This window comes from Varroa jacobsoni, unplaced genomic scaffold (genome assembly GCF_002532875.2).
Source record: "Varroa jacobsoni isolate VJ856 unplaced genomic scaffold, vjacob_1.0 scaffold_624, whole genome shotgun sequence".
NCBI lineage: Eukaryota > Metazoa > Arthropoda > Arachnida > Mesostigmata > Varroidae > Varroa > Varroa jacobsoni.
This window is the reverse complement of record NW_019213526.1, coordinates 30402-102490: the sequence shown is the minus strand read 5'-3', so window position 1 is coordinate 102490 and position 72089 is coordinate 30402. Positions and strand designations below refer to the sequence as shown.

The following is a 72089-nucleotide window of genomic DNA, read 5'->3' as shown; positions in this document are numbered from 1 at the left end:
CACGATGGCACTATTTTCTGAACGTAGGACATTTCGCAATGCTTTCGTTTATATCTGAGATGCATCTACGCGCTTCGAACTTCGAAAAAGGGCCGTTTACTCGGATGTCGTCAACCGGGATTTACGCAGGCTATTTGCGATAAATAAAATGGAAAATAAGGAACTTCGAGTCGTTTACGAATCGAAGTTCCATTTTAGAACTTCGACAGAGGGGCAACTCGAAGTATAAGAACTGCATTCAATGAAATTCTCCACTGAAAGCACTGTGAGTCGTTGATTCAAACAGTTCCAAGAAGGAAATCCTGAATTCGAAGATGAGTCGTTACGACCATCTGCAAACGCGAATAACGAAGAGCTGAGATGAAATCCGGCCAATCTAAAAGTACAGGGATATTATAGCACTCAGGTGTGGTGCGTGTTCAAATACCGTATGTACTTAGCTTGGTCGTATTAATAAGGTACGCAAAGTGAAAAAAATAGTTACCGTATACCTTGAGCGAGTACCAAACACCGACACTACGTAAAGGCGTTTGCGTATATTTAGTTTCACCTAACAAAGTTGACTCATTCCTACTCCAAATTGTGACCAAACGATAATCGCAGATGGTGACCACTAACGGGTGAATACGACTGAGTCCGCGGAACGTCACCCTGAAACAAATGTACGACAGCAAAAGCTTCGTTCCGTGGTTTAAGGCAGGTGTTATTTACTACAGATCGTGAGTCCTCGTTTGACGATTGAGGCCTAAGTGTATTGTCAACAAAAGCATCTATTCATGAAGAAAGGTAAACTACTCTCCCAAGTTATAGTTCTTCCCCGAAATTTAGACAACTTCTTAATAAGGAAAGCTTCTATTTCGAAATTGCCTTTCGAAACTTCATCGACTATCGTACTCTAAACTTTTTCAGCAGCGTGAGTTATCATTTAAATGGCCTAATAATCCTGCATACCTCGATTAGAAAATTAAGAACTAAATTCGTGGAATCCCTTTGAAAAAACTAAGATGAAAAAAATCTCATCAGGCTTTACATTGAACGTGCTAATAATGCTGGAGTTTATTTGGCTTGTCCTATCGGGATATGAATTTTACGTGCTAGACCAGCACGTGCCCACAATTTAATAGCTAGCTGAAAAGGCCTTTGTCGTTTTATGGTTTGAAAGAGCGTCATTTGTAAGCGAACGAAGTTTTTCGGAGCACGTACAAATGTAGCACACAAACTATGTGTAGTCTCAAAGTAAAATTGGTTCGATAAAATGGCGCAAACGTCATACGTTTGCATATCACATTCAATTTCGATTTTTTTTCGAATTTTTTTAGTAATTGTTGCCATTCAATAGCATTTAGCCTTAATCTAATTATTTGACGAGTCTCCTACCTGTGTTGTATAAGTGAAGTTAGTAGTTGGTCATTATCACACCGCAGATATGCCTATTGATCAGCTAAGCACGTTTTGAGACCTTCTTCATTGGCCAGCGTTTTACACTTCGAAGCATCTGCTCCTGATCTATAATCAGCTGTTTCAGATGATCCTGTAAGCATTCCTTCCATGGATGGACCAAGGAGAATTTTTTGCCACGTTTCATTATCAGATGCAGACTGTGAAATTAATACTTAACAATGGTATGAAAAGCAATTTTTCAATATTGTGATTCTAGTTCAGTCGAACGTCAACGACCACAATTTGTTAGTTGTTCTAAGAAAAACGTCTTGCTGATCAGTTGGTGGCTTTAGTGCGCGATGAAAGCAAAGATCAGTCCAAGAATACGCTCTACTTAGATAAATGAAGACGGGGAACACTAATTTCAGATAATATATAAACACTGTATATAAAATAATATTCTTGTTTGTATATTCTATTTTAGCTGGAAGCGTTTAGAAAACTAAGGTTTTGCTGAATCGATAAAGCCCTATCAAGAATCGGTTCGTGTATACGACTTTTAATTTACTCATATCTATGCCGGTGGGTTACAGTTGTCGTAGTAACAGCCTGTAGCTCGTGGTAGAAAACATATGATCTCGTGTTGACATCACCGAGAAGTCATACAGATGTTAGTATAAGCTGTAGAAGGACGATTCGAGCACATAACGCAATCAAAACAGAACTGGACACTTTTATTAGCCATACCAACAGGCTTTTCAAGGAGGCCAACAACGCACGTTCCACAATTGAATTTATTAAATAAACACATCTTTAATAGGCATGAGCGTTCTAACTATATATCGGTCTTCATTTGGTACAATGTGGCGGAAGTAAATGGCCATAAACATGGTGCAGTGGCGACGTATTTGCCTACTAAACGTAGAGGCACTTAGTAAGCAAAAGCGGTTTGAAACAGTGTTTAATTAACGCAGTATCGAATTTGAAATGCGAAATATTCATCAGTGCAATACTAGTAAGTCGTTCAGCTATCTGGCATACAATGTTTGGTTTTCCAAAAAGTACAAAACCAAAAATAACATCATTTTCTAATCGTTGTCGTTTAATAAAAAAAAAAAAAGAAAAACAAATAAGTACTGCACTACATGTGGTGATTTTAATTTTCTGCACATATGGTCACCGTAATGGTTATGTGCGATCCCAACACTGACAGCAGTGTCCCGTCCGGGCACCATGATAGTGTTCTCGTCGCAAGACGTGCTACCGTTCATTCACCGTTAAAGACACGCTGTTCCTTGGTTGTTCCTCCTTTCTGTTTGCGATCGCCCTCGAAAACAACAAACAACACAAAGTGAATTTCAAAATGAAGGCCAAGAACATACACAAGCCCATGTCTGCGTCTTCTTTCGCTGGGGACCGGTTTATCAGTCCTTCCATCGAAGCCACCGATACCACCATCACCGTCACCACTGTAAGTACCATAAGGCTTACGCTGGAACGATAGCACCTGCCACTCGCCCCGAGAGAAGGACATCAACAGGCAAAACCAGACCAAGCAGCACAGCAGGTAGGAGCCTTGCACCAATTCTCTGGCGCATGACTTTTCCCCTCTGGTCTCTCTCTTGACGGCGTTCGAACACAGGCTTTCTCCACGGGCACTCTTTCACCTAACAGAGAGAGGACTTGCATCTTGCCAAGCAGCCACCATACACCAACCTTGTGAAAGTTTACCTAACGGTACTTTTCTGAAGTAAACTTCCGTGGGTGGGGCTTGGCGGAGCCTGAAGGGCATCTGGGCGAATCTGCTATGCCGCTGTTCGAGGAGCGCTACGCGAACATAGCTTAAAGCTACTTAGTCGTCGCGGCTTGTATGTAAATACTTAACTAGTAACTTGTCAAGTCAAATACAAGTAAAGCGTTTGTCCAAAGGCTTGTTGTTGGCTTTGGCATCCTTTGCTAGGGCTACAGCGCTTGATACTACTGTTTATGTACGCAGATGCACCTGTTGTTATAGCAGAAGGTACTGTGACGTCAACCGGCAACAAACAGAACGGCGGCAACGTCTGCGCTGCCGGATTAAAAGCAATAGTTGGTAAGACAAATGCTGGTTTTTCGGCATTAAATCTGTTACCCGGGCAGGCTTCCGCTAGATTTTACTTTATACGGAAGGTAACTCCTATAGTCGCTATTAATTATTAGTTATTAAGCATATACTATTATTAGGCAAAGTATTAAGCAGACTCTTAGCAGAAGAGCGCTTTCGTAGTGGGTTTAGTATTAAACTTATTCCATATTTCATTTTCTGTCCAGTATAGAACATATTTGTAAACGCACGTTTCGAATATGTTTAATAACAAACATTTCATTATTATAATTATTTATTATTAATTTTAAGACGGTTCCTATATTTCACAGTGCAATTTATTGTTTACCCTTTAATATTCGATTTCCAATTTCTGGATCAATACTATTGACAAGTTAACAAACCGTTTCGACGGAGTTGAACGCAATTATTTTGGCGAAAAGCGAAGAGTTCGATCTGTGCGAACTCGACAAAGATTTTCCGCAACGAACTAGGGAACATCTACAGATAAGGCTCTAGGTACCTCCACGACGTAATCCTAGTAGTGCTAATTGAGGTCCCTCTAATGAGGTACGAGGTCTCCTTGATCCTGTCAGCTAGACCTCTTTTAGCACCACCAGTTAATTGTTCTCTATAATCACCAGTATCATTTATTATTAGGTATAGCATTAGGCATTTGCTTTCATCAGGAATCTAACCGGACTTGCTAGACTTCTCTGGGGCTTTTCCACAGAATCTATGAAAGGGCATATTGCTTAGTTTCATTTCATTTTATTTCTTGTTTTACCGATTATTGATATTTGATAGTAATTTTTGCTAATGCTGCGATTCGAATCAGCATAATAGCACGTTCGTGCCTGACGAGAACCATCACAACGTACTTCATTAGCCACGCGGCCACAACACTTTTACTGAAGCTTTAAAAGACGCTTACCCATACAAACGGCGAGTTGTCCAGGCTCAAAGCTCAGGTTTACGAACACCTCTTTCATATATAAAGAACACACGCAGACATATATATATGTGTGTGTTCGTTGATCATTATTTCACTGTAAGTACGCTCGGAAAAGGTGAAGGCCTATGGCGCCGGCGAGCTGCCTTAGAAATGACATTGCGCAAACGAGGGAGATCGTCATTGTCAGGGTCGGGGACGCGCAAAAATGAACTACCAGAACCATTCATTCACGTTTCGATACTTCAGCTACCGGAGTGCTAACTGCTGCTGCTGCTGCTGTTGTTGTTGCATGGCCATGTCAAAATAGCGAAGTAGTTTCTTTATTTGAAGGCGAAATAGCCTTTTCCTGCTGTCAGGACACCAACGGTCCACCAATCATGTCTTCTTTTTCATGTCATCCCCCTTTAGCTGTCGCGCGGATGTCTTTGCGCAATAGGGGTGCGCAAAATCTGCATTATTGTACTGCGTCTGTCTAGCCAGCCCGAGTTCGCATTCGGATGACTACGGTTTCGCCGTTAGCTACGCTTGGCCTCAACGTCCCAGTTCACAACATTATCGCCTTGTCTATAGCTACTTCGGTGTCATTGTCGCTGTTGTAATGTCCGTTGTGACATTACGTGCAATTAATGGTGGTAGCTTGCAATTATGGCAATTTTGTCTCAAGAAAAATGAATGGCTGCGAACAAAAGAGAAGCTAAAACGGCAGGCAAATAGAAATAGCTGGCTCGGTTCGTATCAGCTGTAATTGTTTTCCTTAATTCTATCTTGTTGCATATAGGGGGGCGTTGCGTTGGCAAGGGAAGGTGGCTGCAGTAACAGCAAGACGAATGGCGAAAACTATATGTTAGATTAGAACATATTGCTGGGTGCTTGGGCACACTGATCACTAGTGAATAAGTACTTAGTGAGTTCCAGATGACGTGGTACCGTTCGAATAGACCGGGTTGAAACCGAATGCGCTCCCCATTGAAATAGGGCGAGCGGGAAAATACGCACAAAAGTTTACTCTCACTTGCGTCGTAGAAGATAACTTTAACTGGCTGCGCACTTGATGTTTTGTGTAAATTAGGTGTAAGTACTACATCGTTCTGTCGAACTTGAATAGACTGTATTATACTACAGGGAATGTTTAAATGTGTTTTGCTAATACATTTCATAGTGATTAACTTTGGTAAAAGGGAGATTTCTTCTAGTAGGTTCGCAGGGAGCCGAAGTATTCCTTGCAGCTGAATGCGGAAACGTATCACGTTAATATAACCAAATATAATTAAGTGGAGGACATAGTCGGGTCTTCCATGCGATATACCCCCAAGCCACTTGGTAAAGGGCAGAACTAGGATGCGTTTGATGTTCATCACAACTGAGTATTCAGCGTATTCTAGTGGAGCGTTTCTTTAAAAGTCTTACTCTATCCAAAAGGACATTCCGCTAGCTGCCCCAGTCCAAGACTCCGCTTTGTCATCGATAGTTGATTATCTGATGTGATATGGCCAGCTAGCCGCTCTAAAAAAGTTTAAGGAAGTTATTTTTTATGCGTAATTTAATCAGGGAAGAAGTACGCCACAGCACACCTCAACGTTTCATAAAAGACACGGTGGAATGAATCAGAATAGTTATAGCTTCACGCGGACGCAGATCTGGGGTTATAATGGTAAGTTTTTGCCTAACTCACTTTTGAGCTTGAAAATTTAACTTTAGAAGTTTAATTTAGAAGTTCCAATGATCAGTCCTATTCGACTCACTGCCGCGATCAACGTTCGCTTACCTGAAATAATTAAAAGACATTAGAGCGGATCTTTTTTCCACACCTTTGAAAACTTTGCTTTTCAATCAAAGCAATAGCGTTCACAGAATCATTTATTCTCTTAAGCGACATCTATCATGTCACTTCGACACGATCTTCGGCGCGTAGAAGTTGAGTGATGTATGTAAGTTCCCATGGTAGTATTAGAAAATACGTTCACATTACCAAGTCTCTGTACCCCCTAAGGCATTAATATCAAATTTTCTAACAACCTGTAACTTGCGGTGCTTAAGAACTGGTTGATAACGCGGATATCTCAGTTTACAAGAAGTCTAACGTGAAATCTATGAGAAGTTCTCATACCAGCCAATGAGCATTGGAACGTTTAACGGTTAGCTCGACCATTTTGAACTGGAAGTTAATGTGTCCGAACAGATTTTGCACCAAGTAGGCCCAAAGATGTCATGCATATAGCAGATAGGATCTCAAAAAGACATCATGTGGCATCAGTGAACATACTGATTGAAATACGATCTGATTTACTATGCTAAGTGATTCTATTTTTCTATAACTTGTTTTGCGAGAATGTACAAATACACGTAGTTTAACTTGAACAGCATTAAAGTTGATTTGAGAACTGTATGGAAAATTGCATGCGTAAGCATTGCAGTGTAAAAGCTTGACGGAACTCACCTTATATTCGAGTGATAATAACAAATGGCATACATGATCCTAATAATCATCATCGTGAGTATTGTTATTGAGCGCTATTTTTATATGTTTGTAGATCTTTTCGAATTGATAAATTGTGTTTGAGTGTCTGTGGGAATTAGAAGCTGGCAAAATTTTTCGTAGCTGAGAGTAAACATTTCCTCCATGTCACGCTGTAGAAGCATATGACTAGAGCCCATTTGGGCTCTGTCTGGCCTGCTTTGACAGTAGACCTCATTCTTAAAGCAATAGCTATTTCTCTGATCAGAAGAAATCTGGAGACTTGGATAGACAGACACAAGAAATGTGGCTCCAAGCGCTAAAGCTAGTGCCTGTATCGCTCGTTTTGTGTTGAATAGATAGATAGCAATCCTATCTAGTAGCAAGGAAATATACACAGTTGGTTGAAGCCCACCAGCTCTGTGGTAACTGCATCTGATAGGTGCGCAATAACTTGAGTATAACTTATGTGACTTACGTTTAATCATTCTCATACAGTTATGAAAAAATAGTAGACATCCATGCAGTAATATATATATATATATATATATATATATATATGGTATACATCAGAAAAAAATTAGTACCAATTTTCTATGTCGAGTGCCAATATTACCATGCTCTGCTGCTTAAATTGTATGATAGCAATGAGCAGCTGATGAACACCAAGAAAAGTTACACTGTATTCTCATTGTATATACCGTTTTAATCATTTAAATTTCCTCTCTTTTAGACTACGAGTAGCCTTTTTAATTCCAGACATAATATCGCTAATAGGAAGGTACATAAATCGCGTAGGTAGCTAAGTTCCATAGTATAAATAGTTTTCTTTTGGCGAACAATTGAACGACTCGTCCGCTCAGCGAGCGATCTTCAACAGATGTTCCAGGGTCTGTTTCATTTAATGCATGCCCAAAGGCACATAAACAAATACATACAAATGTAGTCATCGTTTCTACCTAGGAACGATGGCCCACCACAGAGTCACGCAGAAACACAACACACAACTGTGAATGTCGTGTCGAGGCAAGGTGGCATGGTAGCACTATTTGCTGAGTCATTTTGCCATGTTTTACCGGTAATAACTGTCATAAGTACGTTGGTTGTACAAGTTTACAAATGTCACTAGCAGATTTTGTTTGTCGTCGTCGTCGTCGTTTCCAGTGAGGCGTTTGGCTTCTGAGCGGCGATTGGCGACGCTTGACCAGCAATCACCGGAAGCCAAGTAGCGCTACGCTCACCCCTCTATTTTAACCATCCCAACTTTCGTTTATTACACAACACTAGCGGACGTCGCAACAGCTCCCACAATGATAGTAGCGAAAATAGCAACGGTTTTCCCTTTGCTGTTCCGACGACCAATTACCATCACTGTCGCTACTTCTGCTTCTGCTGGCGACTTTCGACTTCGTCAAGACATGCTACCATTAAGCTGTTTTAATTAGTTATGTGTTGTCTAATCGTTTACGGTGCTGCTCAAGCACGGAACTCAATGGGAGAGAGTGGAAGAAGCCTACTCACGCAGAGAGAAAACAAGGACTACGTCGCGACCTTGTGCATTGCACTGCACTCAGAATAAAGGAAATCAAAATGCGTCATCTCTCCTCCGAGCGAAAAACCATAGTGCGTCGTGTCTCCTTCTCTCATCCCTCAAGGGTCTTTCTCTAACGAGGAGGATAACGGCGCGAGCAGCGGCAGGAGCGGCAGCAACAATAAAATTGGTCGCTGACCAAGGATGGACTAGCCGCGCTACCGGACATCGTCGTTCATTAGCCGATTGTCGCCGGGAAGAAGGGAGTGAGAGTAACTTGAAGGTAGTCTGGGGTCGCAAGCGGTAGCATCGTCGCTGCAGTAACGCGGTGACAGTGGTGGAACCGGCCGTCGAGCTTAGTCGACAGTGGATCAAATGAACGACGATAGTTTAGTGAAAAGTGGGGGCTCTTCGTCGTTATAGGGGAAGGGAGATGTCGCGGGAGAGCGCCCAGTAGAAACGCTGGCGGATCACCATTTGTCTTCCTGTAGAATAAGAAGGAGCAACAAGAGAAAGGAGCGCAGGGAAAAAGTCATTTCAGTGACAGTACCTAACATAGCTGCGCGGTTGGTTCGTCACTTTTAATATTCAAAAGAACAAAACGAAGTTAAGACCAAAAAAAGACAGCGGGCGGGAAAAGATGACGCGACCAAGTGGTTAAGTAAGAAGGAATGGAAGGCGAAGTGATCGGATTAAGGACTCTGGATGCACAGATGACGCTGAAAACTATGGCGGCAGCGGCTCCTTCAACCATAAGAAGCACGACGACGACGATCATGTTGTTAACAGGGGAATTAACCGGCCCTGAGCCTAAGATATTTTCATGGTAGACGTATCACCGTCGGGTAACTGTCGGAAATGCGTTTCGGGTCGAAACAATAGGTCTATGTATTCCTAGCGGAAGCGACGAAAAGGGCGATTATCAAGCAAAGTAATGCAAGGCGCAAGTGTAACAATAGCAGAGGCTGCGACAACGACAAAGACGACGGGAAGCGTTGCGAAAAGACAATGGTGGAAAACAAATTATCAAGTGAACAAATGCAGACAGACAATCGAAGGAAAAGTGATGTTCTTTTTTCGAGCAAAAATATGACGAAGTCTTTGAGTAGTATATATATATATATATATATATATGTACTAAAAAGTGACGGAAACAAGTGATGATAAAAACCTTAGTATTGTTGGGGATTCCTCTTCTAACGGCTCTGCCAATAACACGAAACGTGATTTGGGAATAAAAAGATGATGATTAAGTCGTGTTGAGGCAAGGTTAGGTCGGGAAATTAGCTGAAACTAATATTGATTTCATATAAATTGATAAGATTTACATGTACTTGTTAACGAACCGTGAAATAATAGGTCGTTTTACTTATGAATCCGAACGACATAGTCTTAGGTTTGCTACATGCATACATTTATTATTGTGTATTACCGATAGTTCAGTTGCTACGATCTACTATTGTGCCAGAAAATACAAGAAAATAACTTACATTCTATATTTGAAGCAGCCCTAAAGACAAAATCGAGTTATATTCTATTTAGTTTGAAAGCGGTATAATGAAGTACTATTAAATAAACTGTCGGAGCAGATCAGTCATTCTTGCTTTGCTATAGGCATTATATGTTGATAGATTTACTCGCTTTATTGCTGAGAGATTTATTTTTTATAAAATCCTTCACTCAAGTTGATGCATGTGAAAATGTCAACACAGCTGTTACGCTCGCTTGAAGAAATCTGTTATCTCTGTTATCTGTTAATTCTGTTATCTACAGCCCGATAGCTAATGAATTAGAATATTCGATAGAACATTATCTCAGCAGAAAAAAATTATGATAACGGTAAATTTTTAGACGATGCTTAGGTCAGAATTAGAATAGACAATATTATGTGATACGCGTATGGCTATTCTGCGCATTAGTTGTTAACGGGACACAGGAACACCTAGTGCTGTCGAATGTGTTGCCGACTAGTAGCGAGTTTTTACCGTCCACTATCTGAGTATTTATTCTAATATTACAGTTGGGACAAAAACTTAGGGCAAAAGGATTGCATAATGTTATGAAAAGGGCATTGTTTTCTGCTTACCTCAGGATTTATGCCACAAAAAGGCTACCCCTTTTTTTTGTTCTATTCTTCTCTAAATCCGATACTTTCTCTAAAGCTTCAGTTTCTTTGAACAGTACAAGCTTTTTAAAAATGGCATGCTTTTCATTTGGGTTAACTATTAACATTTTCGTGATTAGACATCGGGCTAATTGCAAGTTTAAGTCAATAGACATATATATATATATATATATATTTACTATGTAGATGAAAATAATTGAGCATTATAATTTACTAATAATATAAAAAGCAAACTTAAATAATAATAAATTTTCCCTGACAATCGATTCATTGTCAATAAACACGCGCTTTATTTGGTACTCCGCTATGGTTCGTCGCATAACGTCGACAAACATATAGATATTCGCATTAAAAGAATTACCACACAACACAGTTTTTCTTATATTTACTTATAAGATCAGAACACGTAACAGTCTTGCATTTGGTTCTCATGCACGAATCGGTGTATCGCCTCCTTGAGCTTACGAGCACCTAGCCGGCCGACTAGGTGGGCACCCACGCAGCGTTTGTCTTGCACCCCCTCAGGTTCGACATTGCATATCGGCAATTCTGATGATTCTGAAGTGGTTCCCCAAGGCACTTTAGAGTTACCCAGAGCGAATGAGTGCGGGCCAAGTCGACTAAATTAAGCTTCGTGCAAATCAAACACAGTGCAAACAGCACTCACTATACTCCCAATATGTCGCTGCTACTGTTTTGGCAAGTCGTTAAGATTCAGTCGGGGTAGATGTTCGATAAAATGGCGTTCTCTTGGAAGAATTGACATTGCAGGTAAACACTCAGCCCGTATGGCATACACGCTCCTTGGGAGCTACCTTCTCACGATACCCAATCGGCTTCACTTGACGCCATGTATCGACCCATTCGGGAGTTGAAGCCGAAGTTTCCATGGCAGTAGCGGAGACGGCAATGGGATCGGGTGCCGCTAACGAAGGACACTGACTGCTATCAGATCTGTTTTTCTGCTATCAGGCTGTGGCTGACGATGAAGTTGCGTTTCCGGCCCTCGGACTCTGTGTCATCGACCTTATCATTGGACTGTAAAGCTTCCAACAGCTGGGGCCCAATCAGACTACTCCTGAGTACAATTTACCTCTTAGAAAGTATTTCAGAAGTGGGAGCAACTAATATGCAAGCCAGCGAGAAGAAGTTTCGAGACGGGACAGTTCGGCCGGATTGGGCAGAAAGGAAAAAAAGATAACGATTTTGATGATAAAGGTATCAAGTTTGCAGTTATAGTCTAGGCCCGAGGAAAACAGAGAGGACGTCATACACGTTTTAAAAGAGGCAAACAATCTATTAGCTTGTTGTTAATCATTCAATCAAACGCATATGAAATTAGGCAGTATCCATTGTGCAACGAGAAGATCAATCCTTAGTAAGAAGAAATAGATGTGCTATCTGGACATGCGGACCATCGAGATAGCAAAATAGTAATAGAGAAATAGTAATAGTAGAAAGTAGGGTGTCTTCTATCTAGAAAAAGGCCTTGCAACAGACTTTTAATAATAATAATATAAATAATAATAACAACAACAACAATAACTATTATTTATTAATGAATTGTTGAAACACATGTACATTCCTTTAGCACTGGTCCTCGAAGATGCTCAGATTTGTTCCACATTCGCTTCCCGTGGTGCAAGTTGTCACGATGTATACGATAGTATACGTTTGTGAATATGCATGCACGCCTAGCTATTGGTCTACCATAACATTTGTAAGAGTCAATCATCAATGGCAAGACCAATGAACGATAGGGGAAATTATGCCAAATAGCGGTCCGCATTCTGTTACATTCGCCTCTGCCGGATCATTTCTTACCCTACGTATTATAGTTCTGTCAGATAAATGGATCACCAGCAAGCAGCCATTCTTATTGCTGTCGACCATGTCGGCTTGACCTGCACGACGGTATTCGGACACGATAGTACGATTAAAGCGATGCATCATGACGACCGAATAAATGTTTGCTGTTCACCGTATCGGACACATAGCCCCTGAAGGCCCGTTGTATGTTCACGGAGGAATCAAGTAGTACGAATGTTTCAATGTTACTGCGTCGCTTCGTCTATCGTTTTTCATCGGCCATTGAATAGTGATCCGTCAACGACCGCCTACAATTTCTAGATTTTCGGACATTCAGAGGCCAACCCTGGTTGACATCTGAATGTCCATTGTCCGTCAGAACATACGTTGACAGTGACCAAAATCTGACGAAAAGAACGGAAAATGTTTCGGTTTAACAATGACTAAACTAAATTAGGACTTCAGCAACAAGAACAGGAGTAGTCTTTGCTAAGTGCTTCATTTCAAGGATTCAAGGAATGGACATGTAGTTCAATAGGATCTTTTAAGAGTGTAAACATTTCTGAAGTCCTATGGATGGTACAACCTCATACTTTGAATAGGGTTGAAAGCATAACAGACCAGTTAAGTGAGAGTACGTCGACGTGATATTAAAATAAGCGTGGTTACAACAACGATGAAACAATGAGCTTAGTACCCATTATACACTACAAACAGAAATAACTGAAAAATAAACACTAGTAGAGTATTGCTGAGACGGGCACAATCCGCAGCGCTGATATGGTCACTTATCGCTCTTTAGAGCGCGTCTTCATAACGCATTCTGCCAAAAAGTAAATATTTTTTAAAGCAGATTTCTTGTACCTGATACGGAGATCTCACACAGTATCCGGCATTCTCTGCCTCCATCTACATATATATATATATATATATATATATATATACATGGAGGAGATATATATATTCGTCCCTCCTTTTTGTCTCTGCCTCCATCTACATATATATATATATATATACATGGGGGAGATATATATATTCGTCCCTCTTTTTTGTCTCTACCTGACGCGCATTGTCAGTTTCAACACCTTCGTCCTACCCTTACACTAAACTTTTTTGTGTCCTACAACTTTTGTCTACCCTTTTGAGAAAGCAGCGTTGATACAGAACAATAAAGAAAAAGAGGTCACACATTTATACAGGTGATAGATTCGTAGAAAGCCGTATTGCCAACAAAAAGGCAAAAAGTGCAGGGCATTTTTTTAATGGCGATTTAATCTGTGTCCTTTAGATCTCGACGGAAACGTCGATTCTGTCCTTGATGCTAGATGTACAATCCTGTAAAGGACACAAGGCCACATAGATTTAGTTGACAACGAAAGAAAAAAAATCTCCTAAACAGCTGGATGAGATCAAATTAACTGAATATTCAATTGGCTGCTTTCTTGTAATGAGTTGTTGGATAAGCTTGCCTTTAGGATCTCTGAATTTAGAAATTTTCCTAATCAATCTTCTATCCCTTTAAACATTTTCGTTCCTTAAATTAATGCAAACTATAGAGCTAAAATAATATAATGGTAAGTGTACTGTTTTTCGTAGCTTATAACGTTCGACGCATCTTCTTCGGGATGGATCTCAGCATCTGTTGTATTGTCCTGTGATTGCTACATTCTAAGTTAAATACAGATCAAGGACAATGCGTGCATAGTCTAATCTAACGCGAAACACACATATCTATATATATATATATATATGTATATAGTATATATGTGCATGTGTGTGTTGCGTCTATCGCGCTGTCTATCTCGTAATGCAACAATTCATAACAACTTACAAATTTTTTTATATGTAAAGGGTTTGAACACAAAAAAAACTCTTAATAACCATTAAAGTTCCTTAATTGACTTAGTTGTGGACTTAATTCTAGAAAAAGTCTGACCTTGATGAGACTTGCTTAATACCAAAGATGACGAATGTGTTAAAGCAGCTTACTTAAGCCTACGATGCTTACCCCGGTAGCACTAATCTCTTACTCATTCACGCAGTTGTTCTGTACGCATAAGTCGCTTTATCTCCTGAAATGTGATTTATACATTTCAGTCTTCAAAATTAACATAACAAATACAAAATGCATTGGCTCCAGATTCCAGTTTTGCACACATGTTGAAGTGAGATCAATACTATGGACGAATTAGTATTAATAATGAAACAAATAGATTAATGTTTTGTTCCTGACTGAATTAATCTATGTTGTTCCAGTTGACATGGCAACTCATTAAATTTCTATAATAATTCAAATTTCTTGGTGCCCACACTCTTGTGCGGTGTACTTGTAGTCGCTATTTAAATTATTTGAAAAAGTTGCGGAAAACATATAAATATGGCACAAAGTCCATTCAGCACCTTGTTTTTATTAAGAAATACCTTGATGATTTATTTTTATTCAGCCCTATTGTAGATCGATGTGGTACCTATATTCAAATTGTTAATAATACAAATCGTGCGAGCTTTATTGGAACAAATATATTTATGTATAAATATATTTCTCTATGAATACCATTACCTACCTCTATAAATATATATTTACGTTATGAGTATCTTCTTTGTGTTATCAAATGTATTCAAAACATAAGCAATTCTTGCTAGATATTTGAAGAAAACATGCTTTACGCAAGTGTATTTGTTTAGTTAGGGGAACTGAACAGGCATAACTGCTATGTCTCGCTGCGCAGGGAAACGTACATGTCTGTCCAGCGGGTGCCTGTACTATCTCGTTCAATAGAAATAGGTGAAAGTTCATCGTCTACCGGCAATTCGTTGTACAGCATTCTCGACAAAATGGTTCATCGTCTCCCCAATAAATCTTCACACACCTTCGTCGCTAGAAGCCGGTTTCATCTATCGGAAGCAATTCCTACCCCTAAAACTTACTACTACTAAACTAAAAAAGAACTTTTCGTTGCATCCTCCATGCTTTCCTGGCCTTGTTCTGAATTATTTTTGCTTTTTCCGGTCAGTAAGTAATTGCCTTCTCGGCCTTACCTTGAACAAAAATCAACAGCTTAAAATGTACTTGGAGGTCTTCCTCGAAACAAAACCCGGTATCTTCTGATGGGACGGCAGGCATCATTTGGTCATGAAAGAAAGATCATGAACAACGATGGCAGATACACAACATGATAACATTTTCTGTTATAACAATACAATGTGGTATTTTCCATTTCAAAAAAGTTCGGAAACTTTCTTTTCAATCTCATTCATGCAGGGCAGTAACTCGAAAGTGACCAAAACAAAATTCCTGCTTCCGTCAACTTTACTACTTAAAGGTTCTACAAGAAGCTATTTGATATTGATCACCTAACACTGCAAAGGAAGTTAGTGCAGTTATTTTAGGGGTACATATCGTAAACTTGTAATAATATATTCTTGCACGATAATTCGACGAGTTTTTTGGCCAGGTATGGTACTACGCGTATAAAAAGTGTCCGTAAGTTCAGTAATAAGTAGGCCACATATGCATTTTAGTTAAATCCAAGAAACCACAAAGTCGTTCAGGTTTTTTCCTCAACTCCTAATGGAGGAACCTATTGTAAAACCTTAAAGCTAGACAGACAACAACCGTATTTACGTTAGGCTAAGCAAGGGCTACTTAGGAAATCACCATCACACACATCTACGTAGCAACAACAAGATAGCGTCAAAAATCTTCATTCTAGACCGTGTACTTAATAAATCATATATATACATGGCGCAATGTAGCATCTCTATACTCATATAAGATGACTAAACGTTTATATCAGAGAGGTAAAAGTCGCTGGTTCAGGACCGGCCGTCGGCACACAGATTCAGTGATGAAAAGATTCTTTTATAGACGTAAACATATCTCTTGTTTCGATGTTTTGTTATGTTGCACAACGCCTTTATAAACAATCCGATATAGATCGGGATTAAGTCCCAAAAAAGCAGAAGAATCCTTATTGAATCAAAGAGTAAGTTGACTTATCTAGACAAAATGTCAGGCCAATGTCGATAGAAATCTACGACAGCTATGATAAAACGTAGATACTGCACGAAAACAATAAAATTTACTGTTCCTAAAAATTTCGGAATATCCTCTTCATGTATAATATATTATATATATTATTATATATTATGTTATATATTATAGTAAATGTTATATATTATTAGTAAATTAATACTGATAATATATAACAGATATGAAATAATAATGAAGTCATTATTTTTATTTTCTCTAGAACAATTTCAGACTGCCCGCTACGATTACCCGTAAATTGAACGTATTACAATTGAATAACTAGTAAATTGTTCTAACGTTTATTCAGCTTATTCTCGTTTTTTGTTTCATAAAACGTGCTTGCATAGAATCGATTTGAGTTCATCCGCGAACAACGCATGAATTCGAAAATTCTTCAGTGGGATCGTTCTCAAGCCTTTTGTTTGTATATATTGTTAATTGAATCTTCAGCTAATCTTGCAACTTTAGGGTCGTCATAACCGTTCTAAATGTAGAATAGGAAACGGCGTAGCTGAAATTTGCCGAATAGCACCTTATGTATAACATACATAATAAGTGACTAATGAAAAACATTATAAACATTGGTTTACCTTCTACTATACAACATGACAAAATTAAAAGCTCCAAAAAAAAATGCTCCAGAACTTAAATGTGTACCCAGCAGCTTTAAAAGCCCACATGTGTGCAGAATGGGCCTACGCTGTAGCACGCGACAGGTTTACATCCATTCGGCGTGATAGGTTATCACCAAATATAACCTACATGAACTACCCAGTCATTTACAATAGCTTCATCATTTAGTCAAAGACGCACACCATCTTGGGATTACATTTCTATGAGTGTTTTATCCAGTTCCTTTATAACGGGTGACTGAACATTTTTTAATGCCGTACAGCTACGTAACTTCGAAACATCGCATACAAACTTTGAGCTCTTTTGATTTGATAGACCATTGAAAATTGCTCTTTGACTCTTGATAAATATAATCGTCAAAATCTAATTCTAGAAATCGATGCGTCGTACAGATAGATGATTGACAGCGGTATAATCCTGATACAACGATTCAATAAAATCTTGTGTAGTGTTTTCAAGGAATTAAAAAAGCTGTCCACTGCGATAACCTTCGAGACGAACATGATAAGCAACCCGAACCTATTTGTAAAACTACCATAACAGATCTCGAACGTTGAACGCAACGATCCGTTGATGATTACCTTGTATGTATGAGTTTTTAGATGGCTAAAAAAAGGGCAGTTAGGCCTACGTGCTTTGAAACTTCCTCATTAGCTTCTAACAAGAACAATTTTAATCACTGCCTTCGAAGACCACCACAATCGCTGATATTTCAAGACGCTCGGTACCACTACAACATTAGGATAACACCAACTTTCAATATCGGCTCGTTTGATCTTTCGATTGTCGTTTAATTGGGCTTACAAACATCATGTATCTGTGGTCGTGCCAACCAGTGTTGTATCTCTGTTGTTTCAGAAGTCCATACGCATTGCAACCGCTAAAATCGAAGGTTGCTTTAAAAGTAAAAAGTGAACTACGGCTACGGTGGGGTAAGTCGTCATATTCAACGTAATAGAAACGGCAAATATTACCGCTACATCAGGTATCTGGTTAACCTTTGGGCCAATGAGGCAAGCGACAGTCAATCACTCACCCGTGGATTACTCTCGCAATTAGCCGATACTCTTATGGTCGATAGGAAAGCATGAGCAATAAGTGAGATCATGGTGACCCAATTACTAAGCTATTTGTAGGACCAATTTTTCGTAACTTACAAATAGTGGCAGATGAAAACGTGTGTGGTAAAAGTTATGTGCTCAAATGCAACAAATAACTTCTTGGTAAAATTTCGTGTATATCGAAACAGGCAGTGTTTCCTGGAGCAAACACGTTTTAGCACGGTCAGCCGACTGTCCTGCGGTAAGACAACGTCTCATTTTGATCGTCTTTAGTTTTACGAGCTTGGCATGTCAAAGGAACCCGGCTACGGTGGGTAAACAGATAGACATTGCAAAGGGATAGGTAATGCACCAATGCAATCGTACCATCCTCAGCTGCCAAGGTATGGAGAACTAAACTGCGGCAAACATTGGATTTTGTAATGATTGTGACGGCTTCGAAAACTCAAGTAGTTAGTTGCTTGTCCAATGTAATACACATTTAACAACATGTGCGCACTACCTAAGGGGTAGATTAATGAAAATAGTCTAAAAAAAAAGTCATTCTAAATGGCGATAAATAAACAATAAATTTACGATGATCCGAAAAAGCATTGTCTATCCAGCAGATCGAGTCTTCTCTGCCAAAACGAACGTCAGGACTGTGAATGTATGTTCTTCGGAAAGTTTTAATTATGAGGCCATATCAAGCAGCATGACGCGTCTGATCATCGACCGTCGATATTATGTACAGATATTTGAATTTGTCAAGTTTAGCTATGAAGACATCAGTTAGAAGGTAGACATGACGAACTCGTCAAGCCATGCAGACAAAATTTTATTATCATCTTCAATAAAACCTGCAATGATCATTCTCTCGGCATTACCTATAGATGATAGGCTAAGTTCATGCAATACAAATGCAATAAAAATATGACCATGGAATATATGGATTAAAAGAGAACCGGTGGATCAAGTGCATCGGAATAGATTAGGAATTGTTCCCAAGTTCGAGTACCTGAGCTATCAGTACATCGCGACCATAAACAACCTATGAATTGTTGCCAGAGCTCGATTGTTTAATCGATTTCTATTGAAATTACTAATCCGGTTGTTACTTACCCGACAACTTGGACGACTAACTTTCTAGTTCGAAGAACAGGAGTCGTCCGATTAAATTGGGCTACGCGATATATGCACACTTTGGACAAAACTTTCGTACCTTTGTGCATCAGCACGGAAATATGGATAAATGATAAACCCATGAATAATCATAATAGACATTTAGTCAAAATAAGCGGCAACTTTTATACATCTGCATGTGTACAAAGTAACTCCCGGTAAGCACGAACCATTATCCTCAGGAGGCTGGAGAAGCGCTTTGACATGATACCGACGCCTCAGGACAACTCCCCATAGATTGCACTTTTAACTGCCACTGCTGATAATGAATTTTCGTGGCAGTTGCCAACTGTACTGCTAGAATCACCTGGTATCGGCCTGAAGTAGGGTTCACGTTTAGGATCACCTGGCACGATTTAGACTGCTAAGTTAAGTTAATCTCGGTACCAATTTGATATCGGCGCCTTTGCCTATAACCCTTTAGAATCCCATTATAGAATCTAGTTACATGCTATAAGGAATACAGTTGGCCCCGCAGCAGATACAAGAATAAGTAAATCATTACTACAAGCGATGCATATTGTCAGAATATACTTATATCCTCAAAATTATAAGTTTCCAGCTTCAATTTGGATACGGGTCCTCGTTAAATATATATTCTGGTGATAATTGCGCATGCGTGAACGATGCTATGAGCATTTCAGTCATGTTAGACACTGAGCTGTTGTTTAACAGTCGGCTGTGCCAATCGATATTAGAATAAATATAAAAAAAACCTGAATATGAAACCGTCATTGAATTCTTGCATTCAAAAGCCTCAGATTAGTACCAACACGGACTCCATCTATGGTAACTCTGCGCTTTCGTTTACTGCCGTGAGATTTAGCGTACTAAATTTAAGCGTGGTCGTACCTGTTTAGTTCACGATAGACAAGCAGGAAAGTTGAAAACTGTGACCTCTATCGGTAATATCGAAAAGGTTTACTAGATAATGCTAGACGATCATTGAATTACGATTAGGGAGATAATGTGGGCTGTGGGTATCTCGTAACAAACGTATTTGTCGTATATTGACAGAATATGTAGGCATGAGAAAAGCTAACCGCTTGCTGGGCGCCCTATTTGCCCACTCAACACTAAAAACGGATTAAGGTGGATATTTCCGAAGTCTCGTTCAAGCGGTTCAAGCGACATGTATCGATTATTAATAGTAGATGAAACGCAGACATGCAAGTGTACTCCTGAGAGATAGTGGCTGCAAGAGATAAATCAACCGAGAAGAAAGCGAAGACCGTTTCACGGACGGCGAAAGCGATGATAACTGTTCTGTAGGATAGTAACCGATTTCTGCGAAACGTTTATTTTGAAATAAGGAAAACAATTACGGGGGTATACTACTAAACATGGCTTTTTAAGCTGAAAAAAGAGATTGCTGAAAAATGCATTTAAAAAATAAGAACGTTGCTCCACTAAAAGAACTAACCGTCATACACTTGAAATTCACAATTGGATGGGGTTCGAGTTGATGGATGGCCCAGCGTATTCATCGGTAAGGGCCTTAGCGATTTTTTTAATGTTTTTTCGGCTCGAGGTTTTACCCGGAGGACAGGAAACACTTCTGTCAGATGAGAGAGACATCATATTTGTTAACGCCTCTTTTTTACGGCTCAAGATTCCAACCACTATTTAGACTGCGGGTTAAAGAGACGAGAGGACCCACAGAGAACTCTGTTCAGATATGCAATAGCATTTGACAAAAGAAGGACTTGTTTCTCCATTAGGCTTGAAGCTTTAATTTGGACTTCTTGAACGTATGTATAAAAATTGCTATATACAAGCGAGTAAGTTCATTAATTGAATACTAATTACAAGCTTTTCTTTTGAAAAACATGGAGTTTATTAGCAATTTTAGATCAAGCATGTGTGTTAGTGCACAATCTGCAAGTAATCACATGTAAGCGTAATTAAAATTGCTTCTTGTACCATATTTTCCGCTCCGCTGGAGAATTATCTGCTCTTGTAGGTATCAAGGAAGCACACACACACACACACACACACACACACACACACACACACACACACACACACACACACAGACACACACTTACAAACAGAGTAGACCACTTCTGCAGACTTCGCAAAGGTGCCTTAGGTGGGGCTTGACTTCCGACTTGCTATTAGTCCGCTTTTCTTGAGGTCCATTCTTAATTCTTTCAAAAAAACGCTTGATGGTGTCAACCACAACGGCTTTCTGTTCTGTGGCTTTGAATTCCGGCGTCACTCCCACTTCTGGACAGGATCGGCAGTCTATAAAATTTCAGAGAACAAATAAGGAGTAACATTAGAATCATACCTCGTTTCCAGGGTGTGTCATTAAACGATAGAGAGGTCTATCTTATTAGAAAGGGCATGTTAATTTCAGCTTATACCAGCGTAAATCAGTAATTCATGTCAGGATTTTTTAAAAGAAAGCAATAGTCTAGTAAAAACACTGTACATGCTTCATCGATCGTATTTTGCTTTGAAAGATCTGACACGATTTCTGAGTAACGTGTCACCTGCCTAAAATATAAAACTGCTCTTAATTAAACAAGTTGAATCAGAAAAAGGGCACATTTTATAGTCGTACATTAATCTGCTCTCAATATTCGAATAGTACTCACACTGCCTCCACATCTTGCTGACGCACAGGTTCTTCATATCGAATGTTATGCACGCTCTGTACGAGGTCCATCCGTGTCCATTCGGACAAAAGTATCTTCCATAACCAAATGTGTAAACAATCCGCACTTTTTTGTTGGCAACGGCAGCTATAGCTTGTATCTGTTGAAGCATCCCCACGAAATTCATTCACTTAACAAAAATTTTATAATACTTATTGCTAAATCTAAAGCTAAAGCTAAAATCAGCTTCGACATACGTCAGATTGCTAAGTAAGTAAAAGAATAAAAGCTTCAATAGTTTAGTAAACTTTAAAGATGGGCGTGTAGCGCTCTTTTAGAGTTCTGATCGTCCTGATCAACCTCTGATGAAGCAAACATTTCTGACGCGCGCCAGGCCACCACGACGATGTTCTATCCTACGAACTTACCCGACAAAACTGCTCCATTTTGGGTCGTACGTTACGCTTTTTCTTAATATATGATCTCATCTGAGAACATCACATGTTGCTATTAGTTTTCAACCAAGAGCTTTAATGGCAAATAGGGTGGGTACATTCATGTAGGTACGTATAATTACAGTATTAGCTACTTACTTCTGATTCACATTCTTGATGAACAACTTCCTCTTTCAGTAAGACGTTGAGGTTCTCTTTCTGCTTGGCTGTGGCATTTTTTTTGCGACGTGCCATATTCTCGGGTATTGACTGTGCTACCTATGAGTGAAAATCAAAGGTGTACCGACTCACTCCGATGTTCAACAGAGTTTCAATAGGCTAAATAAAAATGATGTGTTGCTACATATAAGAACAGGTCAGAAGTGGTTCACTAAAAAATCGTCACACAGCCCTGGGCAATGCTCGAGGATTGTCCGGAATCCGAATAAGCCAGCCAGTAACCTTTATGTAGACTTACGCTGTCACTGTCGAACCTCTGAACTATGATTTATGCGAGCCTGGTTAAAATCACTCTAGACTAGCTAGCACATGTTGCAGACGTCGGCCCAATAGTGCACCCGTACTGAAAATAAGATGGCCAATATATGTATATATATATGTATATTCGCTAATCATATAATTAGAGATGCTAGTTGATGTATATTAGAATGGTACCATCCGTTTAGGATTAGCATAGCTATAATAAGGTTACAGTAGGTTTGTAGTTTAGCTTTTATTTTGGCACTTTTGCATTTGTCGCGCATCTAATGAACTATGTAATCATTCGAAAGTCTTCTTCCCCCTACTTCTCACTACAGATGGTGAAGATATTTAATTGCTTGCTGTCCCTACTTCTCCTTAGTGGCAACATAAGATGAAATTGTGTCGAGCTTCACTATTGACATTTTGTTCTCATGTTTGTTGACATTGAAGTTCTAGTCAAAATGTTCTATCAAAAAAGTAAATTTGGTAACATTTTAGTAATACGTATAAGTTTGTTCCACGCTAGTGGCTGGGGTTCCAGCTAACAACCCCAAGTGCATTCTATATGAATTAAACTATGTAACAAAACATTATATGAAAAATGTAATATAAACAATTGTTTACACTCCCGTTTGCCGTATTGTACTTAGGTTATGGATAGTGGCCTGCAAACCATTTGTCGTCTGCAGTTTAAACTTTAACATCTTAATAACTGAAAAAAAAACACCTGTGATTGTATCGAGTTAATCAGATGGTTATTACACGACTAGAACAAAAAGAAGACTGCGCTTGTATTCCTACGACGTCGGTTTAGCATCGGATCAGTGTAATTTGCAGCTGCAAAAATCTATTTCCAAATCGAAAAAATTGTCTCGGTAAAGGCACTAGATGTCTATAGTTTCCGTCGTTAGAGTTTGGATTTACCTAAGGAGAAGAGTTTTTGTTCACGCCGATGGTTCTGTAAGATCTATTTTAAGAAAGCCTTTCGTAAATTTATTTCCATGAACTCATATAACAGGTACAGATATTAAACACACGGGCCTATAGTAAATGATATCTAGCAGCGTCGCCTTATATGTTGCTTTGAACATTAGTTTCCCTACTCGTGACTAAAAGAATTGATATAATATTATCGTTATATCCTTATAGATTGAATGTATAAACATTTTGTTACCAACTTCTGTGTAACATAAGCAGAAGCTCAGCTTTGCGATTCCTCCGTAAACTCGTAGCGTGATGGGTATATATATATATATATATATATGCGTGTATTTTTTTTAACTTTTGCGGTAGCTCGACGTAATTTCGCCATGGTAACATGTGATATCTGCAAGGTGCGGATGGATATACGCTCTCCCAAACACATGCAGGAACAAATTGCAGTACAAGAAAGCGAGTATTGATCTATTTCGGTTTGCGACCGGTCTAAGTGACGCCCGTACCGGGTAATTTAATCTTCCCTCAATTTTCGTGTTGTTTCTCACTCAAGTTTATTTTAAAAGACGCGCTTGAAGCTCATTTCTTGTATATTATTAATACAATTGCTGGTAAATCTATCATAACATATCATAATTGGTACATTCTATAGGTAGCATGCCATATTAGCAGCGCTCATGTCTATAGCTTTCAGACTCAGCAATCGGTGATCTCTGAAGCTATTGCGATCAATAATTGCTACGGCAGAAGTTTCTGTGGAGAAGTCTGATAAACAATTGTTGTAAAAGTTATTGGCTAATTGGATAAAAAGTTAATACACTTACCGATCCAGTGTGATGCTATGCTACATTATCCGGGCAGAATTTAGAATACAACCCATTATCAAACACTGCATAATTTTACAAGGGGCTCCTGGTAACACACGCAAAAACGGTACTTCTATCGAACATAATGATGGTACCTACATAAGGCTGGATAGAGACTATTATTAGGGCTATGTTAAGTCAGGCGTTCAATGATCAACTGACGCTATTCTGATTTCTATTTCAACACAGATTCCAGTTCCCTTGGCGAACAATGAATACTCTATATATCCTTCTCGTGTTGTCTGAATGTCGATCTCGACATTAAACCGTTCTTTGTGTACAACTGTAAACATATATAAGTTCATAGGTCATTTTGTTATTTCTCATTTTCTCATTTTTGTTATATTTCATACGTGTAGAAACAAACGGATGCCGAGATTCTTCCCGACAACCATGGAGACACATGGATTCAACGAACTAAGTGTTTTGTTAGAATTATTTAGGCATTTCCTTATCTACTCTATTTCAAAACTCTGGCTTTCTGTGTGTTCAGATACATCTACACATAGCGCACACAAGAATATCTAACGGAGGATTTTTATATACGTTTGACATAGTGCGTATATTCCTCTGGTAGCTATGCGTTCGCGGTCGTTGTAAAAATCGAGTATAGTTTTGGTGACTTTTCGTCACCAAGACTATACCGGATATTTTCAAATATTAACCGCAAAGGACTATTGAGATGACCTGTTTTGAATACATTATCATTTTTACAAAATATTCAAGCTTGAAATTGCGAAAACAACAGATTCAATCAATTACAATGTCTCAGGCTAAACATCCAACCTGAAAACATAAATCTGACGCGCTTGAAATTTCCATTGCTTCATTGAGCCTCTTGCCCTAGAATCGTATGCTTTCTTTTTCGCTAATATACCCCGGTCAAATTTTAAATGTAACACTTTGCCTTTGTTTTCCTATCCTCTCTAGTTTTATATTCAACTTAGATTTGCGCGCAAAGGTTGCATTTTATTTCCTGCTAGAAGCTGTCGTCCCCCAAAAAGCATAACAGAAAACGTCTCACACAGAAATAGAATCTGGCAAAGTATTGCCTTCAAACTGGGTTATTTTTTTAGTGCTCACAATAATATTCATTGTAGTCACTAGTTGTAAAAAAATAGAAAGAAAAACACCCTGCCCGAGCAGAAAACCCCAGTGAGCTTTTGGTCTCGTTAGAAGTATAAACGAATTTTGTTACCTCGATTAGAAGACTCTCAATCGTTCTTAGTGCCAAAAAATAGCAGGTGAAGAGTTTTACTAAATTTTATTAACATATAAATCTAGCGTAGCTCATATCTCCCCCCTTATTCTTCAGTCTTAGCAGGTAGAGAATGTTTATTTTCGCCCGGTACTACATTGAACTTCTAGACGAAGAACTCCGTCTATGAATTCAGGTCTTGTTCTCCGACTTACGACAGACTTTTACGTCGCTTAATCGCCAAACAATTATAATAAAAATCTAATTTCTAGTCTAAGAATTTCAATGTATGAATCATTCAAATCTCTCGCATGGGTCAACTATAACTGAGTGCTAGACGTGATTTTGTTTACCGGCGGTACGCTAGTGGCGTGTTGCACTAATGCATCGAATAGTACGCGATAAAAAAAATTCACGCATAATTTTACACCAACGAGGTAAATAGCAAATGTTCGAGATTCAGTTGAAAAAACGGTGCTATCTTTCCGGGTTCATGCCTACCATTCGGATGGCTGACAGTAGCCGGAAAAAGGACGGATCGCTTGTTTGGGTTTGTGTCGCAAATAAGATACTTCTCGCACTTTTGTCGTCGACGGTAGCGCCAGTCAGACTAGCAAGTGGCGGTCGATGTTCAAACGGCAATGACCCCTCATACTACGCTAACAAACACGCTGATATCATAAAGAAATCAGACGTTCATTAAAGGCGCTTGTGGAAGACAACGCGTTTAGAAATGCTGCGGTTCGTTGCATGCTACAATGGACGCCATTCGTGTTGATCCAATGAGCGATTCATTAACAAAATCCACTAACTGATGAGGGCACCAAACGGTAGACGGCGAAACTTGTTAGAAAATCGAAGGCTTCTATGAACGCTCGGTGATACTCGCTTGAATGAAATGAATTTATTAGCGGGCTCTGAATGTACATTATGGGTTTAGCCATTTCAAGACCACATTCGATATCGTCCTGTTGATATAAACTTTTACCCTTCGATCCAACGATTTGCAAGGTATTTCCTCGATGAGAATGCGCTGCATTATGTACCTAGTACATCATATTTTCTTTGGATTCAACAATAAACATAAGTCGCGTAAGCTACAGCTCAGTCATACAGCATGAAGACGGTAACCGATATCGTTACGTCATTGTTTTCCTCCGAAAAAACTGAAAAATATTTCCCTAATATTCACCAACGACAGTGGATGTTCCTATGGTATGTTAGAGGATAACTCAGGAACAATTCTGATAAGAAGTGGGCGCGAAACCGCCAAAGTTAGGGTCTTTTTACACCTCCAAGCGTCTTCTATCTGAAGCTTGTTAGTTTATACCTGGAGCGTCGATCCACCCTCTATAGTAATATAATAAATAGTAGATTTTACGTAATGATATCTAGGATTTTGACTGCGGCGAACGACCGCTACACACGGACATCTCTAGGACTGGATATCTTGCCTTTAAAAGGCGCTACGCATTTAAATATTCGTCTCATGTATCAGCAGCTTGCACCTATACACTTAGTCGAAATGTACGATTGAAAAAATATTGCCATCGCCTATGAGCGTCTTCAGGCCCGCTTATTGTGGAACGATTTTGAGAACCTACCGGAACATACTATGCTAATTATTAACTAGCGTCTATCACTGCAAGAAAAGGTGTTTGAAAGAAGAACTCAACTTAACCCACAGTTCTCTAACGTATGCACTCATTTTATCTTTTACGTTAGACTAATTTCTATACGACGATGAACAGCAGCTCAAAATTTATTGTCTTTTAATTGAAGATACGTATCTAATTAGCTACATATTTGATCATTTTATAGCCTGAAAACACAAAGTTTGTTTCGCTTTATACTCCCATTGTCACATAGACCGAGTCCAGTTTTATCTAGCGTAGAACAGTATGAAGGGGCACAGAAATCACCGAAACGATATTTAACGTGATCCCATACAGGTTTCCTTATATAATCGTACCTCTATCATCCGCTGAGCATATATCGTACAAATCCGACATAGGTGTCACTAACAAACCCGTTGCGAAATGCCCATATACATATATATAATGATTATAACAAACGTTTTCTAGTAAAAATTAGTTTATTTCGGATGTAGTAAGAGGACTTTTGCCTTATTCAACAGGAAATCCGATTTTTATTGGACGGATCGGCTTAAAGACACTTCATTCCCGATATGAGGTAGTCATTTTTTTTATTGCGGCCGAAATAGCGGCAAAGCGCACCATGAAAAACCATTCATTCTTTTATATCCTACATATAGAAACAGACACAATGACAGCGTCGCATATCAGTGTGCAGTCAACGTGAAACGAAACCAACGTTTGTTAGGCCCTGCTACTGAAGACTGCGCGCGTTTCGCAGAATCACTCTTGGCACGACCACTGCGGCTTATGGAGTCTCGAGTGAGTCAGCTCCCAGCGCTCCAACTAGCCGGCATTCCAGTATTGCGCGAGGCCGTCGAAAACAAGAAACGTGGACCGTTTGGATACGATTATTCTTTTGCTGCATCAAGAGACTTTTATCGACTGCGATTGCTGAATCAGTCGACAGCAATGGTAGTCGTCCATTATAAAGTCGCATACACGCACACGAAACTCTTCCACCCAAAACAGAACAGACCGTAGCGGATAGCCGGCTACGCGAGGACATCTCCGTGACGTGACGTGGTACGGTTTTTCGAGAAAACGGTACAACCGAAGGAATTGTAGTATACGTGCCTCGTGTATTGACAGCCATGTCTGCGACCACTAACTGACCACAGCATAGAAGCGGGCAACCACTCGAATGCCCCTGAGGCAGCAACCGCAGTCGCCTCTCAGCAAAATTTTGGACCCTAGCCCAACGTGGCGATCTACTGCTCACCTCTCTCCTATTACCGAACGTGCGCATTCACAATCAAATGTACTATACCACAGAGCCAGGTTCACACAAATTCATATCCACACGGCCTGTCATAGGGTTCACTTTAGTGATTCCGATCGGACCTCCTCAGGAGGCAGCACAGTATCTCTGTAACATATACCTGTTATACAGGTACCGAGGATTTAATAAGGTTAGGTTAGACTAGTGGTATCGCAGTGTCAGTGCAAACCATTAAATTCAACGGTCAGTAAACGGACCATCTTGTGAATAACTGATTGGTTCAACTTAGAAACTCGTCTCGTCACTGTTAAGTCAGCTATCGGCAAATAATTGTCTGTTGTCGACTGAGATGAGCGGCGCGCGCCTGCGGAGTGCGCGGCTACAAGCACTCGAACTTTCTTGCTCAAAATGGCTGATCGTCAAACACTGGATCGTAAGTTGTTTGCCTTACAAGGAGGTATTAAAAAAACACACGAGAATTTATAGTTTAGCAAAAGAAGCCACTGGCTGAAGTTTTAATTAAAGGATTTCGACATATCATGAATAGGAAATGCCAGTGGTGCGGAGATCCTCACATAAATCACATATAAGCTAATCAACTCTTACATTATTTAGGATCAATTTATGTAGACCTACTATATTTGAAAATCGGTATTTGACCTTATCATTTATACGAGCCTATCTGGTGCTTTCCAATAATACTGGTAAAGTAGCGATAATATATATGAACAAATTGTTTCTTTATCTAATCACGCTTGTCGTGTAGTATGTATAATTTATGAGAATAGATTTATATATATACTACACAGACGCTGTTATAAAGGAAGTGTGTTAAGACCGTGGGCGATTTATACATTCACAAACTTACCTAGAAGCTAGTTGATCGATTACCTTAACGTAAGTAACGTGAAACGATGTTAAACTGTATACATAGTCGCATTAAGTTCCCGGAACGCTTTTAATGGCCGGCTTTTAAGCCAATGTTTATCAAGCGCTGTGCTGGGGTGTAGTGTTGATGTCAAGAGCCGATTTTACCCAAACCGCGTGTTTGAATTTGAACACGGTCGTATCACAGAAATTATTTTCACAAAAAAATAGAAACATATATGAAGTGAGAAACGCATATTTGGGCGAACGCACACACTTCAAGACTGCGTATGTAAGCCAATGGGATTCTTTATTTTTTTAATGTGTAGGTCGATATAGCATCAAGGATTTGTCCAATTAGAAGCAGTAGTCAAAGGTGGGTTTTGCTGGACCCATTTGGGTTTCTGCAATACACCTGTTAGGTGGCGTGGCGAATATTAACGCATCTTGTTCTTTCTGGTATCGATAATACCCGATCTTTAATTCCTCGCAATGTTTTTTTTACTACCGCTGAGGTTTAAACCACGATGGCCACATTTTTTTATTGATTTTGATCTCCTATGGTTCAAAGTCAACGTACTCAAAGAGACCCATATTTTTTACGCCCATGGCTATTCTGAGTCGGCATATTGTATTGTCTTGACTACCATCTGACTTCAGTCGAAAACATCAATGGTCAGTTCACAGACGTTTTAAAGCATTTGTTGCTGGACGAGGCTCATAGGGTTTAGTGGCAAAAAGTCATTAATAATCGCTTACTTAATTTCCTAAATAACCATAGGGTGAGTCTATTTGTATACGTGAACGATACCTAACCACGGTCGTCTAAACGCTTAAAGATTATATATATATATATATATACCGAATACGACCACAGAAATAAACTAGTTAAGTTTGTATTTCTTTATTATTGTTTTGTGACGGATATATAATCTACAGTGTCGAACATCATTGTTTCTGCAAACAAGAAGCTGCGAGTACTAGTCAGAAACAATCTTTGTACGATGATTGCTTCTATTTAGCATTCGGGTAGAAGCATGTACAGATCGATTTCGCATAACGGATCTCTTTACTGCTGCGTGTATAAAGTCCAACATGCCTCGTTTACTTCGCCATTGGTAGTTTAAGTGACAGGTAAATTAATCGTCTAAGTGGTGAAGACGTATTCCAAACCTTTTATATATTCCTTTATTTTCCTATAGTTTAGGATAAATTTAGATCTTGGAATCTCAAAAAAAAAATCCTTGAAACTGCTAAATCTTGCCAAGCCATCTTACTGAGGTATAAATCCGATAGTAAGATCATGACTTTATTTGTAACGAAACCTTCTTCCAACAAAGACTTCTTGGAGAGCTAAACAGTGATCGTTGAGTAATACCATTCTCAATCACCGTTAGCCAACAGACGATTGCTAACGGTTACTAGAAGTTCGATGATCATGTACACAAAAGTCGCAAACCAGTTGCGGAACCAATTTTGCCCAACCACACAAATACCCTGAATGTTTGTAGTAGATACGTAGTAGACATACGTCGTATACACACGTAGTAGACAAATAATGGTTATTCCTGCCCTGTCTACAAGCTCTCGGCATCGCCCCTTCAGTATAACGTCAAGGACTTGTCCTCGTAGAAAGATCGGGCCGAAACGCATTCATATTATCCATACATATAATAACCATTTGCCAATGCTCAAATTTGAGGCAACAATAATCGCTTGTTTATTGTTACCATGACAACGTACCAAAGAGATGCCTATTAACCACCTAGAAATCGCCGCCCGCTAAGGCCGGTCTGTGGCGTGCTCTAAAAGGAATCCAGTGGCGTTGTGCGAGGGATAAATCGAAATAATGCCAAAATCAAGGTATGTTATGTATTTCACTAATAAACGCTTCGTATGTGTTGCACGCCGTCTTACACAGCTGTAGGACGTTCTTCGTCCCACTTTGCCGCTGCTGCTGTTAAAGATTCGAATTCATTATTAGCCTAACCGTACCCTTATACCGAGTTTTGCGAGTCTATATATAGACTCTTTATATATAAATAAATAAAAAAAATCTTTATATATAAACCTAGCTTTTGTTACCGCTATTCAATAACTATCTAGACGAACGACGTGCCGTTTTCGAGGTTACCACTCAGAATTATAATGACCGCAGAGATAGCGTTAGATGGAAGCGATCTATTTCTTATCGTTCATCCACGTCCGAGTAAAATGCCCTTAGCTTTTTTTTTTTTGGCAAATACACCCTAAGATTCACCTTCTGCTATTCCCACAAAGACTATCAATCATCAGCAAGGGTCTGCCTGAGCCTAGCTATGTATATTGCTTTCTCCAAGTATCTTGCTGACTCTCTACAGCTGCGAGTGCGGATGTCGGATAAGTCTACACAACAGTAATCTCATTATGATTAGGGCACAGCTTTTGTGTGGTAGCTACTTATGGGGCTTTCGGAATTGTGTGGTATGATTCCTGCAAATAACAGAATAAGCTTTACTCTATGGAAAATAGGATGAGCTAGCTTTCGAAAGCAAAGTCCAACTGCGTCGCAGTCTACACCTGTTAATTCCTATTATTCCATAGCACTGCATTGATTGATTGATGGTATTTGTCCTTTATATATGCCATGTCAGCCACGCGAGCCCTTTCAATTAACCTGCAAATACACGTCACTCGGAGCAGGTATCGCTGACATATTCTTGTCAAATTCTGAGCAGCAAATTTTAGTGAAATGTCTGCATTTGAAAGTTGTCCAAGAACTTTTACATAGTGTCAAACGTGACTTAGCCGTTAGTCTGTTTGACGATACCGATCTGATGATGTAATGAGCACCTTAGAGAGCGTAAAATTTTTGTCTTGCATGCAACTGTCGACGCCCTCAGGATTACGATTCCGATGGACGTAATACCGTCCTAGGTACGATAAAAGTTCCAAATTCCAATCGAAACATCACTATAAGCAAATATATTTTCCATTCCAGGGCAGTTATTGTCTGTGCTAGCAAATATACAGTTAACAAATTGCTATAAGCAACCACAATCTTTGTCCTGTTTAAAAATCCTCTCTCGTAAAGCACAGGTTGACGCCAGTAAGGCCGCTCAGGTAGCTCTGATGCCATTGTAATAATGTTGTTTTAATTGCTTCATTTTACCTAGTGCGACAAGCATCGTTCAGCTTACTTCCCTATGGGCGTCAAAAAACATGGTTCCATAACGTACGCTATGAAAGCTGAATGCGAGGCTGTTAAGGACCACTCTAAATCAAACAGGCTGCAGAGTACAACATCCATTCTAGTTTCCGACCGTCCGTCTCTTGTAAGAGGGAGCGAGAGAGAGGGAGCGAGCGAGATCTGACGTCATCATGAGATTAAAGTCTCTTCTAACGTGTCGATGAACGACTATTGATCTTATCCAATATGTCCTTAAACCCCTTCAGAACCCTTGCTGCTAGGTATTTGATCAGCAAATGGCTTCTTAGAAATGACCCTACAATTAGCCAGCTGGACACTCGAACATTAGGAATAGGGCTTCAGAAACAATTCATTCAGTAACGAAAAAAACGAGAGCTGCTTTAAAATGAATGTTAAGAGAATAATTTCCTGTGGGCTAACTTCGATCCGAATCGACTAGTTGACAGTGTTAACAGTCTACAAGTGTATCGGTAGCTAATCTGAGCCGATTGAATACACCCATTACATATTGGTGTAGGAAGCAACTCATGCATCTCTCACCATTATACACAGCGATCCATTCAAATTCGAACGAAATTTCGGCATCTACCTATCTACTCATAGTTATTTTCAGCACTTAAAGACCGCCAAATTTTCCTATAACGAAACAATATACTGACCGTGGCGGAAAAACACTTCGTCGTTTGCGCAGCTTAGCGAACGCTGGCCATTGTGTAATGGCTTCAAGCAAGAGATTTAAGGACTTCACCAAAATGGTTCGCGAACCCACTCGTGATACACCTGCTTTTTGTTCGCTTCTTTTTCCTATAGAAATTGCAGTGTTGCAGACGTACTTGCAGAAATTGCAGATTGCGTACTCTAATAAGCTAGAGCAATTAGTCTCTTTCAGACCTTCTGAGCCCTTTTACGCCGCTCGGAACTTTTTGGTCTGTTATTACTACACTTTATCTAGTTTATACCTAACAATGTCACAAAGTTACTTGTTGATCGAGTAGATTCAATCTCAATTAAAAACGGTGTATGGTAGTTCTATTAAGTAAACGCGACCGTTAAAAGCGACGCATGAGAAAAGGTCTTGTTGAAGTACCTGTTTTTGGCTAGATACAGCCTTAGACAGAAAAAGCTCTAAACAGAAAATGTCTAAACTTGGAGACCGGAGTAAGAGCCTGTAAAGTCACATAGATCACATAGCATAGCTTATAGAATCAATTAATCCTCTATGGAATCATTTAGTCGACTTAATTATAATAGATGTTAAAAAACTTGACTACAAACTACAACGAAATTGATATTAAAAAGCGGGCAGTTGCAACGTTTCTGGAATTTCTCGACCAAAGCTAAGAATCATAAAGTTTTCGCAGAATTTTTATCCCATACAGTGCTCGTAGGTAGTGTTTTTTCTTATATAAATTTCTTAGAAAAGTAAATAAATTTTTCAACAAAAATCTAATAAATGAAGTATCAGACACAACTGGGATCGTCGGTTTGGTGTGCTATATTCGCCATATTGCCATGCGCTTCAAATTCTGTGTACGTTGAATTACCTTTAGGGGAAAAGAGCGACTAGCTATATGGTACTACTTGCTTGGTATATGGTACTTGCTTGATCAAAGAAGGCAAGTGCCATATTTCTCTATAAACTTTTCCTTTCTAAGCCAATGAGTAGACCCGTTAATCTTGAATAACGTGCAGATGAATTATGGATGGCGGCAGTAAACTACCGTCGACATACTGCATAAGTAGCTGATGATTTGATTTTGAAATACATACATTTTTGTTATTGAGCCTGATAGATTTTTTTGGTCCAATGAAAAGAAACTACTCATAAGATATATGTTCTGGTCATTGTCGATCTTATTTGGGCTTTTCAGAGTCCCGTTTAATTATCTGGCTATAAATAGCTAATTTTGCTTTGTTTTCGAATATTATTCGATCGAGTTTTCGGCGTTCTCATCCATACTTTTATACCTAAGGCTTCATAGCACGTGAAAATAGTTGTCTTACGCCAACTCCGAGGATCGCGTTCCTAGTACGCCCTGTAGCACGGTAATTACCATCATATAGTTGCAAAAATAATAATCTTTCTCAACATTCACGTTGCACGATATCAAAACAGAACACTTCCTTTTTTAGTTAATTATTGCTCTAGACGGCCGACTCCTTTGAGGCAAAATGTGCCTACGCCTAAACTTTCTTGAACCCACATTTACTCAGAAGTAACTAAAGTTAGCGGGTAAATAACTGGCCAATAAACTATCATGGAAACCTACTGGAATCTCATCGTTTCCGGTAGTTGTATTAGTAGATAAAGAGAACCGATCTTCATGCTATCAGCTATGTAAAATATGTTTATTTTTATGAAAAAATGCATTTCAATGATTCAGTTAACAAGGCTATCTCCAAAGGCTAAACACTTAACATCAATAATCCCCCTGATAATATCGCCCTTTTAGAGAAATAGTTTACCCGTCCCATTGAGTCTACTAATTTGTAACACAATAGAATGATCAACATGGTTTGCCAAAGGGATGAGCTAACGTTAGAGCCCTATCAATCATCAGTCAGTCAATGAAATGCGACCACGGATCATGTAATTTTGAATTTAACACCCTGCCCCACTTCGAATTGAATCCTTATCCTCTTAATAATAAATATGATTGTTGTTCTAATTTAGTCAAGTGAGACAAAGAAGTGAAATAATTTACAGTTGGAAAATGTATAGTTAAATGTAATACTTATAATAATAAACCAAATAATAACCTTATAAAAAAAGGAAAATTATTTTTCTCTAAAATAGAAAATTTTCCACTAGAAATAAATAATTGAAACTGACGAGGATTCCGTAGGAGTAGAGAAGATACCCTGTTATCTAAGACCTATTGTGTTATCATATTCGAAAACGTCAATTCATTCTTTTTCTTAGTAAAGAACCTTTGCATATCTATATGTAATGGTACGCTGATTAACATAAGCTTGTTTTCAGACAAGCTACTCAACCCGGCGATAGAGCAACAAATCTTCATGTTGCATCAATCGTTATGTATGCAAAGACGGGACACAGTATTCACTGCGTCTCGTCACTACATCTCACCGTGCTTCGTGTTCACACGAGGTATTCAATGTATTATTTTAACATATAACTTAATTTACGCTAACGTTCTAAGAGACACGATTGTATTTCATCATTTTCTCTGTGCCGATAGAACCTATGGATTTGTATTGCACTCCATAGTAGACTGTAACGTCGAAGCGACTAAGGATTTTAGCGTGACAGAATTGCAAAAACTGTACATAACCCTTTTGCTATTCGTAAGAGGTAAATTAAACCATAATCTGTGCCATATGCGAAGGCGTCGTCCATGTGCAATACAGGGAATCACACGTTTCCTTGTTCATGATGACAAACAGCCAGCAAACCTATAGATATCGATTAAAAGAAAATATAATCATGAAATTCTGTTTCAAACTGCGAACTCAGCTGATTCCAACCTTGTTAGTCCATGGACGAGTTCGACAGATTCGTATCCATGACGACAATATCGATAGGTAATTATGCCAGTAAAGTGATGATAGGATGTTCTGGTTGGTGACACCGTTATTCGAAGTTATGCGTTTTCTAATCGTTGAACTAGTTTCATTGAAATAGCTGGCAATAGATTTACCAAAGAGCGTACTGCTAGAGACGCACGTTGAGCTTCAACATGTTTCAAGAGCCAGCTTACAAGTATTGAAGTACAGCCTGTGGAACCGTCGCGTCTTTGGGATGGAACTCGCAGACTTCTGGAGCTTGCCTGAAAATGACTGCCAAACATGGTCAGACCGGCGTGAACCGATCGGTCTGGACAACGTTCAGTTACTGTCAATCGATGTTACGGTTTATTACGATTGTTGTTTATATAGAAACTGTAATCTTTGACCAAACAGCTGACAGATAGCGCAATATCAGTATAGTGTGTCTTTTAACCCCTAATTTCTGTGGCTTCTTTAAGCTTTAGGCTTTAAGTGAAAGGGTTGCATGACTGACAAATTGATGGTGATCATCATCGCCAACATCACCTATGATTTTACGAACCTTTGTATTACATTATGGATTAGTAACCGTGAATAGGGAAGCAGAAATCTAGAACGAGAAATCAAGACAGAGCTGTAAATAGATGGAAAATATTAGGAGGATCACAAAGCACTGTGTTCAGAGGCCCCTAATATAGTCAGTTGAGTATCTCGTCCGGAAGCACGTTTAGCGTTTCAGATAGTTTTATTGGCCCCTAACGAGATGAACTCTTTCCATAGCCCAGCCAAATTTAATCCAGTTCTAAATCACCGAAACACAATCGAGACGAGTACCTCACAAATACGGCTCCCGGACCTCTCTGTCAACTGAATTATCTCTGACCTTACGTTTACTTCTGCGTTCACTACTGCTCACTGACGATAGAGTCTCAGCAAAGGTGCCTGTCAGGCTAGCTCCCGGTAACTTAGTTCTAACAGTAAACTAACGTCAATCGCATTTTCCCGCCCAATAGCACTGCTTTGCTCACGAAAAATTTGCAATTTATCCGAACAGCGTCTATATAACGAGTCCAGTAAGTTCCTCTGTTGGATGGCGCGACGTTGAAAGAAAGTAGCGCAATTGACTGGCCTATCCTCTTACCTACAATGTGCTTATGTCACTTGATAGCTTCGTCTCTCGTTCGAGCATGTTTTTAGATACTTATGTGCGTCGCCTATCAAAATAGGAACTTCTTGTTTCTGTTTTAGCCTTCCGAGGTACATTTGCTAGATTCAGGCACAAATGCAACCGCAATCCGTATGTATTGTATTTATGGTACAGGTGAATGTGAAATTTCGTCATTTTATGTTTGAATTTATTTATTTTACGAACGCATATTAAATTATTGAGCCTCTTCGATTTTTAAAGAGGACATAATAACTCGGCTAATTTTTCATCTTGATTATTATCATCCATGGACAGCAGATAGGACATGTAAAAACGGGTGTATTGTCTGTAATTGAAATATGCTGTTATTTTAATGTTATAACAGCAGGGTGTATTGTGTATACAACACAGGGCTGTAATGTCGTGAAAGTATCATGTATGCATTTAATATAATTCCAAGTTCGATCCTTGGAGTGAGACTCAGTTCTTCGAGATAAAGAAAAAATCAGATCACAGACATGGTATGATATAATGAGACTGACAACGGCAAACTCAATGGCTACCTTAAGAAAAAATCTAAATAACCTGACAAATTGTACAGCTGTTACGGTCAAAAATACTTATTTATAACGTTTATATACATTACCGGTATGTTGCTGAAGTCATTTAGGTTCCATTGTTGGGCCTTTATCGTGAGTTCAGAAGCGTGCGACCTGCATTGATTATGCGGCGGTCATCACAGCCCGTCTTTCAAATAATTTAAACTTCCCTCCTTACTTATATATCTGTCTCTGCTAGTGCGCAGTTAGTTGATTTTTGTGATACTACAACACATTCTAGACCCATTTGATGGCTTGCTGACTCCTACTATTCAATGTTTGTGTGTGTCTCTGTGGGCTTGTCTGTGACCTGAAATATAATTTTTCCCTTTATTCTTTTGTTACTGCTCTGATTCAGCACGCTCTCGCCTCGCATCCAATGATGTCATGCTCGTGTCCTTCTAAACTCCGTCAGTACACTAAAGCTATCGGTTCCCCTCTCTCACGAGCCCTCTCATCCCAACGAACCAGTCAGCCGACGTCGCTTATTCGATACAGCGGTAGAGCAAGCGTTGGTGGGTATCCGTTGTACCCTTGATGGTTCGCTTGTGGTTCGTTTGTGGTACCGTCTTGTCTGGCACTACTTTCGTTCTCTCCAGGCTTCAACCTGTGGGGTGAGAGAACAGCGGAATCTTTTTGCGGCCGCTTTGGTAGCGACATCGGCCCCCAACCAGCAACGACCGACAACGCGTTACTACGGCCATAAATAACATGTAGTGGTAGTCGCTTGGATGAGAAATGAATGTCGCTTGATTCACTAAGGCTTCCCTGTTTGCTGAACTGGCTTGTGTATGCGTTGGTTACCGCCGCCATCTTCGAAAGGAGAGGCACAGCTAACCTCTGTCTGAATCTGCAGCCGTCGGTGCTGGATAGCCAAGCAACCATTGAGCTGTGCTTGCATTCATAGATACCGTCGTTGTACAGCGGCCATATATTTCATTTACTAGGAAAATAGTGAGTGACAGAAGAAGAAAACAAGTTTTGCCTAACATTAGGAATCAACACCGTACGATCAAATAGTCAGCTGGTATCTTTACAAGCGACTCTGTTCATTTCGTATGGTACATTTGTATTATTATTGTAGGCCGTATGATACAGTGAAGCCTATTGGAGATCGATTGAGAGAGGAACCCTTGTTTTCATTAGCTACAGTCCGTCTTTTGGATACCCTCGCGCTGTTTCAGCAGTTGATAGTTCAACTTAGTGTGTCTCCTATCCTATGTTGTGCTGCGTATCTCATACAAGTCAGTCAATCCCTTTAACGTATTCGCATTGAATTCGCTGCTTGTAAGCATTCACGTGCAAACCGAGCGTCAATTACCTATTTCATTGTTGGTTACGGTACGTAGATTGTCGTCATCAGGGCTTCATATTGGCTCTTTCGCCATTTGTTGTACGACTGTGTGAGTCGATCGCTATCCATCTGAAGTAGACTGAAGTCTATGAAATATTTCTCTTTTTTGAGCAGATTGTATTGTTTTATTGCCGCCCTTTGAGTCGGCATCTTTACATCCAGCGCCTGTCAAACGAAGGAGGACACACAAGGTCAAGAGCTCAACTGCTGATGTTATATTCGACCTGTATCTTTATATGAGACAACTTGTGCGTCCGCTCTGTAGAGATTTGCTATTGAGGCCCATTTTCCCTATAGAAACGGTTCAACGAGCGAAAACTCTGGAGTGGATCAACAAATCGGACGTACATGTAAAAGACTATTGATCGACAAAATCATTAGCGAGGAACGCTCCTTAAAAATTCTTAAATCGAGAAGACTAGAATATCCGTCGGTAGTCATACTGCGCAAGCACTGACCAATAAAATAATGGCTCCTGGAACAGTTGTCAATCAGAGTCCAACTCGACCCCTTGACCTACCCACGACCACGATAAATCAGTCTCCAAAACAGGTCTCGCCTTCAATGATAGCAACCTCGTCGTCGCTGCCCAGTTTGGCCCCTATGGCAGCAGTCGGTGCCCTAAACAATACGACAGGACCTTCTAAGAAACAAACCATGAAATCCTCTACTTCGACGCGATCGACGATACGGCAACCACAGCCGTCTACAACTCTAGTGAAGGGCGGAGTCAGTAGCGGTCGAAAACCCAACTTTGAATTGGAAAGCGTAAGTGTACGACCCTCTTTATTAAACCTTTTAGCTACTATTATAGAATTACGCACCGTATAATCGGAATAGAGTCAGGTACATATTTGCTCCCTTAACCCTAAATAGCATTACGTTAAGACTATTCGCTACATATTGCGTTTGGTAAGACCAGTGTTGAATGCACGCATATTCGAGTCCCGTCTCAAGGGAACGCGAACAATTTTTTTCCCTGAAAAACCCAATTCAGTCTGAAAATATGGGATTCTTATCGTAACGTTTAAGTTTAGTAGGCAAACACATTACCTTTACGTAATCACGCAGACAGCAACGGGAATGTAGCCGCGTTTTCCGAAAGCACTTCGGTTTTTCTTAAATTTTTCAGCGAAAACAGTTATGGTAACAGACACTGCCAGTTCTTATTTAGCCTATGAAGGCTTTGTAGATTCTTAAAGACCCTGAATCTCTGAGTGCGACTCTGCCGTGGTACATTGCTTCAGACAGCTGGATACCCGAGATAGGACGAAATGGAGCGTGTCCATGCCCCATGTTGAAATCAGATTAGCTCATGTTTATTTAATTTTAATAGGCAAGTACGGTACTACTTCTTTCCTTTAAAGACATGGAGCCTATGATTTGCAATTAGAGCTTGGTAGGTATATATGATAGGTATTGAAATAACTGTTTAATCCTCTTTCGTTCGAAATATTGTGAGTGTTTATTATTACCATTATTATAAGTATCGGTAAACTGATCAAAAGATCAGCTGCACCTAGCTAATCAAGGAATGAGTTAGCTACGATAGTTGCATCCGTATAGCGTTTATCAGCGTATTTGACTGTCTCTTGCAATGAATATAGAGATAACAGCTACATATCGGCAAATGTTGATAGCGTGTTCTATGTGTATAGTATGGCGGCCGACGACTAACACGGGTGGCAAATCTTAACTCGGCAGCGACACGACTGTGCAAATATGTAAGACACAGTTCCAGTAAAATAGTACTAACCAGCTAAAGGGTTTTAAGAGCGTTTGATATCACTTAGCATTACTTTTTAAACAGTTAGACGTCTTGGAATTGGAAATAGACTTGGACGTAATAGTATCTCGAATAACGTTACGCACAAAAAGGGAAAGATGAGGTATATTTCAGTTTTTGCAAGTGGAAAATTACTTTTCTAAACGCGCAGCTATTTCTACTTGACTTCTTATTTATATCTTGGTTCAAGTACGCACTTCATCGTATTTTCAATGAGTCATTTATGTTAAATTATGTATAATACAGGTGAGGTTGTGATATGGGATGCGTTCCATCTTCGAACTTATTTTCTTGAACAAGAAAGCAAGGTGCTTGGTTTAATGAAAAGCCAAAATCTGTCTACCATGGGGATAAAACGTGCCAAAATTAATTCTTGTTCCTCATATATATTTAGCTTATCCATACAGAAGATTATTTAATAATTACTTGATTCATTTGTATAAAAGGAGATCGCTTTTCATTACAACTGGTATAGCCATCAGAGCTCTGTGTATATTGCCTCGTACGTGTGTCCGAAAATCAGAGCTCACTTCTTCGAGTCTAGTGGCTGGTGTAACGTTGTTGTCGTGCCATTACCGTACTTCAACACACCCTAGCCCAGTTTAGGCATTACTAGATTTGAGGCTCATTTTGAGAAACATGCATAACTAGCCTGCTGACTGTTAGCAACAGTTCAACCAACAAAGTACCTACTCAGATGGTAACTGAGTCAGGCCTGTTTAATGATAACTCAACGCCCCTAGTAACGATGCGCTGCAACTCACTTTGTTATCTTTAGTTTATTGCCACAAGCCACTACAGTACACGGTATTTATTTCGAACTCTTAACATGTGAAACTTTTCCCTAATATAGCACAATACAGACTCTAGTGAATAATAATACCAACATGAAGGCAAGTAAGAATTAGTAACATGCAGTTGTTGATGTGTCACGCCAGTAATTTGAGCTTAGGCTTAGGTTAAAAGACTTCATACGATTGTTACACTACTATATCATTGTTAAAGCTTCAAGGGGGAGCGCTTCATTAGGATTCTGCAAGTTCTCGACTGTTAATACACACATAATTATATGGCTAGATAGTCGTTCGTGCGGTCCCTGCAAACGCTTCTGTCGTCTGCTATTACTTCTGTTGGCTTTTGGTGGCCCCGAAGTTGCGTTGGCAACCACTAGACGTCTCATTAGTATTTTTTCTACTGGCGTAGCGTCATCATTGCACCGACAACCGCCTTAGCCAGCAGCCGCTTAGTCTGGAAGGGCTTACGAACGGCTCAAATGCCTGCCATCGGTTGCATACACGTAAGTTGTTGCTGTGCGTCTGCTATAGATCAGCTTACCGTTCTGTAAGGAAGTCCTCAGGAGCATCTTCGGTATGACTAAAACCAAAGTATTGGCCAGTAAACTGCTGGCGCTATTGACGCAGGGACAAGACGCAGGACGTTAGTTTGCGTAAGTCAAACCAGGGGATGACTTCCTCATACTAGCGGACTGCTGTGCTTTTAATTACCAGCCAAAGACTTACTGTGAAATGGAGTCGGAAGTCTGTACAAGGACTGGTGGTTGACTTTATTGAACACTGCGCTGAAAAGTTACGAAAACAAATGATCTACAATTTTTGTAATCGAGTGAACACTCGGTCTCAACGGGATTGAAGCGGAATGTAGTTGAAAAATTCGATCAGTGATACACACGAGTTTCAAGATATTATTACTGCAGAATTTCTGAGCAAGGAAAATATTGTAGAAGAATTTAGACGTAAAAAAATCAACATACGAGGGTCGATTATGAAATCACGAGTCCACATATTTATCTGAAAGATATCACATAGGCAGGTCTCACAAGCGTGGATGAGATTCTATAAGAAATCTAAACCAGATAAAAAAATACCTTTCTATTATCTTTTTATTACAGTGACGCTCGAGACTGAAAAAAAAAACGTCCAAATATAAAGTTACCCCAAATGCCTTTTTACTTATCAAACAAATTACTCAATGATAGTAAAGATACGATATTTTGGTAAGCAAATTAAATTTTAAATAAACAATTGGTTTTTTTTTTAAAAAAACAAGCTGGTTCGAGTTTATGTTCTGTATAATAAACTCTGGAAGCGCTAGCAGTGAGTAGACTTTTTCATTAAGTTTTCCGTTTGGCGCTAGAATATTCTGTTTATTTTCTTTATGATTAGCTTTGCCCCTGAACGTTGGCGTCACCGCGTTTCGTAAGAGTTGGAGTGTCATTCACACAGGTCCGATCGAACTCGGATACCCAGTTCGCGTATATTCTAGTCCCGTCTAAAAGAGTACAGCTGAATGGCAATGTTATCTACGCAAAACAGTTTGTTGCACAGTCGTATCGCCGGTGAATATCTACGTGAGATGAATGAGCAACGCAATCAGAATGTTGAACGAAGATCAGACGTTTGGCTTGGTCATTGTAGAACGTAAATAGACTCGTCCGATACATTTTGCGCATCCGATATGATTCAAGGTGATTAGGTTTTATTTTTAAGTTAGTGAAAGAGCAAAAAACTGTGTTTCTGCGCACAAAACTTACAGTAAGTTTTGTGCGTAGAAATGGCTAAAATGCGCTGGAATAAGAGAAAAGTATTATGTTCAGGAATTTGCAGTATTCCAACGCGATATCGGTTAGCTTTCGCTCTAAGATGCTCTACATAACTACAGTTATAGTAAGTGCAGTTGTGTACAGCATTTTAATAATATTTAAATTGGAATTTCGAGACAAAAAGCTGCCTGAGGCATAAGGGCGCTGCAAAAATTCAACCCCCTGCGAATTTTACAACTTCATTGGCACTAAACCGTAATCGGTTGAACATCGGTTCGTGAGTCATGAATGATACTTTTAAGCGTATAGCCATCTCTAGGGAAATCCAAAAGGGACTAGATGCGAATACAGCTTAGAAGTTTTTGACGGAGCGGCAAGTGGAGTGAAACGTACTACACTCAACTTTCTGGGCGACTCTTTCCATCAAGCGTCCATCAACTCTATAACTGTCTTCTGAAGCAATGTCTAACATCCGAAATATAAGTAAAATATGAAATATTTATTTAACCTTTTAACTAGCTACTGTAATTATACTTACCTTTGAAAATTGTTTAAGGTTCGCTGACATACCGCAAGTTCCTTGATGTGACAAAGTCATTCTAAATATGCAACGTGTATACGCTTGGCCCATCAATTAACATCAAGGTTCGATCAATTTTAATTCAACAATTTTTAGAACGGAGACGGGGCAGAGACTTTTATGTTGTAAATACACTGTGATAACGTTGAGCATTGGGAAACATTGTCTCTGCTGTTTGCAAATATAGCTTTGATTACAAATGAAAGGTAAACGATATGAGCGGCGTATGGTCGATCTGTTGGCGGCGCGATGATATTTTGGAATGGACTTATGTGATGGAATCTATTGTGCAGTATGTATCGACGGCAGAGCTCAACCAAGCGGCCCTGGCTTTTTTTTTATCAGTCGAATACATAGTCCTGCGAGCTATCGCGTAGATTGTAAGCAAGGTAATAATAAGGGTATTAGTTTTGCATTTACGTTATGTTCATGATAAATAACGATATATTATTGTTGTCTTACATGTAAAAAGCCCTTAGCCATACGCTGTTTGTACATAACTGCACAGGATTGACAAGCAAGCACAATTACATAGCAATTTAGATGTCATTTATATAGTATAGGCTGTGAGAACACGCGAATCGGTCTATTCACAATACCCGTAGAGCTGCTGTTTACGCGAATTGAGATAATACTGTAACATACGTCGGCTATTAAATGACCGATAAAATGTTTCGTGGCCTGTTTCGAACACTTAAACCATCTCAAGTTCCTGAAGTTAGTAGGCAAGGACGGTACCAGTGAACCGTCCAGAGAACAACCTCGTTGTATGCTTTTGTCTTTGCCATTAGCACTACTCACGGTGCTACCTGTCTGTCTCAATCTATTTCTGTATTTGATTATATCATTAATGCTGCCTGAACAGTTCCATATAGCAATGGAAGGCGGAAAAAAGCGAGCCATTGAATATATTCCGTCTTTTATATCTGGATGATGGCTGGGGTCTTTACATCAGTTACAATACTTAACTTGGTGGGCACTTTTAATGCGCGTCATTTTGTAAATAAATTTCAGTCAGGCCGCAGGCCACAAGTAATGTTGACCATGTGGAAAGTTACTTGTGACTGGCCAGTATATTCCGTTAGGCCTATGATGTAACGGATTGCGACTCGTGTGGAATTAAATGCTTACGCTTTCGCTATCCAAACAAGTTTCGTTTTCCTATTTGCATATGCACGTGCGATCGAATATATTTTTCTAGACACTCAACTCTAGCCTCTTTAAATAGAACAAGATAACGATTAAAATTATCGGTTACAGATTGCTATTATATGAATATTCATTAATGTTAGGCGGTTATAGGTATACATACCTGTTTATTAAGTTCACCGATGTCTTGAATTCTGCCGGAATTTACACATTAGTATATATTTCATGTTCACAGGAAAAACAAGCAAAAAACAAAGGGTAATATGCATTAAAAGGTGTCTGTTCTTTCAGACAGTTGAACATTTTCCGTGGTTTTTCACCGTGCTCGTCGTTAGATTTTATGGTCAGCCTGCGTCATTCGGCCTGTCGACCGTGACTGTGTGCGGTTCACAATTAGTAAATGTCTCATCGGAAAAGCTCCAAAATGATTTTTCCTCTTTTGGCCGTTAAACGACTAGCCCTATAACTCTCGATTTTTTTCAAACTGTTTCATTTGTATAGTTCTGTAGAGACCAACAGAATTGATTGAATGTTAGCGGGAAGTGTATGTAGTTCTACATTTGTTGATAACCTTTTCGTGGTTTCGAGGTCGAGCATTTTGCTAAAGACGTACCATGTAAAAATCCATATCTCATACCAATAGACGACATTGCAAGTACGGTGAGGTCACTTCGATTCAACACCTCTAATTGGATTGTACCGATAAAACCGAAGGCTCTGACCACAGTGTGTACTCTTGAGAACAAGGTTATGAACTTGCTGTGCAAATAACACTCTTAGAATTATAAAATTAGAAATCAAGAAGTTGTTTCAGCAACGACAGTCACTTGAGCTATGCGAACCAGGTATATTCAATTTCTAAGATATTAAAAGGTATGTAAATGTGTGAACCAAACCTAGGAAGATTAGTGCAGTAAATTAGTCGTGCTGACTATACCCGGCAAACATAAGGGTTGATGTTATAAATTGGCTGTGTTCTCTGGTAACAGCTTATAACTATGCGTTTCATTGCTACTATTACGGATAAAGAGTGGCTCATTTTATGCGGAAGTAATGTTACCGAATTTTGCGAAAAAACATTAACAGCTTCGAATTGCTATAGGTAAATCGACGGCTCAACGTCGTCTCTAGAAACCTATTAGTTTACATGCCTGTCTTGTCGTCGGGAAAATGCAGTTTGAAATAATGAGACCGACTTGGCAGGAACAGCGCAGTATCCATGAGTACCTAGTATTTCATTAAGAACATTAGCGGCACGCAACTTTTTTGCATTCGTATCCTCCTCTTTGCCTACATATGTCCTCGGTGTCAACTCTTCGCTATAAAATCAAAGGACCGGGGAGGTCTAGGTTTTTCGGGTGTCACGTCTGATACTGCCGTTCAAATATCGCTTCAGACGGCTGACTGCTAGCACGGAACAAAGTGTGGTTTCAAACCTATGCCACCTGATGCGTCCATAAGTTTAACAGGCAGGCATATTACCACTGCACCATTACGGGACGCTACATAGAGTCTAACCAAGGTGGATTTTGTTCCCATGATGATTCAAGGACAACCAATTTTTTTCTACGCCTAGAACACGTAGGTTGGTTAGTATTGAAGTTGGAGTAAGAGGTTGGGTAGAAATGAAGTCGGTTGTTAGACACCCTTTGTTTCGTGCCGAATGGACGGTAAAGAGACGCCCAACGGATATATTGGAGAAGCGGGTGTAGCAAACATTTTCTTTGTTTGAGTAGATATTTGTCTGGAGTTACTTCGCAGCACCTACAAAACGGCATGGTAACCATCTCTTTATAGCTATAAGCCTAATTGTTTTCATGTGTAGTAACCATTTCTGCTATTCCTTGAAAGTTTGGACTAGTGGCGGTCGTCTGCTTGATCGTTATGGTTTCCATGGCGACGCACACCTTCATAAGATGTACGATTACTACCCAAACCAGACTGCCCCGGCACGCAGAGCTTGATTACCATTAAGTGAAGGAGGATATGTCTACCCACGAGAATAAAAGGGTGAAATTATTACTCGATGTTAGTAATGGCGGCCGTTCATTGCTCTGTGTTAGTCGAGCTAATATCAACTGCAGCGATAGAATAATAGAATGACCAACAGAAGCAAGTGAGGATATTTTACAGAACCACAAGTCACACGGATGCCAAGCCACGATATTATGTAAGCTACTCCTGCTGGACTACGAGCCAGGGATTTGGTTTGCTACGTTTTAAGGCTGTGGTTTCGTTCATAGGTTAAATAACTTCAAAAGTTCACACATTTTGTTGTATAAAATTTCGACACTTGAATCTTATTAGGCGCGTCTCTTTATAATAGGTGTTTATTTAGCGATTACTGAGATTGTTCTTCTTGTTTGCAAGTCTCCATTGCATGACTGTGGATACCTGATCGATCGAAATTATACACCTTGGTAAATGGGTAGAGGTGTTCTATAAAAGCACCAGTATACCATACGACTACAGCATTTCGGGATATTTACGTACTTTGTTAGGTAATAGGCGATATTTTGTATAGTTAATGAGTAGACATTACATAATAACATTACATAAGAACTATACACGTTCGCATTTACGATTGATCTCAAACCTCGTCACTATATCCAGTTCCAAATGGGAAGGCACTGCCTAAAGTTTGTTTTTAGTATATATCAGCCTTACTTAAATAACAGCATTTCACTACCATTATTGGCGTCATGTTTCGAATATCGTTCGTAGTTGGTTGGATTTTTAAATCCGTTTTTTTCCTTTTTTCTTTCGTTGGTTTCAGGATCGGCTTAGGTCATTTGGGTCGTGGCCGTCAACGGCTCCTATTTCGAAAGAAAAGGTAGCCCGCGCGGGCTTCTACTACCTCGGCAATGGACTCGAAACAGCTTGTCCAGTTTGTAAGCTTGAAGTGTCTGATTGGGCCTTTAATGACGTCGCGTTCACAAAACACCGCGACCGAAGTCCTCAATGTCCGTTTGTTCTGAAACAAAGCTCGACGATCGTGCCCCTTGACGAAAGGATGAAACTGCCCGAGCAGCGTCTGTTGACATTTGAGCGCTGGCCCAAACGGGACGTTGACCCACAGAGGCTGGTAAACGCCGGATTCTATTATCTCAATGAAGGCGACAAGGTTCGATGTGCTTGGTGCAAGGGCGTTATCGAACAGTGGCAAGCAACAGACGTGCCATTCGAGGAGCATGCTCGTAATTTCTCTTGCTGTCCGTTTATACTCAACCCGCCAGCGTACGCCTGTCGTGGTGAAGACGAGGTTGGGCATCGCAACATGTACTCGTTCTCGGGTGCACCTGCCAATCAAAACTTGTGCAGTGACATTGCCCTCCTGAAGGGCGTAATTCGACACGTAGGGCCAAAACAACCGCATATGGTTTCACAAGGCAGTCGTATGGCGACATTTACTGAGAACAACTGGCCTCAAACAGTGAACGTTTCGCCCGAAGATCTTGTTGAAGCCGGCTTCTTCTTCCTTGGCATGCACGATTACACGAAATGCTTCCATTGCGACGGCGGTCTGTGTAATTGGGAGACAGGTGACGACCCCTGGGTAGAGCATGCCCGCTGGTTCCCTGAATGTCAATTCGTTCAGCTAAGCAAGGGCGGAGCATTCATCGCTGAGTGCCAACAACGTCACGAAAAACTAGTTAATGGCGCGGTAGCCCAGGCAGAACTTCAGGCTTTTAGTGAAGTAGAACCGGGAGGAACAGGCAGTGACTCAAATCTTCCGCTTCATTTGAGAACTGAGCTTGAAGAAATAATGCAGTCGCCCGTCGTCAAGTTCTACCTCGAGAAAGGTGTACCGAAACAAGTGATTCGAATGACCGTAAAAAAATATATGCTTGACAACGAGCGCGGTTTCCGTGATCTTGACGAAATTACACACGTACTCGGACAGGTGCTCAGCTTCGGCAACAAGAAGACTGCGCCTGCCAATGAAAAAGGTAGGTGGATACCGGATATTTGTCGGGAATTCAATGCAGCTAAACCCGATGAGGTTGATTCAGAATTGGCGTACAATAGAATAAAATTCATATTGTACCAGAATAACAGTTTTACTTTTCCGAGCGAGACAAAAGCAACAACTTAAAAAATAATGAATCGTGATGCATTATGATTTGGTTTGTCAAAAAACTGCTGCATGTACCCTATCCGATTGTTCAACGCATGAAATATACTGTTCTCACCAGTCACCTCACCAGTCACACGTATCTTCGGATTTATCATTGCTATGATATACATTTGTGCATAGCTTAATTATGAAATATTTTGCTAATCTAATGCTACATGAATTTTTATTTTCACCCGTTTGCGCAGATTAATTTAATAAGCTATTTGAACGCTTACAAACGATTCGCCTATTCTTGTTGTTTCTTTTTCGCAGAGCAACGTAATCCGGCCGAAATTCCTGAGAACGTGCTATGCCGTGTATGTATGGTTCAGGAACGGGGTGTGGTATTTCTTCCATGTGGTCATCTGGCCACTTGCCCCTCGTGTGCAGCCAGTGTAACAGAATGTGTGATGTGCCGGACCCCAATCGCGGGTACTTTGAGAACATTTCTTTCGTAATCTTCGCCTGCCTCGGACAGCTATTTAAGAGATGTTTTTCCACGAAATAAAAACATCAATATACCAGCACAGGTCTTTACTGGAAATGGTTATCCAACTGGAAGACTATATGCCTTTGTAGTATAATGTCCTACAGGATGTCTACAGCGTCCTTGCAAGGACGATGAACAACTAAGCCTGCTGCTGCCCACATAGCGCCGTACATCGCGAATTCAGCAATGCGTAGGCAAGTCGCTGTCACTACAGAGGACGGCCGGTAGCGGAAGAAAGCAAAAAGTGCCACCGTAAGAAAGCACTCTTAGTCGAACGAGTATATTGAAATTCAAATCGCTGTCTTCGCCACAGCATATAGCAACGATTAACAGTGAAGTTCCTCAAATGCAATGCAGCGAACTTCACTACGATAGTAACGAAACAACATCGATGAACTCTTGGTTCTGTAGTTTTAAATATTTTTGTGTTGTTTTGACGTTATAATAGAACATATTCAAACCTATGTCGGTATAAATTGCATGCTAATTACGTTAACGCCTCAGTCGAATTTGAAAGGTAGACCAATATGAAATTGCCACCCATGCTCGTCCCTTTGGTAGTACCACAATCGTGGTACCAGGCTTGATGCATAGAATTGATAGCAGATTACTGTAATAAGAATACAATATGAATGAACATTATTAATATGCTGAAAACATGATAAATAGAATACTTCATAAAGAAGAAGCATTATTACATAGCTTTATGAAAAAAAAACCAGTTTGCCCGGGTAAATGCGCAAGACAAAAGCAACAGTAATTTTCCGCGGCGTATTTGTTGTATAATAGTTAAATTTTTTTCAAGATTAAGATTTTTGGATTGCCGATCTCATATCTGTTATGGTGATCATGAAGACTGTAATGAAAAGTATACAAAATACAGGGATAGAAGAATAGGTATATCATGCCAGGTTATACGGGACATGTACAATGTACCCAACAAAGCACGTATGCATCAGCATATTAACAGCTTTTATAGTTAAAGGCTAGAGGAAGTGCCCCGCAGGGCTCAGGACGATAATCCGTTTCGTGAAATAAACGGTGTCGCATCTTACCTGGACATATTTAGATGTCAAATTAAGTAGATTGGTTTCAAAAGCAATTGGCAATCTGTAGGTGTTCATCACTATTAAATAAGTGATAACGACAATACCATTTATAAGCATGTCTATACTCAAGACAATATTTTAAATATATATAAGTAATCAGTGAAACAAAGGAAAGACTAGCCTCAAGAGATTTAGTGGGCATATCTTTCATATTCAGACAATAGACATTAAGATGAAGAAAGCACAACTTGCGGAACTATGAGGTGTCCTTCGTTAAAAGACGTTAGAAGAAGGCTTTTTTTGTAAATACATGTAGCAGATGTAATTGCGCAAAAAAATTAAAGCAAAAAAAAACATAGGTTTAAAGGAAAAAACGATGGTGTGCTTATTTGCTTAGGTCCTATTATAAAAGCTAACCACTTATCTAAATTATTCATTATGCCACTTATAATATAAATCATTGGCCCTTACTCTTCCAGATTTTGTTTTTTGTTTATTATTTCATTTGAATTTCAGTGTTAATCGGTGATATTGTGCTGTCATGTTTTATAACATACAATCAATTAATCAATACAGTTAATCAAGCTATATTACACAACATGTGTTATTGAATAAAGAAAGCTCAAGGTACAACATCTACTTGAAATTCATTGAGGGAAAAGTCCGTGGTCAAAAACGACTATAGAAGACGAAACTTTTCAATCTATTTTTTTTTCGCTGTTTGAATTTTTAGTCACCCGGTTGTGACGGCATCTCTGTAAGGGGACTGAATTAATGGCATCGCGTGGACTAATTCGAATTGAATTAATTCTAAAAAATTATATTGGTCTATATAGGGGCATAATTTCGTATCTACAATGTATTTGCGCGAAGAGCGCTACAAACAACCCTCACTCTGATTCACCTGTTAAAACGAGTAAGGATGAAAGTGTGGACAAATTAAAATGAGTTTTGCTTAAGAATAGCCGATTCAGCTTTAGACAGTTTGCAAAAGGATTTGATGTTTATTTAAATTTATATGAAGCATGATAGATTATTTTGAAGGAGTATTCAGCATAAAAAGGAGGTTGTGTCGAAGAAGTAGGTGCAGATTCGACTATAACAATCTGAACAGAAGTTTCAGAAGCGATATGCCAGATCTATCTCCCCGTGACTTCTTTTGCCAAATATCAGGTAACACGTGAAAGGAAATAATTTTTAGACGATCAAGAGGATTCACAAACAAAAGCAAACTATGTTACATTAAGCTCGAAAACCCCATTACCGATTGCAAAAAACGGTGGTACGCGTGTACTGAATCCCGACAGATATTTCATACGGGGAACAACTAGAACTTAATTATTTAAGTATTATTTTATATAAATTTATTTTATTTAACATAAATATAAGTATTTTTATTTAAATTTATTTAAGTTTACTTCAAGTATTTTTAATTTATTGGTACTTTTTTGACCCAACAATATATATTACGATAGTGGTTGTGTTATAATTGTTAGCAAACTATTCCAAATACTAATTTAGTAAGATTTGGTCTGATTGCCCATTCGCCACCATACGCTACTATAATACTTAGCCTTTACAAGGATGTCCGGCGGGCTTTAAAAAATGAAAAAGCTAGTTGAACTAGAACGTCGATTTTTTTGTGTTAGAGGTGCTCTTGTTGATTTTTTACACATTTGAGCCATTGCTCTGGCAACTCGGACAACCTTTTTACCATTCACGTTCCATGGCTTTTCGAAATAAATCAATAGTGTGATGCGTTTATCCACCAACGATGCTTTTTAGGGCATGAAAAGCTTCATAATTACGCAAATTTGAATCCGAAAAATAAGCGAGTTGAAGGCATTGTTGATATATATTTACTGAATGCAGAAAATAGTTGGTGTTCTGTGACGAAGTCTGGCGTAGTCATCAAGAAATCAGACTGCCGTGCGAACGCTCCTCTTGAGAAACTTAAAAGATAGCGACCTGCAATCATTGTTTTAGTTGCGGCGCGTATCGCATAGTAGTAGATGCCGCTAATGTCTATTTTAAGTCGTCCTGAGATGTAAATAGTTATGACCGAATCTACTCGACACATTTGATTTCTACGTAGGACAATGCCATTTTCTTGTCTGGTCAGTTTCCGGCCAGCGGTAGAGACCGGACCGCGTCTCGAACCGTGCCTCGTCTGTCTCTACTGTATGCGCCAAGCGGGTCTTTCTATTCGCGAAAACTTCATCAAGTTTCGCAACGACCTGGCGCAATAAGTAACTGGTCGGAGTTAATTCACGGGAGACTCATTTTTCATTAAGTTCCCGGATTTTCAGTATTTTTATTATAATTCTGAAACGCGCTACGTGTGAAGTGCCAGATTTGTTCGACAAAACTCTTAACTTCCAACCTCTTTTTTCGCGAAAAACCTCCTCAATGGCCGAAACATGTTCTTGTTTTTTGGGTTCGCTTGTCTTTCATATAATGCATGTTTGCTTAAAACCTCCTTGCGTAATATCTTCACTAATCTTCGATAATTTTCCGCAGCACGAGGAACAAAAACTTAATCACGGAGTTTCGATTATTGTGACATATATTTTTCCTTCTGAGCTCATTTCACTTAGAGTAAACTCAACCGGTTTGTTTCGTACTCGTTAAGTTTCTTGAAGGGTAGAGTATTTACCAATAGAATTTCAATTGCTAATGGGGCCTAGAATCGAATGTGGTAAAACTTCAAAATCCGCCAGATTTGGTTGTAGCAGCCTAACATTTGGTCAGTCTGGGAGTTCTCAAGCACAAATGCTGCCAAAAAAAAGCGGCCCTAATAACGCTACAAATAATCAAATTCAGTTTTCAACCACTGACGAAATCTCTTTAATTTCCTTTTACCTGCTAAATCACTTACTATAAATTATTCCTTATATTTTTCTTACGTTGTTTAGTTCTGTACATAGTAATAATATACAGTAATGTCTTCGCAATATTCATGCAAGTTTACAGGAGCAGCCTAGATGCAGAATATAGTTGATGAGCCATGTTAGAAAAGTAAATCAATAACGATAAAGAGAAGATTAAATGCGAAAATGAAAACGAACGCTGAAGTTGGCATTACCCGGAAAATTTGTTTCGCTTGCGGCTCAATGAAACCATAATTATTTTTTGCGTTTTGGTCAGCAGACTTCGGCAACTACTATCGGTAAGACTTTGTTGGATCATTTTTATTTTTATTTGAAATTCTATATATTTATTTACATATCGAATATAAATAAATATATTTAATATAAAATAAAATACGAATATAGGTTTGATGACGAATACGGTGATGATGTACACGTATGTGTATATCATAGTTTAATAATTTTTTAATTTAATTGTTAAACGTTTGACGGAGTTAAAGTGGTGTGAAAATTACAGTGTTGGTTTTTACAAAGTATATATATATATAATGATAATACATTTACATACTAAAATGTAGTAAGTGTAAATCACCATCGATTAGAATTTTGTCACAGGAGACACGAGAAACTTAATCTGGTGCTAAGACGTGTTGGCCGTTACTTGAATATTGTTGAATTTATCTAGAAGCTCAAAGAACGTCCTCGCAGTACAAAGTTCATTAACTTTCTATCCCTGCATTGCCAATATCGAGAATAGGTTTATCTCCTGGACTATCAAAGTGAACTTGACTGAACGTTAGGAAATCATGACACGACAAAGGCCATTTATGTTAAACGGTTCATTAGTATCATTAATTATTTATTAGCAATTTAATCTGCGCCAGAATGACGTGCGGCCAGTTAGAAAACCGCGAAATGTATGAGGTCTTCTACAATCGCTCGATTATCATTAGCAGATTCTTCCATAAGTAGCAGCTTCTGTTCCGCTTAAAGCATTGTTCATGTGAAATAACGCTTCGTAAATTAGGGGGCTCTATATTTACGATATTCTGCATTATTATGACGCAGTTGGTTTCACTTGATGTATATTAATATCAACAGCGCCTTGCTTATTCAGGAAAACTACTAAGATCCATATGATTTTGCAAAGATATTTTATTTATTATTTATATTCTAGAAATTAAGACGTTATTTTAATTAATACACACAAACGTCTATATCAGTTTACTAAAATGAGGATCGAATTTTCAAGATATGCTTTGAGTCGGCAAAAAAATTTACACAGATTCTAAAAACTCGAGGAGCATAATTTAAGAATTAATTTTTAAAAAAATCACATTTATGTACAAAATAATTAGTTGTTTTTTATTGCAGTCGTGGAATAATAACACAATATGTAGAAAAACATCAGCTCACATAACACCACCTTAAAGAGGAAATAACTACTGAAAATAATGAAATACTACTGAAATAAAATCATTTCTAGGTCTAGTTCAGTCCTATTTAATATTCATACCAAAATTAAGGGATGGATGACTTATGCCTTTTTAGAGAAAAACTGGCAGTTTGAATGATCTGATGATTATACAACAGCAGTATTTAACAGTGTGCAATAAGCAATAAAACTTATAATAACTCTTTTATTATTATACTAATTTTTTACATAATTCTCCCAGTTTTGGTCTGACGAAAAACTAGCACTTGTGACAAATACCTATTCGTTCAGGATCTCACTAATAGGTCAGGGCGTCGTATTGCTTCTCATTCTTGATTTTTTTGAGAAGCGAAACAAAATCGCTTTCAATACAACTGGGAGATACACTACTATACAACTGGTGTGAACAACATAAGTTATTTTATATGGACGGGGGTGACGAAAGATTGAATCGACCTCGACGGAAATCATTTTACATTAATTACTGATCATTGACGACCCGTTTAAATTCCCTTAGGTACTTGCGCTACTTTAGTTTGCCGCTGTTTTTTTGTCACAGAACTTTACAATACATTTTTTAGTATAACTTAACCATGACGCTAAATACCAAAGAGGGAAAAAACGTAACAGTGGAGATTTTTGTAGTGGGTTTCCACAAGAAATAAACGACCAGCAATCAAAAGAAGAACCAAATTGTTATTTCTATAGGTAAGAAGTTGAATTTTCACCCTTAGAGTGGAATGAAATGAAAAAAAAGCATTATGCAATGATATATTATCGTATACCATTGACCGATGTTCGCGCAGTCGTCAGTCTCACTGTTACAAAACGAAGAATATATATATATATATATTAAGAGTACAAACTGGCTACAAATTAAGAACACTTGATGTAACATACATGCAGGACCTTTTAATTGCCACAGTTGATCTTACACGTTGACAGTAAGTGAATCGTTTTCAGTGAAGAACATAACGATTTAAACATACACGTGATCGTTTGTCAGGGATTTACTAGGTTCGGTTAGTCACACCTTGTAGTAACGAATCATGGACTATAATTCCAAAGTGCCGTATTTGTCCTAAAATTTATTTAGAAAGAAGATTAGGTCATAAGCTATCCGCGTCATACCATCTTGTTATAAATAAATTTGGAGAGAGAGGTGTACGAACCATAGAACAATACATTAAACAAAACAGGTGATGCAGGATTTATATGAAAATTTGTACTAGCTAAGAATGACCCAGATCTAGAAAACTGCATCCAGAAAAAAATTGAAATTATGATGAAGCTAAAGCTACTTTGGCATTCTCTAATGACACAGTACAAATGATTTCCCAAAACTATATCTCTAAAAAATATGTACCGCAGAAACTAACGAACTATTTACTCCAAGTGGTCGGTCAACACCTGGTGTTCCAGGTAGTTATAAAAAAGGCCCTACCACCGAGGCGTTTCGGATTCGGAGCTTAGATCCCGAAGAACGTTATCATATAAAACCACATATGTAGAAGTAACGATGTATAGTAAAACTCTCACCAATTGCGTGTCACGAATGAATTGTTGTCCATCAGATATTCGCTATTGATCAGGTTATGCACTGATAATATGTAGCTGCTTTTCATCTTCCTTTATACACAATTTCTAGAACTCATTAAAATGATACTTTTTCTTACAAATTGGCCAAGACATGATGCGACTAGTCCAGCTGGCTATGGCAACTTGTCTATGTAGGCAGACTTGTGTTTTTTTGCGTGTCCGTTTACTCAGGTTCATTTATAATCATGTAGATTTGTAAATATACACAAATTTTGCAAAAATAATATCATTTTGCCGGGACCTATTTGTATTGATTTAGTTGGTCTTGTGCACAGAAAACATTCTTAAACTGTACGAAAGCAAACAGTATTGTATTACGTAGCTAAAAACAAGTTGTTAAGACGATTAATCAACACAGTAGATCGCCACGCTGTAAGGGGACTAATATCCAGGTGTATACTTATCTGTACCTGAAGCAAATGTCCACGGATATCCATCCTTACCTTCACAAAGAATGATGAACGCAGGTTAGCTCATTCATTTTAGGTAGTTTTATAGTTGTCCAAATGCTCCATGCTACATTGACTTTGCATAAATCATGCAGTAGTTTAGCTGAGATAAAAACCCCCGCAACCCCCTGAAAGCAGAGTTAGATCTCACAGGGAAATTAGTTTAGCCCTTAAGTGGTGTTTAAAAATCGTAGCCCAGGGGATTTTGTCTAATCTATGGTAGTCACAAACTTTTGACGCGTTTCAATTGACTTGCCTGGGTAACAGAACTACCACATTTTCTAAACGTATACGAAAACAAAGATTTTAGTCATACGGATATTCTACAACACTCTTTGCTCTATTGTTCTATAGCATCATTCAGTTGAATAGCGTCATATTTGCTAATTAAACAACTGAAATTTATGCATATATATACTAAACAGCTATGCAATAATAATGAAGAAAACGCGACTAGACGGGTTCGTTATTTTATTTGACGGGAGTAGATTGTTTAAGAGGGCGTGAATTACTTCTTTCGTTTAGTCAGCCTAACTAAATAAATCATCTGCTTTTGTTAGGTTTGTAACCAACTGATACGAAGCGAAGAAAAGCTGCGCACTCCAAATTTCGTGTGGTTTCATGTAGGGTGACAAATCTTTTAGGCGCAACATCAATATGGCGCAATTTTTGTTTATGAAAATACAAGGCCCACGATATACCTATCAGGAATCATGCGCGCTAATAGCCTGATTGCAAGTGCTTCGCCTAGACTTTCCGACTAGCGACTTTCGTCATACACAGAAATCAAACGCTGAATCCGAGCAAGCAACGAAAAGGCTGTGGAACCGCTTCGTCAAGCTACACTCCATTTTTCCACTCCTGTTCTTGGCTAAATTAGTAGAGACGAACGGCGCGTTACATTGAGCACCGAGAGAAAAGTGCTGATTTTGATGGGTTCGAAAGGCAGGCTCGAATGTACGACATTGTTGACATCTTAATCTGCTGGATGCTTCAGACAAAGGAACGGCTTCAAATAACGTCGTTACAAAGCTAAGATTGCGTCAAGAACACTGTATACTAGCGATAGACTACTATTGATAGTCTATTAGCGGACCAGCTTAGCCTCCATATAAAGTGAATAGGACGATCCAGAGAATGCGCAAGACCGGCTTTTGGCATCGAAATTAGCATATATCATTCGGAAGCTACACGTACAGTGAGTACCTATTTGCTTTAATCCGCAAGTAGAATTTGTTTAAGCAAGCCTTTGCGAAAAGATTGATAATCAATATTACACAATACAGGAGCCTATCATTTGCGAAAATGTTCACTGCGAAAATTCCTATTCAAAGCAACTTGGCGCAACCCCCATCGTATAGGTGGACTAATTAATCCTTCTAGACGACCTTTTATTCATAAATAGCACACGTTACTTTTGTGGTTAAGGTGACAATATTTTGATTCTTCATCGCTGCGAACTTTACAGTCAGTTTCTGATAATAGGTTACTCGACAGTACGGATCCTTACAGAGCACTTAGCAACTAGTTACTAGCAAACTTAGTTAAAACTGCTGTTAGTACGTATAAGTAAAACTAAAAAAAAACTTGAACGTTCTTGCTATATTCGAATATATTAGGCAATCACCCTTTTTTTTTTATCTAAAAATCAATGGAAAACAACACTTCGCGAAAGATTATATTGCGCAAGCGCTTTTTAAAACATACAGGAAACAAAGATCGATATTAAAGCATATTGGTAACAATACGTACAAAGCCAAACATGAATTTAATCTCTCTAGACAACAGGCATTATCAGCGTTTATTTTCGTAGACAAAAAGTGGCCTTTTCTATATCGTATTCAATATATAGAAAATGTTTTTGGGAAAAAAGAACGAACCTCTTAAAAAGTTGACAAATTATTAATTTTTCTTTAAGTAGATACACTAAAAATAAGAGGCAATTCTAGACGAGCAGTCATCTCGAATGATGGTTACGCTCAATAACTTCAGTAGAACGAACGGTTTTGTCTACCTATTCAAATCTTTCGGTTCAATAACGGTGTGATTCCAGGTGTGAAGACTGAAGTGTTAAGCGAACCCACAGTTTGTGCTCCTAATATTAACTCGGAATACCGAAGTCGATAAAGCTGGTTCCGCCATTTGCGTTATCAGTACCGACTTGGGCTCATTTCAAAGTGGCGAGTACGCAAAATTGAAATGGTTTCCATATAGACCTTTTTTTGTTACTTTCCGCAGTGTTAGAGGTATCGTCACATTATTGTTTTTATTGTCTATTTTCTCCTGTCGGTTTTTTTCCGTGTGATAAAATGAATGATCGCCTTCACACTTTATTTGGGTTCAGGAGACGTTTTACGGTAGCTGGATTGCGGCGCCACTGTGGTGGTGAATAGGCGGGACATCCGGGTCAAGACACCGGGCTCGAATTTTGCTGAGGTCTGGTAATTTAAATTTTTTTATTCCGTTGTAGATATTGGTTGGCTCGGTTATCAGCCAAGAAAATTATTTAGATAATATTATACATTGCTATTACATTGTGTATTTAGATTACGTCACGGCTCAGACAACAAGGCCATCTTCTGGATAGCGAGACGCTTTTGCTGTTGCAGGCAACCGAATGTATTGTATTCATATAGGAAGTGTGGCGACTACCGTATCTTTAGTAGGATTCCGTAGTCGAATCGAGGTCGATTTTCGATTAAAAGCTTCATTGCGTAGCCCATTTACAATGCTAACGAAAAACCAATGCTTCGTGTGGACACTTCGCACGTCTAATACGGAGCGCCTTGATTCACCTTGAAACGTCCAGAGACATCGAGGATCGCTCCAAAAGAAAACGCAAAAAAAAACCAAAAAGGGAACAATGTTTTGATTTCGGCGATTGGTATTATCTAATAAGACGCACATTTGTTTATTCGCAGTGTGGCTGTATCCTTAAATCATTCCACGTATTTAGTATCTCAGCCGATTGTCCACTTGTTATTGAAAGTACTTCTTCGGTCGTCGGTCGATTTCTTACGCAAAATCCTAAATCCCGCCTATCATCTGCGGCACAATGTCCGCAAAAAGGACATGAAGTGTGCTAAAAATCGTATACGCTGACCCCTAAGCTCTACCGTCTTACCTTACCATTTTGGACAGCGCATTTTGTTTCACGAAGTCTATAAAGATGTATTCGTGTGCGGCTACTATGAGCTCGAGCTCTCTTTCGTTGATTAAGGTACGATATTTAACACAAGAGCCACGTCCGTTATTTCTCCGATTGCCAGTATCACCTAACTAACTGCTCTCAAGGCCCAGCTGGTCGCGTAGGCTATTGTTTAGAGGCTAGCCAGCACAAGGTTATAGCAAGCGCCCGTGCATATCGCCGCACACCACGACATTGTAATGGCGAAACGCAGGATCGCCACTCTGACGATTAGGCTGACGCAGACTGAACTCGTGGAATTCCTGGCTACCGTTTTTGGAATCGATAGTAACCATCGAAAGCAGTTATGAACAGTGTATACAAACTCTCAAAAAAAAAAAAAAAAAAACCCACTGGAACGCTTAGTGATACTGCAGAAATCAATCTTTGCTTGTATAACGGCACATCGGGCCTAGATTCGGTATCGATTGATCTAAAACGAATATCTGATTAGTAAAGATTACAGGCACGTTGTGCAAGAAAACCCGCCTTATTCTAACTGCTCTGAAGCTTGAACTGGCTTTCGTTGTATAAATCGTCTAATTGAAAAGGTCTATAGACATAGCCTATTTCTGTTTCAATTTTCCAAACAAATTGAAATCAATAGGAAATCAATGGAAAATAAATCAACACGAATATAAAATAAATTTCGATTTTATTGATCTGATAGATAATTGCTTGTCGGCTATAATTTCAGTCGCGAAGGACAAGTACGTTTATTAGTGGGCTGAGATGTTTCCCATTTTTACAACGACCGAACCATTTATTGCAGCAGAAATGACTGGAATATAGCGATATCGATTGTGAACAAAGCTATGCAAGTTTAACTGACTATAAAAGCGTGTTTTATAGAAAAAGAAAGTAGTAAAAGTGGAAGCCAGCAAAAGTATGAGTGGGTCAGACAAGCTCAGACAAGCCATAACCTATTTTGGGTTTACTCGCATTGTTATCTTCCATTTATCTAATGTGTGCCTTTTTCGTTTCTGGAAACCTTAATCTTGGAGTTACAATTATTGCTATTTAAACTACAAAACTGAATTGTTAATTCAAATCGAAGACACACAGATATTCTAGAATAGAGATACAAGTCTTGCTCATACGTATGAGCCAAAATTACCAACACGAATTAGTGAGCCACATTGTTAAAAATTGCCCTTGTTTTACAGTTAATAAAATAAAAGATATATATATATTAAGAGTACCTCAAATACTCGACTGCTTCTGTGTACAATATGTTGTCTCGAAAAATAATATTAATGAGGTACCTGCAAAATCGGAAACTGGATTTAGAGATTTTTCTGATATAACTAATACAAACATACATATTGTTATTAACAAAGGTTATTCTCGATAGTTTTTACTAAGACAAGAATTGAATAAAAATTTGATAGCCATCTTACTGAAGTCATTACTTAGTATAGATAAATTACAGGTTCATGCAACAACGTTTGGCTACAACGGAAAAGTCGACCACTTCTCTCCGTGCAGGTTTGGTTAAGTTATAACTAAGCTACGATGGTGTGTTAAATGAGAATAGATGAAAAAAAAAAAACTAAAATGCAAAAATCTAGACATCGTAAGCCATCCCTGGCTTTTTATTTCTGCCCTTCTGTTTTGCTCACCTCGCATGATCGCTTGCTCGAAAAAATGTTTAATGCAATAAATTTTTCGATGTTCTCTAATAAGATACAGTACTTCCAAATCTATCTGTAAAAAATGCTTATTCTTGCCCAAAAACTTAACAGTATATAATAATAATAATAATACGCCATCAAGACAGTATATGTTTCATATGAGAATATTTGGCAGTTTCTGCGCGTGTGGAGAAAATCGATATTTTTAGTCTGCGTGTTAGATTCTAATACTGTTATTACAGATCCTTCTCTAGTATCTGAATACGTCATGGCCACACGAACGTACTGGATATAAAATACACGAAATGTATACGTTTAATGTTACATACTCATTATAGATTAGAGCATAAGCGCTTTTTTTAGCAACATACATTTCCAAGACAAGCCAGTATTGTTGTGTATGACAACAAGTATTGTCAAAAATAAAAATGAGCGTTAACATATTACTTCATCCAGATTACAGTTTTAGGAATTCCACTTGTTACAGCCCGGGCTCAAATTTTTGCATGGCGAAAAGCAGACTGGTTTTTCTAGACATTGACCCCATTAAGGACGGATAGTCACAAACTATTTATAGTTGCCACGTGCGGTTTGCCTGCTAGAGTATTAACTACGAGATCGATCAGAGAGAACACTCGAACTGAGGTGTGTGGGCAATACCGCATTGCGTGACGAATAGTTTTTCTATTCTTTCCTATGCGACAGTTGCGATGTTCATTACTTTCGTTTTCGATCTCATAATCCCTTCACATTGGCCGAAGAAAAACTGTGACGAAGAATGACCACTTTATTCTATAACAAATGTTTCTTTCTATGTTTTCTTAGCCTACCATTTGCAGTTGTGTGCTCTGTTACCAATACATTTTGCAGATACGCTTTGTATTGGATACGCGCGCCAAACCAGACGTTCGTACCGAAGTGACTATTGCGAAACAGAGTAATCCCCTAGAAGAAACTTCCCAAATCCTACCAGTTTATGCTACTTAATAAATCAAATGCTGACACAGCTTAAAGCAGCATTTCCCAGAATTGCCATTTGGATATTTGGCTTGAGTGACTTCAAACAAGCTGGATACAAATTAAAATAAAAAGAAGTTTATATCATTTTAATCTCGACTCAATTGTATGAGCAAACTGTATGCTCTATTAATTTCTGTTGTTCTATAGAAAATATTCATAACGTCACAAAATGTATAAAAAATTCGAATTTTTACGCGTAAATCATAGTTTAGACCAGTAAAGCACTGGGTAATGGGATCGATGTACCATAGATAGTGTATTTGCGCCAGCTTGGGAATTAGTTGAATAGCATTATGTCTAACTACCGCCCCTTGCAAGCTTGAGCTTCTTATTAATAGTATTACAATGTGTAGATTTTTTTTTTAAAGACCTATATTTCCTTCAATAAATCTACAAATATTGAAACATCGTTTGCATCGAGTAACTCTACATCCGTTAAGTTTTATTTCAATGTATTACAGAATAAAAATTGTCTCGACGAAGATGGGATTCGAACCCACGCGGGCAGAGCCCATTGGATTAGCAGTCCAACGCCTTAACCACTCGGCCACCTCGTCGCTCGAACTAGTGTCGATAGTAATTTTCATTTAGGGACCAAGTTTGACATGCAACAACACAAAGGGCATCGTCTTAACAATTAGATCTTTACTTTTCATACCGATAGCGACAACCCGAACGCCTCGAAGACGTAGTTGGGTGGCCTGGGACGGCTGGTTATAGATAAATTGTACATGCATACATGATAGTAATCGAAAAGTTTTCGGTTCGGCGCTCTTCGAGAATACAACTTTTTCATAGGGCAAAGTTCCGTGTAGGCACAGCACAATGCTTCGTTAAAGTTTTAAGACATTTTGTTCTAGCTAGTCGCTTTCTCCTGTCTTTATGTGGCAAGAAATTTACATTGTTTTTTAGGTGGTTGCCACGACAAGCTAGCATGATCTAATTAGATTGCCTAGGAGCAAAAAAGATATTTAGAAAGCAATGGGTTGGACATCTTCTGTTGGATAGCTTCGTTTCATCGATGTACCTCGAGCATGTACAGCATTTTCTGGATGGTTCTGTTTATCTTAACCACTTCTAATGCATTGAACTTTCTGTTTTTTTTCCAGATGAGGATATGGCTCAATTCTCGACCCAGAGGTGGCCATTTGTTTATTTGGCCCGTGTCAACGTAGAGACACTTATCTTCAGTCGCTCATAACCAATTTGCATGAAAATCTATCAGTGTGCCTGCGTCCCGCAAGCACTGCTAAGCGCCGCGATAATAATTGTCGGTGCTTCCTCGTGCTCTTCTCTCACATTCGGAGACGTTTCCAGATCCTCCGTTCTACATTTTGAATTGAATACCGTATACTGAAGATGATTATCGATAGCCGAATGTGCATAGTTCATCTTCTCGACCAACTATTTAACAGGCTGTTTGTTACTCATGGTTTTCATCGTCTTCGGATGGCCACACGAAATAAAGCACATCCTCAAGTTAAGCTGAATTTTTGAATTTAGCAAACTATTTTTAAACCATATTTATCCGGTTTGGGTTAAATTTGGGTTGACGACCTGAAAAGATTCGTAGCCTAATCAGGCTATTGGGTACAGCTATTGGAACAAATGTTTTTTTTCTCATTTCTTATTCAACTTCAGTTGAGGTTTTAGTTAATTGAAAGACTTTGAGAATTGTGCTTACCGCCATCGATAACTTAAATTGAGTAAATTACAGCGTACAGATATATGCTCAAGCCTATAGATGGTTTTGCCGTAACGTACAAAAATTGTGTATTTCGTAAGCGCATTCTGTGGCTCTGACATTTCGCCCAGACGTCGATGTTTCTTCTTCTTCGGTCAAATACCCAAATATATATATATATATATATTACTGTGCATCGATTTGGCGCAAGCGACAGACACCTTCGAACATTTCGAAACGTTCTGAACGAGTATCACAGTTCTTTTGGTGCTATACGTGATCACGTTTTATCACCACGAACAAGAAGCTTGACGGCGGTAAAAGTGGATGAATCGATTTTTTACACCGGTCTTCTCGCTTAGTTGTCTTGCATTAATGTTTTTGTGAGAGGTTTGTCGTAACATTTCATTCATTAACAAATTCCACTCAAACTCTAACTAGATACACCCATTCGAAGCGCCCGTGTTGTGAAGCACTAGCGGCAGTTCGCAAAAAAAAGACGAAACTGAGGACGAAAGCCGGTGGCTGTGCTGACGTCTGCTGGCTGGCCCGAGCGCCCGTCAAGGCACATTGCAGGCAGCGGGCGCTATCGTTTCGCTGACGAACGGCTTTACCATTAAATTTCGCAACTGTTATTTAGTACCTGTTTGACGAGTAGTGTTTAACGACGACGAACGACTCGATACCGGGCATCAGCATCGGAGCACGAACGTGTTGAGATGTCTACTCGTTGGCGGCAAATCGAATAAATAGCAATAGTGGAAATGTAGCCAAAAATCGAGGTTAACATTTTCACATTTGTGTCCCGTTCGTGAACGCAGCGAAAGGGTTCAGTGAAAGTATACGGCTGAAAAATTGCTTTTAAAAATGATCGTTTCTTCGCCAGTTCTGAGTTGATAAACGGAGCTAGTTACTTTTCGGATCATCTTTTTTTTTGGCAGATTTTTTTACGTATCGTATAGAGAAATGTAGAGTCCGATTGTGGTACAAATTGCAGCGATATGAAACATCTAAGCGTTTTGTGTACTAACAGAAGTAACTGTGGTGATATCAGTGAGTCTATACCAATGAATGTGATGCAGTGATTGCTTGGTGACATTGTGAAGTTTACGATACGGGCTCAGGGTTTCATGTGAATTATACATAATCATGGTGGACTTTAGATCCTTTGAAAAGCGGCAGGTTACAAAACGTCTACGGTTTGGAAGAGGATGCCTACTATCAGCAACGTTCAAAACTCTACGGTACGTGTTTGTTGAAAGACCTAGAGCCCCTATAAGAGTAACGTTGAGTTTGGGGAAAGTCGAAATAGGCACATATATATTTAGAGAGTAAAGAAAGGCTTGTCTCGACGGGCCATGTACATCTCTTTTTACACTGCGAAAAAACAAAGATAAATTAAATATTATGCAATTATAGTGCACGAAAACCTGTTCATTACGTGAACGTTAGACTTTAACAAGTGCACTGGAAGTTTGTGAGAAGCTTTATCTATCGACAAAAAATGTTCGATACTTTGATCGCCTATGAGCTTCTCCAAATTTAACTTGAACATTAAGTTTGAAGCGGAATGTTTATGCAACATTCTACATTTTATTTCGCCATGTGCTAAGCACACATTACTGATATGACGCATAAAAGTGCTACTCATAAGTCAAGTCGATTTTAGGGAATCGTTAGATGCATATGACTCATGCCCAAAACATTGAAAATCTACCCCTTAGAGTGACTGCCATCGAAGAGGCCTAACGTTATCAAACCACTCGGTATAATTAGAATATCCCGAATGCACCATCGTCGTGGGCCAATACTGTTTTAGTCTTTTTCATTGTCTGTTTCATTTGAAATCGTAACCTGTGCCCGTTGTCTATCCATTTAGCAAAGCAAAGAAGGCCTTAATTACTCCTAATCCAATATAATACAGTAGAGATCCACTTGGCTTACACTTCCAGAACACTTTCCGCTGGGAATTACGTTAAGTTCAATGAACACCACTTTCGATTATTTTAGGGGTTATGGTTAGCTATTTCTCGACTAGCACACAGACAGACTTTTCTATAAGTTACTTACTGACGATCGGACACGTCGTCATTTTGTGTTATTGCTCATTTTGGCACAAGTACAACAATATCTAGCAAAGAAAACCGGGCGAAATCGAATTTCTGAGCGGAACAATGAGCGGCTTAACCGAGAACATCGACTGAAAGAAACGAGAAAAGTCCTAATCACTGAACACGCCCAGAGAATTCGGTGGTTAGTACAAATAAATGTAAAGGTTTTACTTTATAGAAAAGGCGCTGCTGTGACTTGCGCGCGATCCATTCTTAGCTTGCCCGTCTCGATGCCAACGTCTCCTATGGGCTTGCTAAATGGAGGCAATTCCTTGTAAAAAAGCTCAAATGCAGGGTCCAAACGCGGCAGCTGAAGGGATCGTAAGATGCTATTTCAAGCTGACCTAGTAGAAGGCTTTGCTGCCGCGACACGGTATGAAGGGTTGTCTGTAGACTCCGCGATAGGCCAGGAGGCCAACAAAGGGCCCCTCGTTGCATGCAAGGACGTCAAGACTTGCGACAGTGGTGGAATGTACGGACGAGCTTTCAAGCGATAATGTTCAGTAGGTATGGCTGATGTGGTCGCAATACGTCGAACGATACCAAATAACAGCAATTGTTGCCGGCCCACTGCTAGCCGTATTCCGACCCATAATGAGCTTGCCTTTAGTTGGTTACAGAAGACTGGAAATTTCCACTTGAGAAAACCGGAAAAGATCTGTTATATAGTTAGCTAATTTTTTATACCGATCAGAAACATACTTGGAACTTTTAATTGGTTCTTATTATAAGTCAGACGGTTTTGTTATCACCTTCCATATTGCGCAACCGGCAACGTCAGTATTGTTTATGTATGAATGGTTATTGGGCAACAAAAACGTTACCTATCTCAAATGATTGCTATTGATGTAGTAGCCAAACGACGCAACCAGCTCACCTTTGAATATAATTATTAGTTCCAAAATCACTCGACTGTATCTATTGCGGACGGCGCCTTATTTTTGTTCCCATGAGGGTGCACTAACACATGCGTACATTTGTTGGCCCCTCACAACGCCTTCACGATTTCGCCTAGCATTGTCACTCATCTACAACGGCGTTTGTATCAACTACGTCGTCTCGTATTAGCCAAGTCAAAGTCATGAAGGTTTATCGATAGTGACGTGAAGCTTTCATAAGCACTTGGCGGTGCTGTTACGCCTGCGCTTATTTTATGGTACCTCAGTAGCTGAAAATGTTCGAGACGCATAAACGACAAATGTATAAGCTACGAAAACGTTGCTTTTGTTGGTGTAATTCGACTGACGACCATCATAACCGGTTGTTCTAGTCGTTTCATCGGCCCATTGGATCACCGTGCGGAAAAGCGACAGTTTTGTAAAACGGCATATATGATTCGATGTCAGTAGTCACTGGGTACGCCGTAAACATGAACATTGAATTAAACATTATGCGCAGCGAAGACGACTAAATGTCGCTAATAAAGTATACCAACGGCATTTACGGAAAATTCGAATCGCATCCACGTTTTTCACTCGTGTACGAAATGCATCATAGTGTCTTCAGGGTTATCATTATGCGCTCCTATGAAAGACGTCCGTCTCTAGATTTGTAAGAGTGCTACAACGTGTGTGCCTTATAGGTACCTAAATTCAACCTGGCGGTGGGCCAAAACCGATGAATTAACTTAAACAAACAGGCCAACTGGCCCAGTAATTTAGAGAAATGCTGAGCTTATGCCCCCCATGCCCAGAGGACCTTCCATTTTGAAAACTCAGAGACCCAACTTTCGACCTAGAAAACCTGAACTGTGTACATAAATTTGTCACGTCGTTTTGCCTTTTGTTTAATTGCCTTTGAGCTAAGTAGAAGTGTTGACGTTTGTTCGATGAAATTAGTGTGTTAATTTGCTTTTTTTCGTATTTAGATGTAAACCTAATGAAGTGTTTTTTGTAGTGGACATGTCTTTAGGTAAGGTGTAGGAAGATCTTAGGCAGAGACTGTAGATGGTAGAGGATCGAATAATCATTTGCTGCTTACCTCACCGGAATTTTAGATTAATTCTGTGATTGATTAATTGAAGAAGAAAAAAAGCCCACACGCTATAGTACTAGATACACAGTGGATAGATTTATTTATTAAATAACATGCCTTTTATTTTCTGTAAAAGACACGAGCACACGGGCATCCCTGCTAAATAAGTACCTTTAATTTACAAGCCTAACTAGTAGATCACAGTTTTGGATAGTAATCGTTGACCTTAGCTCTGAATGCAACGAAGGTGTAGGACTTTCTAATTAATTATTTGGAACTGTTTCGCGCATTTGCAATTGCCTCCTTTAAGTTGCTATTGGAAGAACGCACTTTGAAGTTGAGGGGTTACAGTCTCGCATTCTATTATGGCTCAGCGTTTACTAGATCTAGGGTGGAGAGTCTATTGAATCATAGTAACAGTCAGTAGATTCGCAGACGACCTTGTCTATTACTAGCTGATATTTAAGCAGAATGGGGACGTGGAGAATTTCTTCTAAGAGCAAGCCTTCGAAATTAATCTTGGTTAACGAAGGCCAAACGTAACTCGATTGCATCATATCGAACGAAGTGGAACTTGTTAATAACTTTTTTGTGGTTCCCCTCCACACTGAAATAGAATAACAATGAAAGCGCGACAGATAAAGGTATGCCTAAGATAGAATAAGCACGTGAATGTCTTAATTCAAACCTATTCATTTAATTTTTTTGGAGCTGCGGCTCTAATAAACTCTAGCTTAAATTAAACTTTTGTTTGAATCAAAAAAGCTAAGCTCAATTAAGATTCATCTTGACGTTGCGGATACCTTCTTTCGCGATCCTCAAGCTAAATCCGCTGTTATAGCTATGCCGGAAAGATAAATCCGCATTATTTCAAAGTACGTTGCTTCGCCTGTGACGCAGAGGATTGATAGGGCATTTTGTTGATGGCCAGACCCGTATGCTTGGTCAGTCATAGCCCCATATATATATATCTCGTAAGACTGGAGAGTGTCAATCAGGCATGATGAGAGTTTACGAAGCAGTTTTTGATCCATTTGAATATTGTGTTAATTAGCCGTAACGAATAGGAGTGACGTTGCACTCTCTCGAAGCGTCCAAGTAAATACCGTTTGTCGCAAAACAAGGAAGTAAAGATCTCAAATATGATCGCGTCATTCGAAGACGCTTACTGAATGATTTGTTTTTCATTTTTACTTTTAAAAGCTTTCCCGGTAAAAAGCTCGAGGTCTTAGGTAAATTCGATGCTTTGTTTAGCCCCTGCTTGCTACTGTGTTTTCTATGAAACGTACTTCCGATTGCCCTAGACATGCGTGACACGTGTGCAAAGTCGTAGCTTTGATTCCCATTGGAGCATTCACCTATCTTCGTGCTTGTAACTGGCTTGCATAACGTGGTGGCTTCAGGAAGTTGAAAAACTGAAAAGGCATACGTTGTCGCAGGCTTCCGGCTTTACGATCGAACTTACTGATCCTTTAACGTTATGACTATAAAATAGTTTGTGAACTCGCTGGGATGTTTCTTATGTCTTCTTTACGACCTATTCTCCCTTAGGTTCTAGAGACGTTTGTTTATGGTAGTTCTGGTTGTTCTACTTAGTGTTTCGCCTGTACCCTAGACTTTTGCTATCTTATTAGCCTTGTTGGATCCGTGGGGCCCTCCTTCTGGCGGTCCGCGATGCTCAACAGGAAGACATTATCTTTTTTATGAGTAGTATAACCTTGAATTACTAGCTTTAAATAATGGCGGCCTCCAATCAGTTTGTGAGTGTGGAACCATCACAAAGTGCAGTAGATGCAAACCGTGTTTAACTCTCACAAAAATAGTCCTCGTTTGGTACGCAATGTGGGTGTATGCGAGCTTCAAACCTATTCAGTTTGGATCGATAAATCCACACGCGATTTTCCAGCGATCATCCCAGGATTAGGCCTGATTTTCGAAACTAATAGAATCGGCTACTCATCAAGGCCCTGGCTCAAGATTCGTAGATACAGCAAGGCATATCTAAGAGTTGCACGATGTGAGATCTAAAATTCTTCAAACAAAATAACGCGTTATCTCTAGTTCTACTATTTTCTGACTGCAACAAATGACTCTACTTTACCGCGTTTCTTTTTTTTATCAAGTAGTCCCGTGGTACTAAAGTTATAGTTCGACTTAAAGATGTACTGCATTTTCAACACAGAGAAATTGCATATTTATATTTTGGAAGCGTAATGTGTCATTGATGGGATTCAAAGCAACGACCTCTAACGCGACATGTCCTATCAACATCACATACTGCACAACCCTTGTAAATAGACAGCGTTAGTTTGTGTGAAAACGGCCTTAAGATGCGCACCTTTCCACTACCTTTGCTTCATTTTGAATACCCATCGATCTATTAAAACCAATATATAAATATATTCGGCACATTTATGGGTATATTTGGTACAATGGTATTAGCCGAGAGGCAAGCCAGCTATCTATCTACCTATCTACCAGTTAGACAATATTGTTTAACTGATAGATTTTAATAACAGTTTAGTCTTAACAATAAGCCCATTGAGTTGCACTTACAGTTAATACGCTGACCTACAGCCTAAGGTCACTCTGTTTCGTTGTCACAAAGTGCACGTCAGTGTGCAGAATACATACGAACTTTTAAGTAAGTTATGCGTTGTAACGGAAAGCTCCGCAAGTGGCTATGTTTCGAAACAGAAAGCGATATTTGGAACCATCTGTAATGTAAATGAAGTGTGCCCGCAAGACCCATATAAAGCTTTAGGCAATTAGGTGGCTAATTTTTTGTGGAATCTCACGCGTGATTTGTCTGAATCGCTCATCATTTCTATCACGACATCTGTATGAAACTTGATTACCGTCGAAACACTGCACGTTACGCCAATGTGCGTTCAAGTTCTAGAACTTAAATCAGGCCTACAGATCACGTAAAGTTACGCGTCTTGATGTATTTCCAAATGCTGAACAGACTTTATAGCCTCAACGAAAATCTGTTTTTAGTATCTAGGTGACAAAATTTAGCATAAGCGATACTCTCAACATAGCCCTATTTGAAACTTGCCGCGTGTTTGCCTACGCAACTCGGGCCGATCTTTGCCGCTGTTA

At 39.2% G+C, this 72089-nt stretch overlaps 2 protein-coding genes, 1 long non-coding RNA gene and 1 other non-coding gene across 8 annotated transcripts in view; 1 reads left to right on the top strand and 3 right to left on the bottom strand.

Annotated features, from left to right (window-relative positions):
• Positions 1-645, bottom strand: part of LOC147753247 (uncharacterized) — a 1491-nt gene extending 846 nt beyond the window's left edge. Inside the window, exons 1-2 of the long non-coding RNA XR_015311794.1 lie at positions 485-645; positions 1-332 (exon numbers count right to left, since the gene is read on the bottom strand). The exon at positions 1-332 is cut by the window's left edge and continues 846 nt beyond it. This is a non-coding gene — a long non-coding RNA (uncharacterized LOC147753247). The remainder of the gene's footprint in view (positions 333-484) is intronic.
• A 20118-nt stretch (positions 646-20763) lies between these two features.
• On the bottom strand, positions 20764-45441 carry LOC111262047 (uncharacterized). Of its 4 annotated transcripts, XM_022836020.2 has the most exons (5): positions 24507-24705; positions 22742-22846; positions 22423-22542; positions 21830-21989; positions 20764-21473 (listed from the first exon to the last, which is right to left on the bottom strand). In XM_022836020.2, exons 3-5 carry the CDS (start codon positions 22516-22518, stop codon positions 21271-21273), a joined length of 459 nt encoding a protein of 152 aa, XP_022691755.1. In that variant the 5' UTR covers positions 22519-22542; positions 22742-22846; positions 24507-24705; the 3' UTR covers positions 20764-21270. The 4 variants fall into 4 exon arrangements, with proteins under 4 accessions (XP_022691755.1, XP_022691756.1, XP_022691757.1 ...); XM_022836021.2 differs by lacking the exons at positions 22742-22846; positions 24507-24705 and adding an exon at positions 40344-45441; XM_022836022.2 differs by lacking the exon at positions 22742-22846.
• LOC111262046 (baculoviral IAP repeat-containing protein 7) lies at positions 28692-51656 on the top strand. Of its 2 annotated transcripts, XM_022836017.2 has the most exons (4): positions 38613-38890; positions 39405-40058; positions 48142-49315; positions 49756-51656. In XM_022836017.2, exons 2-4 carry the CDS (start codon positions 39759-39761, stop codon positions 49938-49940), a joined length of 1659 nt encoding a protein of 552 aa, XP_022691752.1. In that variant the 5' UTR covers positions 38613-38890; positions 39405-39758; the 3' UTR covers positions 49941-51656. The 2 variants fall into 2 exon arrangements, with proteins under 2 accessions (XP_022691754.1, XP_022691752.1); XM_022836019.2 differs by lacking the exons at positions 38613-38890; positions 39405-40058 and adding an exon at positions 28692-29056.
• A 12034-nt stretch (positions 51657-63690) lies between these two features.
• On the bottom strand, positions 63691-63772 carry TRNAS-GCU (transfer RNA serine (anticodon GCU)). The gene has a single exon. It is a non-coding gene; the product is annotated as a tRNA-Ser (tRNA).
• Positions 63773-72089: the final 8317 nt, after the last annotated feature.

What these genes read in the sequence shown, in the direction of transcription:
- LOC111262047 (XM_022836021.2), bottom strand. Translation starts at nt 22,518, where the DNA reads ATGGCACGTCGCAAAAAAAATGCCACAGCCAAGCAGAAAGAGAACCTC. An exon ending in ATCAAGAATGTGAATCAGAA is followed by an intron (nt 21,990 to 22,422) that starts GTAAGTAGCTAA and finishes ATGCTTCAACAG; the next exon opens with ATACAAGCTATAGCTGCCGT. An exon ending in CAGCAAGATGTGGAGGCAGT is followed by an intron (nt 21,474 to 21,829) that starts GTGAGTACTATT and finishes GAAATTTTATAG; the next exon opens with ACTGCCGATCCTGTCCAGAA.
- LOC111262046 (XM_022836017.2), top strand. Translation starts at nt 39,759, where the DNA reads ATGGCTCCTGGAACAGTTGTCAATCAGAGTCCAACTCGACCCCTTGAC. An exon ending in CCAACTTTGAATTGGAAAGC is followed by an intron (nt 40,059 to 48,141) that starts GTAAGTGTACGA and finishes CGTTGGTTTCAG; the next exon opens with GATCGGCTTAGGTCATTTGG. An exon ending in TGCGCCTGCCAATGAAAAAG is followed by an intron (nt 49,316 to 49,755) that starts GTAGGTGGATAC and finishes TCTTTTTCGCAG; the next exon opens with AGCAACGTAATCCGGCCGAA.